Here is a 60,948-nt window from a genome sequence, read left to right as displayed (position 1 = left end):
GACTGAACGTACGTGTCCTTAAGTGTCCACAATAATCCAGTTAGCTCGCCGTGACCACACGCTCGCAGAGTCCACAGTTGGCTAATCCCCAGATAGCTTTGTAGGGTCCACAGGTAATCCACAGTTAGCTCGTAGAGTCCACACTTCACAGGTAATCCACAGTTAGCTCGTAGAGTCCACAGGTAGGCTAATTCACAGTTTGCTCTTAGAGTCTCCACAAGTAGCTCAAAGTCCACTGTCGCCGAACAATCCGGCTGGTTGAGTCGTGTGTGCCTGTGTGTGTGTGTGTGTGAGAGTGTGTGCCTACGTGTGTGTGTGTGTGTGTGTGTGTGTGTGTGTGTGTGTGTGTGCCTGCATGTGTGTGTGTGTGTGTGTGATCTGATATTGGACGGCAGTGAACATGGTGAACATATACACATAGAGACAAATACACATACACAACACACACACAAGCAGACAAGCAGACACACACACACACACACACACACACACACACACACACACATAAACAGAGAAGCACTCATACACAAAAGCAAGCGCACACATGCACATACTTTGCGGTACATCTAGTTCATGATATATTTCAACATTATTTGCATTTTATTAAAATTGACTTGATATTTCCAAAGTTTTAAAAGCACATTTAGCCACAGTCATAAAAAATATCCCCCAAGATTCTGATTTTGCCTAGTTACTGAATTGGCTTTAGTTACAGTATACTTAGAGGCCAGTGTTGTTCCTATTAATCTTGCTTTTCAGATTACTGTAGACCTACATGAATTCCCTTCAGACATCATCATTAGGCCACCCTATTAATGTGGATAATTTCTACAAAAGTTATCTTTGCCAAACCACCTGTGTACGATGCAACTTCAGCTCATGAACAACCCTGTAACAGGCTTGTAGAAGGCTGTGAAGGTCTTGTCTATCTGTTAAGAACAGACGTGCATCTGTCTTTTAATTATTCCACCTTAAGTCCTTTATGTTTTCTTGTTAATTAGTCTTTATTGTTAAATGACTTTACCTTGATTAATGCTTTCTTTTTATGTTAAATTATTATTTTTTTCATTACTTTTTGCCCACCTATGCTTGAATCGGTCATTATTGTTTGTTTTTTGTTAATGTAAAGCACATTGAATGACCTCTGTGTATGAAATGTGCTATATACTGTAAATAAACTTGACTTGACTTGTCTTGTTGCAAAGCCTGCAGAGACATTAGAGAAAGACTGACCTAAATCATAGACCCAGCAGGCTAGTGTTTTAAGTTTCATTGTGATCTACACATTTATTTGATGCCCTACAGTAGGAGCTTTTTTGGGAGGAAGAGAAGGATGTTGAGACCAGTGAGGACGACTGGCTCCGGCTCCAGTCCCAGTCCCAGACCACCTGCCCAGAGCCCCAGCCGCCTCCTAAGCTGCTTAGACAAGAACCAGCACCAGGACATCTTAAAGGGGCAATTGCTCTGTCGCTAGTTTGGAGTTTAACACAGTTTTAAACTTTAGTTTGAGTTGGGAGTTGGAGTTGGAGCAAATACTCCATAGTGATTGTAAATGTAAATATGGAGGTCAAAATATGACGCAAATTCTGATCACAATTAATTCTGATTCTGATTAAAAAAGATTGTACTCATATATTCTGAAGAACATTTTATTATGTAGGACATACAGAATGGGCACAGTAATCAGAATATTAATCCAAATGATTGACTGGTCAGAAGACTTCACAGGATTTACTCTGCAGCCTCCTTGCCCTAAGAAAAAGAAATAGAGGAAAGAAATGAAATTGAGTATGAACATACGGTATGATGGCTTATGATAAATTGAGATATGGTAAATTAGATTTACCTTCCCAGAGTCACGGCTCTTTGCTCTCAACTTGTTGACCTGGGATTCAGCAATGTCAGCACGCTCCTCAGCCTCCTCCAGCTCATGCTGAACCTTCCTGAACTTGGACAGGTGGGAGTTGGCTTGCTCCTCCTAATAATGCGCAAATATGTTTGATGAGTACAGAGGCTTTAGTTCTAAAGCAAACCTATCATTATTTATTAATATCAAAAGCTAAATATTTGGCCATGTAGGCCAATATAAGAGACTGCTTACAGCTTCCTCAGCCTGCCTCTTGTAGGCTTTGACCTTCAGCTGCAGCTTGTCAACCAGGTCCTGCAGTCTGGTGACATTTTTCTTGTCCTCCTCAGTCTAGAAAGAAAAACAATCCGTCAATCATTGTACTCAAGTTGAATGTATTTCAATAGTAGTTAAAGAAAGTTTGTACCTGGTAGGTGAGTTCCTTCACCCTCCTCTCGTATTTACGGACTCCCTTGACAGCATCAACACCACGCCGTTGTTCATTCTCAACCTCACCCTCCAGCTCACGAACCTTCACATCAGCAACATTTTCATTTCAAACAAAGTCTTCATTTTATTCACTAAATTCTAAGCAACAACAATTTTCATCCACCAGCCACTCACCCTTGACTCCAGTTTCTGGAGTTGTTTCTTGCCACCCTTCATGGCCAGATTCTCAGCCTCATCCAGGCGGTGCTGCAGATCCTTCACAGTGACCTCCAGGTTCTTCTTCATCCTCTCCAGATGAGAACTAGTGTCCTGCTCCTTCTTCAGCTCCTCTGCCATCATGGCAGCCTGGATGGAAGAATGATTGTTTAAGGATATGTTCTCATATATAGGTTCACATATTTGATACATTAGAGATTAATTAAGAGACAAATGTCACTGCTTACATCAGTGATGGCTTTCTTGGCCTTGTCCTCAGCATTTCTAGCCTCCTGGACGATGTCATCAACCTCACTTTGGACTTGAACCAAGTCAGACTCAAGCTTCTTCTTGGTGTTAATCAGACTTGTGTTCTATAATTAAGAAATCATTTGTTGAATGTTAAATTCTGAACAATCTTCTGAAAGTATGATGGATTATTTTATGTGAGGTAAAAATATATCTCCACCTGAGAGTGCAGGAGGCCAACACGCTCACTGGCATCAACCAGCTCCTGTTCAGCCACTTTGCGGCCTCTCTCTGTCTGCTCCAGGGCAGCTCTGAGCTCCTCAATCTCAGCCACCATCAGCGTGTTTCTGCGCTCCACCATGGCAACCTGCTCCTTCCCATCTTCCTGTCCTCTTACAGCATCATCAAGGTGCAGTTGGGCATCCTAATAAAAAAACATGGAATGACAAGAGATGTCATGCTACCAATAGACAGTTGGATTTTTTATGGAGATACTTGAATAGTGATGGCGGTTAGAATAGATCCCATAGTACCTTTACACTACATTTTTCTCTAACTGACCTTGAGTTGACCCTGCACATTTCTCAGTTGTTTCTGGGACTCAGCAGCTTGGCGGTTAGCATGGCTCAGCTGAATTTCCATCTCATTGAGGTCTCCCTCCATCTTCTTTTTGATTCTCAGGGCATCATTCCTGCTCCTGACCTCAGAGTCCAGAGTGCTCTGCATGGTTTCAGTCACCCTCTGGGCGTTCCTCTTGATCTGTTCCATCTCCTCATCCTTCTCTGCAAGCTTCCTGTCAACCTCACCCTTGATCTGGTTGAGTTCAAGTTGGACACGAAGAATCTTGGACTCCTCATGCTCAAGAGTTCCCTAAACAAAGAAAATAATGAATGTAAAACAGAAAACAACATCACCAATTCAGTTTTTCATTGTGTAGCAGAGCTCGTCTCAATTTCTACCTCCGCCTCCTCCAGGGCTGTCTGGATTTCAGACTTTTCAGTTTCTACAGTCTTCTTGGCCTTCTCCAGCTCATGGATGCTCTTTCCAGTCTCACCAAGCTGCTCAGTCAGGTCGGAGATCTCCTCTGCAAATATGGATATTGCAGGACATTACAGTATAAACAATATTATATATATTATATATATATTTTTAAAATATATTTTTGATTGGGATATGGATTTTGGGTTTATTTGACTCACGTTGCAAATTCTTGTTCTCCCTCTTCAAGGTCTCCAGGTGGTCAAGAGACTCCTCATAGGAGTTCTTCATCTTGAACAGCTCAGTGCTGAGAGTACGAGCCTCTTTTTGAGCACCCTCCAACTCTGCCTGACCCTCCTCGAACTTCTGCTTCCATTCTGCCAGGACCTTTTAGACACAGTTTTTGTTGTGAGGCTTATACTTACTAAGCTTTTACCTACATTCCACATGTGAATAATGTTGCGGAGATAATACCTTGTCAAAGTTTCTTTGCTTCTTGTCAAGGTTAGCAGCAAGACCATTGGCTCTCTCCACATCAATCATGAGGTCCTCAACCTCACCCTGGAGTCTCTGCTTGGTCTTATCCAGAGAAGCACATTTGGAGTTGATAGCCTCAATTTGCTCCTCAGCCTCCTGCAGACGCTGGGCAAGCTTTTTTCTGAAAATAGCAACAGACTTATGTCAGAAGAACATGATGGGTTTTCTTCAAGATAAAGTAACAACATGGACAACATCAACATCAAAATGGACTTTTTAGCATCTGTAGCACATACTTGGACTCCTCAAGCTCCTCAGTGCGCTGGATGGCATCAGTTTCATACTTGGTCCTCCACTGAGCAACCTCGCTGTTGGCCTTGGACATGCCACGCTGCAGCTCAGCCTTTGCTTCCTGCTCTTCCTCAAACTGCTCCCTCAGGAGGTCGCAGTCATGGCGTGCAGACTGAACAGCATGGGCCAGGGCATTCTTGGCCTATTTGTTGGTGAGGGTGAGGGTGTTAAAGCCTTTTACATAATGTTATCTACAGTATATAATCCATTTTCTTTTGTTCATGCATAGGTGACCTGCATAGGTGCGTACCTTTACTTCCTCTTCAGTCAGTCTCTTCAGCTCCTCAATTTGCTGAGTGAAGGCCTGCTTGCTCCTGGTCAGCTGAGACACAAGAGCATCTTTCTCCTCAACCTGGCGGCCAAGCTCACCATTTTCAGTCTGAAGTCTTGCTCTCTGAGCGCTGAGGTCATTGACCTGACGGGCACCCTCATCACTCTTGGACTTGGTTTCACTGAGCTGGTCCTCTAGGGTGCGGCACATCTTCTCCAGATTTCCCTGTTTATGAAAATGTCCATTCGTAGTAAAAATGTAATCAAATCATTGTATAATTTGGTTTGTTTAAAAGATAACATGAGGGTTAACATTTTACCAACCTTAGCTTTAGCAACAGCCTCCATGTTACTGGCGAGATCATCAATTTCCATCTTGTATTCACTCTTCTCTTTCTCAAGCTTCTGCTTGACACGCTGGAGGTTGTCGATCTGCTCTCCCAGCTCAGCGACGCTGTCAGCCTGCTTCTTGCGTAGAGCTGCAGCAGTGGCTTCATGCTGCAGGGTGGACTCCTCAAGGTCACGTCGCAGCTTCTGGAACTCAGCCTCACGCTTTTTGTTCATCTCAATCTGAGCAGCAGTGGCACCACCAGCTTCCTCAAGCCTTTCACTAATCTCTTCAAGTTCCCTGGAGAGATCAGCTCTCTGCTTCTCAACCTTGGCACGAGCTGCACGCTCGGCCTCAATCTCTTCCTCCAGTTCCTCAATGCGGGCCTATTGGGGAAAAGTGTATTGGTAAGACAGACTGCAAAAAACTGCAAAAAAGCTCAAATTTTTATTTAGCTGAGAATAATTAAACCTGAAGCTCCTTGATCTTCTTCTGTAGCTGAGCACCCAATGATTGTTCATCCTCAATCTTGCTAAGAAGTTGGCTTGTTTCAAACTCCTTTCTGTGTCACAGTAAAATACAAGAATTGTCAGTGAATGCTTACAGAAGTGTTTAGTAGTATCGCGATTAAAAGGTTGCTCAGTGTTGCTCAGAGTCCTGCATTACTTCTTTATCTTCTCCTCAGACTGCTGCTTGTCATTCTCCAGATCCATGATGTTCTCCTGGGCCAGCTTCAGATCACCCTCAAGCTTTCTCTTGGCTCTCTCAAGGTCCATACGGAGCTTCTTTTCTTGCTCCAGGGAACCCTCAAGCTGCCAATTTGAAATTTGAGGTGAGTGTGTGGGATATGGCATGAAATGTGGATTTTTGTTTGTGGACTCTTGTTTATTAAGAACTTACATCATCGACTTGCTGTTCAAGCTTAGTCTTGGATTTCGTCAGAGTATTGACTTTGTCTTCCTCTGCTTGAAGATCATCAAGAGTCTGCTGGTGGGCCTCTTGTAGGGCCTTCTTCTCCTTAGTTAGCTTAGCAATGGACTCATCCTGAGAGGCCATCTCTTCAGTTAGGTTCTTGACCTGCATATAGATAGTTTTGCATCAGTAAACACTAGTGTAACTTCGATATTTTATTTTATATTTTTCGACACACTAGAATCTGTCCTTTAGAAATCCAAACCTTGTTCTCGGTGGCATGTTTCTCCTTCTCCACTTTGGCCAAAGTCAGCTCCAGATCATCAATATCCTTTTTGAGCTCAGAGCACTCATCCTCCAGTTTCCTCTTCTTGGCAGTCAGCTCAGCATTGATTTCCTCTTCATCCTCCAGTCTCTCAGTTGTCTCTTTGAGCTTGGCCTCAAGTTGGATCTTGCTTTTGATAAGACCCTCACACCTTTCCTCAGCATCGTTGAGACCCTCGTTTCCCTATTGTAAATATAAGATAAAAGCACTGAATTTGTATTGAAAACATAATGCTGAGACTGGGGAGTGGTATGGTATGATTGTGAATATTGAAATGGTACAATATACACTTACAGATGACACTTGCAGCGCCAGGTCATTCCTCTCTTGCACCAGAGAAACCATCTTCTCCTCCAGCTCCTTCTTCCTTGCCGCTACCTTTCCATAGTCCACCTGGAGTTTCTCATAGTTCTCCTTCAGGCTGGCCAGCTCCTTTTCAGTTTCAGCACTCTTCAGCAAAGGCTTGATCTTGTAGTAAACCTTCATCCATGGCCAAGTCTTGACATTCATGAATGAGCGGATATTGTACTGGACGGTGTAGATAGCCTCCCTACACAAGAGAAGTGGTGAAATGTATCTTTAAACCTTTTATATACTATGGGTAGTAAGTGTAATAAGACTATACAAGTTATATTAATCATAACATATCAATCTTTCAGACTTCTGAGTCTTTGTAACAATAAAAAAGAGAAAGTACCTCCTTTCCATCATCTTCACAAACTCCCTCCTCATCAGGTATGCACGACAGAGAGCCTGAGTCATTGTGACCAGGGAAGCCAGTTTCTCATCTCGCAGCTCCTCAAGGGTACCCAGCAGACCAGCTTTGAAGAACACCTGAGAGATAAAGGATAAACTATAAGCATTACATTTCTCACAGAAAAACCTTAGCTCTTGTTTGTAGTCATGGTAAGCAGATAAAATAAAACCCCTCTACCTTTGTGTGCCCAAACTTGTACTGGGTGTGATCAACATCAATGGATCCTAAGAGCTTCTCAGAAGCCTTCTTGTTATCAATGAATTGACCGTCAGGGATCACACTAGCATTCAGCACTTTGTATCTAGACAGAATAAATACAGGTACATATACATTATTACTTTTCTCCTCTCTAAATGTAGTATTGAACATGTGTAATACATTATTTGCTTTCGCGGTTCACCTCTGCTTGAAGTCAGCATATATGATTCTGCTTGGGAAACCCTTTCTGCAGATTCTGATACCCTCAAGTACACCATTGCACCTGAGCTGGTGGATGACCAGGAAGTTCTGCATAAGACCTGTTAAAATAGAGAGGTGTGTATTTTCAAGGAAAATATCAGGTTTAGAACAATATATTGTATAATTTCAGCCAAGCTCTCTACCTGGTTTCTTAATTTCATTTGGAATCAGACAACGCACAAAGTGGGGATGGGTGCTCCTCAAGTTGGTCATCAGTTTGCCCAAGTTCTCCTGTAGAGATAAGAATGAGGTGCAATCATACACTCAACTCTCCTTCAACTCTCAGCTCTCCTCATGTGTGTTATTGATGTAATGCATACCCTGAACTGTGATGACACAGTCTGCATGGAGCCACCCTTCTTCTTACCACCCTTCTTAGCGCCACCAGCCTCTGTTGACATACAGACAAGTGAAAAATTCCACAGTTGAGTTAAATGCACAGAAAGTTTATAGACTGGATATTCCTATATTAGCTTTTATACTTTATATAGCTTTTGTTACCCTCAACGACAGGTGGGTACAAGACAGGCAGGAGTTTCACTCCCGACTTCTGGTACAGCTGAATAACAGAATCGTTCAGTGGATCCTTGTTCTTGTCCAGCCAGCCACCGACATTGTAGTCCACAGTGCCGGCATAGTGCACCAGAGAGAAGTGGGCCTCAGCACAGCCTTTTTTGGGCCTCGGCTTCTCAAAGGCCCTATTCTTGCCAAGATGCTGGTCATACAGCTTGTTCTTGAAAGTGGTGTCAGAGGCCTTGGGGAACATGCACTCCTCTTCAAGGATGGCAAAGATTCCCATTGGCTGTTGGAAAATGAGCTTAGTTTTAAAAGTAGGAATTATAAAACGACACAAATCTAGTACTTGACTCATTTGATTCATTGAAACGGACCTTCTCAATGAGTTCAATGCAAGCAGCCAAGTCCATGCCAAAGTCAATGAACTCCCATTCAATGCCCTCTTTCTTGTACTCCTCTTGCTCCAGAACGAACATGTGGTGGTTGAAGAACTGTTGCAGTTTCTCATTGGTGAAGTTGATGCACAGCTGCTCCATGCTGTTGAACTATGTAGGAGAAATGTCATACATAATTGGAGAATATTACAACATGAGTCACTAGAAATAAATAGTTGGTGAACAACTATTGAATTGGTGAATAACACTCACATCGAAAATCTCAAAGCCAGCAATATCCAGCACACCGATAAAGAACTGGCTTGACTGTTTAGTGTCCAACATCTGGTTGATACGGATGACCATCCACAAGAACATCCTCTCATAGATGGACTTGGACAAGGCCGAAACTGAGTTATTGACCTGAAACAGAATATTCAAACAACGGTCATGCTATATTCAAACCTAAAACTAAAATGCTTATATGATAAAAACAGGTAATTTCACTATCAGCTATTCTGTCCAAACTCTGCCAAGTGGTTTGTGATCTTGTGAAGCTCTTAGTGACTAGAATAATACCTGTGGCACAGTCTGACCCTTGGTGACAAACTCATTTCCAACTTTCACTCTTGGGTAGCACAAAGCTTTCAGCATGTCAGCGGAGTTCAGGCCCAGAAGGTAAGCGACTTTGTCAGCATCTAAAAAAAGTGCCAAAGTGTAGCATTTTGACATTTGTAGCAACCAATTTCATACTCCACACTCCAAACAAATTCGGGACAACTTATGAAACACGTTTGTTCACCTAAATCTCCTCTCCCTAAATTAGAACATTTGTCTTAGATAGAAGTCTCACAAAAAGAAAGGTATCAGAGTGACCATTGTTTTGTAAATGTTTGTCTTTAAATGAAGATGGATAGTTTCTTAATCCAGAAGGAAATTTAGAATATGAATATACATGAATATCCATGTTGATATAATCACATGGTGGTATTTCATTTTTGGGCATGGTGTACAGTAGCAGTGACAATGGTTCTGCTTGAGAATCAGTCAAAAATGAATGAGTGAATGGATAAATAAATAAGAGTAGAGTACCCTTTAGTTATCACTAGAAGTGACTGGTCCATTAGTGTAACTTACCCTCAGTGCCATCAGGCTCAGCCTGCTCCTCACGCTGCTTTTGCCTGAATTTCATGTTGCCATGATGTAGCACAGCACCAGTCAGCTTGTAAATGGTCACTTTCTCCTCTCCGCTGAAACCCAGGATATCAATGGCATCCTGAAATGATAAATTGTTTGATTATTTTGGAGCTTTTTCAAGAAATCAAAGGGGGGAAATACTTATGTGGAAGACTTACATCTGTGGCATCCAGTTCCTCTTTGTCATCAATGCTGGCCACAGTAATCTGACCCTGACTGCACATTGGGAAGTCATAGGGGTTGGTTGTGATGAGGGACATTTCTGTAGGGGTCAAATTATATTATGAATTCAGAATGACATGTATTGATTTTTGAATGTTGGGTGAAAATATTAACCTTACAGTACCTATGAGCTCAGGCTTGTGGTTGGTCATCATCTGGTAGAAGATGTGGTAGCCTCTCTCATCAGGAAGCTGGAATGTCACTCTAGACTTCTCCAGTAGATCTTGTTAAGCAGGAAAGGATGCATTTTCATTTGATACATTTAAGGCAATATTTAAATATTTCTTTAAACAGATGAATTATTTCATTATACTTACAAGTCTCGATATCAGCCCTAGCCAGTTTCCCAGTTGTGCCAAAGTGAATTCTGATGAATTTACCCTGTTTGAGATTACATATTGAAATGACATGTATTTATTTAGCTGAAGCTGTTAACCAATGCAGGTTACAAGTTACTAAAAAATAGTAGTAGTATTAAAAACATATTTAAATATTCAGTAATAGACCTAAGAGTAAAAATGAATACTGACTTTACTGATACAAAAAGTAAAATATGATAGTGTAGAGTAGAAAGTAGAAAGCCAGAGAATGGTTAAAAAAAAATACTAATAGATATAAGATAACGTTTTAGTGTGTTTTGTTAAAAGAAAAGCTCTAAGATGTTCATTTTGTCTAAAAACAACAAAAAGAGACTAAACTTACGAAACGTGAAGAATTGTCATTCCTCACAGTCTTAGCGTTACCATAAGACTCCAGCAGTGGGTTGGCAGCAATAATCTGGTCTTCAAGAGAGCCCTGCAAGTCCATAGATATATTGTTATTGAAGTTCATGTCTGGTGCTATATGATAATTAGCCTATAAATATGCAACGGGCCCCTGCCTTAATTTTTCCCTGAGCTGCTGGAGCATCTGCTGCTCCCTTCTTCCCACTAGACACTGCAATTGTTGCAAAGTACTGGATGACACGCTTGGTGTTTACAGTCTTGCCAGCACCAGATTCTCCGCTGTATTGAACAGAAGATATGGCAATTTTCTCACAATTACAATTACAAAGTGTACCAGAAGAGTATACAGTATACGCTATGCAAAGTTTAGCCCTTTATTAAAACCTGTAAAAAGTTATAAGGGATACTTTGACACTTACGTGATCAGGACAGACTGATTCTCCCTGTCTGTGAGGCAAAATAGAGATGTACATGAATGGATCAAATAGGTAATGTATTTTTCAGTGTTGGCTTTAAAATTGAAAGCATACCTTGGAGCATGAACTGATATGCGTTGTCAGAGACAGAGAAGATGTGGGGTGGGGCCTCTACGCGCTTCTTGCCTCTGTAGGCATTCACCACTTCTTGATCGTATACTGGGAGCCACTTGTAGGGGTTCACAGTGACACAGAAAAGCCCAGAGTAGGTCTAGATTATGGAGAAATAAAGAAGATTGGTTTCTAAGCTTTTCATTTTCATTTTTTTTTTCATTGTTTTTTTTATGCATTCCTATTATTTTTGGGGGTCTAGCAGCGAAGCTGCAGAACCCTATTGTTTTTGCTAGTATTCTTCATATTATTATTATACTTCTGCTACAGAGTTTTATGGGCTGCCATAGCAGTCTATAATACAGTCTATGGAAGCCCATAAAACCATCTGGTAAAAAGTTGTGAAATTTGGCACACTGACTGGGAACATTCCCATGATTCATTGGACCAAGTTTCATATCTGAACCTCGAGTGCTCTAGTGCCACCAATGTGTCAAACTTGGTACTACTGTACATCGATGCGCATTAATATTTGAACCGTATATTAGATCTTGAGGAAAGTGGTGTCATTTGGCCTTTAGAGGCACTGTAATAAAGGAAGTAAGCTGATATCTCAGCCATTCTTTGTCCAGTTGCCATGAAAGTTGCAATGCCATTTATGTGATTGTACTGCAAGACCCCCCATTGCTGCTTGCAGCTATATTTTTTCTTTTCTTTTCTTTTCTTAATTTGTTCAAAAGTGTAATGCTTACGTAGATCATCCATGCTGCATAACGCTCTTTGAGGTTATACAGGACAGAGGCTTCATTGAGATGGGTCATCATGGCCATGTCCTCAATTTTGTCGAACTTGGGAGGATTCATGGGGAAGACTTCATCTTCCTTCACTTCCCTTTCCTGAAACCAATGTAGAAAACAGCTTTAACAAAGAGATGTATGAAAGAATCTTTCTATGAAAATAACATTTGATCACCAGAGTAATTTTCACATCCTTTCTACAGTACCTCCTTGGTTTCAAGTATTTCAACAGTGGCTTTGCCACCTTCCTTCTTTTTGATTGTACCCTTGACGTACAAGTCCTCTTTGTCACAGACATAGCAAGCACTCTTTGCATCAAAGGGCTTGGTTTGGGCCTCAAGTCTCTCCTTCTCAGGCTTACGAAGGTAGATGGCAGCAGAGCCAAACGCGGCCATTTCACCGTCCCCCATGGTTGCAGGTTACTGCATTAATCATAAACGTTGAAGAGCAGACAGTTTCAACATAAAACACTTTAAATAATAATAATGTACAGACACAGTACTGCAAATAAAGTCCTTGGTAGTCATTAAGGGACAAAACATTGAAAAACAGTTGTTTGCCAGACCTCCATATATGGAGCTTATCAATGTACATCCAGTAGGGTACTCAAACTGTATAATTCATTCAAAAGTAAAATACAACTGTCATATGATACTGTATCTAAATAGTAATAGTAAATAGTAAATTATTGTCCTGAAATCTAATCCCATCCCCAATCATACTAGAACATATTGAATATTCACAAATATCCAAACTACTGAAGTGATTTATGAGCACATTAATTGACAATGATGGAACTTTTCCAAATTTTCCCATTTCCCTGTTGAAGGTTTTGTAGTAAGATATCACTGAATTATGGTGGCGAGTGGGGATGTCTAAACGTAAGCTTCCATTTTCAAGATATTTGGTGACATTAGAGGCCTAACAAGGCACATTATTTCTATACAAATAAGGTATTGGATGGAGCTACACCTTTGTCAACATTCATACCAATAATCAGTAATTGCCTTCCAAGATATTTAGTTTACTTGAAGGCAATTAAGCTTGTATTAATTGTTTAGCTGTTCAGATCAATCAGATGTAGTACCTTACCTTTTCCTCCCAATACCAGATGAATTTTCCACAGTTGAGTACCTAAAAATTATAAAACATACAAAGAGAAGTATTTTAGTATATAAATGAATGTAATAATGTAAATACACGATTGTATCAGTTCATGCTTAGTTCCATGCTTTAGAGATGAAGCAGTCTGTCATGAGACATTCTCTACAGGACCCACCTCCTGCCTGTCTATGAAAGCACGGAATGACTTACTGTGCACTGGAACCCCCTGGTCTCTCTTGCAGCCCTCTAATACTCCCAGCAGGTCCTTATATTGGCGGTATTCTGTCAACTAAGCAGAGCTCTAATAAGGAAAGATGTGTTTGATTTATGTGTTTGGATCTATTTAAACATCACCTCAACCTGTCACACGACCGTAAAAAGCTTACCTCAAAGTGAGGGCCATAATTAATATATGTTGTACCATTTTTGTCAATCAATTTGTGAAATGATTTTGTGTGCATTTCAACCAATTGATTAATGGAATATATTAGGAATTAGGATTTTAAAGTTGCAACAGCATTTGCTATCTGGAGATGCTTATTGTGGTAAAATCAGTGGCTATTTTTAATTGAGTAGAAAAAAGACTGGAATCAGACATTTCTGGAAGGGGAACATTGAGCTATGTTGCCCATACATATTTTTTCTAGTATAAAACAGTTGGCCTGTACATTCTACTTTCATAGTAGTGTACTACAAATGCAAGTGTTATGGTATATCCTAATTAAAGGATAATGCCTGCCCTATAAGTCTGTTCATCTAAGTATTTGTGTTTTTATGGCCAAGGGCTTTCTTGTGTGTTTTTAAAATGTGTGTACTAAATGTTGTTTCCCTTTGATTTGTAGGCTCCCTGAAAACATGTAATTAATATGTCCTTCAAGTACTAATGGGCTGTATTCTATTTATGCCAACCATGCATTCATGCATATACTATACATGGCATGTAACACAAGTTTTATGGCACTGGTAGAACTAGTAAATTTTAGGGCAGCATTCCAAAAGTGAAGTGCACAGCAGTTTATGACTGGTGTTCAGTAACATTTCTTCTAAGCTCTCTAGATGCATCACAAGTACAACATAGACATAGTAAAGAAATGGAAAGTTTAAAGAAGGTATCACTAGTCATAAGAAGCAATGATTTCTTATGTATTCTTCCTTTACCTTGTGACACTTAATAAATAGCTGTTAACTCTCCCCGGGGGTTTGAAAACCGTTCCAAACACACACCTGAATCTCTGTGAGTACTTGTCCTAGAAACATTTAAGTTCCATATGTATGTATCGATGACGCTTTGTAAAAACAACAAAAGAAAATCCTAGGATTTTCAGTCCTGTCGCCTGCAATAGGCCCATTCATAAAGCCCATCCAACTTAATTGCCATTTGAAAGAGCCACTTAATTTAGTCTGACTTTTTTCCAATGTTCCAATGTTCTTCTTAATTTTAGCAAACACCTTTGTTTTCAATGTTCGAACTTCATAAGTGTTGGGTATTTTATATAATATATATATATATATATATATATATTTATAGTCTAATAACTAATTATGCTAACTAATATGGGTATATCTATTTATAGTGTTTTTTACAAGGCTTGAAGACCTCTGAAAATCGTTTTTTATATAGTTGTGTTTACACTAAATTACAATTAAAAACTAACAACCCTTTTACACTCATATCATTATTGTCGAGGTCTTCTATGTGCCAGCAGACTGCCTCAAAGTTTCTGAAAGGCCCCTGGACCTCCGAGTGTAAACCTTATCTTGGCTAACCATGTTGGCCTATTAAGCTGTTTTGATTGGTGGCTCTCTAAATATGTGTAACCAGCCTTCAGCTCCATAATTGAAACACCGTGCTGTCATATTTATTATACGAGTAGCCTACGACTATGTAGGCTATTATGTTCAGTGTAGTTTGAAGGCACCACTGATGAGTCAGTGTTATAAGTAAAAAATAAGTTGTAAAATAAGTACTGACAAGAACCCTTGTTGATGTGTGTGTGCGTAGGCCTACTTTGTTACTTTTTAAACCAAGCCCCCTGCTGCCTCAACATAAAAATGGGAACCGGTTTGGCCAATACTCACTTTATTGGAATTTAACAGTTACACTATTTTAACAGTAACGTCAACAATAAAGAAGACATCACAACCTGCAAAAAGTAATTTCAAGGAGGTATCTAAAAATACTTTAACCTACTCAGATACTGAAATACAGATGAATAGCATATGTTTGTTCAATAATGTGAGTCTATACCAAATAAGGGAGGCCTATAGATAGAAACTCTGGTAATAAAATATGAAGATTTTGGTTGTTTGGGCTTTTCGTGTAATCTTCTACTGTATAGCCATTTAGCCATCTAGTATCGGCCTGAATAATATGCAAATGAAATTACACTTGTTAAACTCACCTCAATAAGTAGGCCTATTTTGCAATCATTCAATAATCCACCATGGACAATGCTAAATTCACTGTTACAAACAAAACAAGTATTTTTTTACTCTTAAGGGTATCTTTCGTGTAGTCTGGAATGAGATGGGTCTTAAATGTTACTTTTGGGGGGAGAAGAAAAAAGAAGAAGAAAACGTAGGGGCAGGCATTACATTTTGTTTCCTAACCATCCCTCCTTAACAGGCAGATAGAACAAATGTTGAGGCTATCTGTTATCGCATTGCAACGCAAGTTATGACATTTTAGGCCTATTCGCATCTGCTTGGATGAGTTTGCTTGGTAACGTTTCTAAACATAATGAGACCAGACATTTGCCAACTTCATTTATTATCAGTCTGATGGTAACACAGTTACATACAAGAACAACAAGTCACGTAAGAGATGAAAACGTTCAGCTTACTGCAATATGAGAGATCATAGCTCCGTCTTCTTCGTTTGTCTTCTTCTCTCTGATCTGATCTCTCATACACTGAGCAGCGCCAGCGCCGCACATCAGAGGCAGCCAGGCTGCAGTGTTTTTCGTAGAACGTAGTTGCATTAGTTCCACTTTTGACATTCACGTGTAAAATGGTAATAAATACATAATTGTTTTATTTGGTAAGCAAGGGGTGGCCACGGGGGTGGCCAGGGACATAGCTACAGGGGCACTTACGGGCCACCCTAGGCCTCCGTGTAGGACAGCCACGTTGGGGGACCATTCACTAAATGTACACATACATACATTTTTTATAGCCCCCCATGGATGAAATTCCACAAAACGTTGCATACTCCAAAAGGGTGTCAGGTTAATCATACACATGAAATTTGATGCAGTTCATAGCATCTCATGAATATAGGGGCGATTAAAGCAATATTATCTGGCATTTTAATTTTTTACCATGGGGGTGCAAATCACAAATGACTGGTTATAAGCTAAGTTGATGTGGGCTCTGGAGACCAACATACCATAAACATTTCGTCATCCTTGGTGCCACGGTTCAGGTAGTTAGGCTATTTAGGATAAACTGGGGTTGGGGTGGAGAGGCCCCCGGGGACGAAACAAAATTTCAATGTAAAAGTCTCCTGGGGCTACATGCCCACCAAGTTTCATGTGCCCCGGTGTTACGATGTCCCGGGAATCGAAAATAATTTAAAAAAAAAATAAAAAAAAACCTTTGACAACAACTGACCGCTACGCTAGCTACGCTAACGGCAGTCATAATGATATGAGAGAAGTAAATCAGAAGCACAAAACTCCTTGTCATGGACAGCAGTTATTGTATTTTGCTCCAGTCATTATATGGATTCATCACTTCAAATCACAACTAAAAACACAAAATATGGGCAATATATGAATTATATAAAGTATTAGTTACAATTCAATAATAATGCTAATTTTCTAAACATAATAGAACTATTGCTCAAACATATCATGCATAGGAATCATTTTACAGAGTGCATGTAAGGGTTTTGTCCTGTCCTGCCTAGTTTCCCAATCTGTACTTTTATTTTGCAAAAAATGCTTTTCACTGTCCATCCTCATTCCCTTTCTCACTTCCTTCTTTCCTTTCTTAATCTTAGCCCCTCCTCTAATTATGACCGCCGCTAGTGTAGCTAGCGAAGCGGTCCTATAGTTGTTGTCAGATTTCTTTTTTTTTTATTTTTTTTTTATTCTTTTTTCCCGTCATTTTTCGTCAACGATTCCCGGGACACCGTAACACCGGAGCGCATGAAACTTGGTGGGCATGTAGCCCCAGTAGACTTCTATGGAAAATGTTTGTTTCGTCCCCGGGGGTCACTCCACCCCCGCGCTGCCCCCGCCCGAAGCCCAAAAATGACAGTTTTTCCTACATAACTACCTGAACCGTGGCACCGAGGATGACAACATGTTTATGGTATGTTGTTCTCGAGAGCTTGCATCAACTTAGCTTATAACCAGTCATTTGTGATTTGCACCCCCATGGTAAAAATTTAAAATGCAATGTAATATTGCTTTAATTGCCCCTATCTTCAGATGAGATGTTATGAACTGCACCAAATATCATGTGTATGATTAACCTGACACCCTCTGGGAGTATGCCAAGTTTTGTGGAATTTCATCCATGGGGGGCTATAAAATAAATGGATTTATGTGTACATTCAGGACTGTATACCCATCGCCCAGTCTAAATTCCCCCCCTGGGGATTTCAAAAACTTTTCCAAACATCTCAATCTCTGCTAGTTTTTGTCCTAGAAACATATAAGTGACACCATTAGAAACCTTTAATCAACTAGTTTCCAAATATGTTTTAAAAGAGAATGGTTGCTCTGGGTGCAACAAACATGCAGGAACACACACACACACACACACACACACACACACACATAAATACACACACACACACGCATACCTACACACACACGCACCATACATACACACATGTACATAAAACATTACACAAACACATTGCCATTTTCAACGAGGGCTGGACCAATCACATCGTGTAAAGAGTCAGTAGGCGGGGCTTAACATAATGACAACTGACCTGCAACCAGAAGTTGCGACCAGAAGTTAGGACCATTAAGCATCCTGCTACTTGAAAACAAGAAGATGATTCGTTTAGCGCTATCCTATTGCGTGGAGAAGGAATTTGAAAGACAACTGTCTATCCCACCCCTCCGATTGAGCCCTGCCTTCGGTGATTTCCAAGACCCTACATCTTGATGTGGGTCTGGCTGGTCAGGCTAGAAGAGGAATGGAATGTGGGGCAGTCCACTATTCCAAATCACTCTAGGCATGAATGTAAAACGCTGTGCAGAGATGTCTCTCTGTTCATCATTGTTTGCCATAGCTATAATTGGGGTGAAGTGTGGCAATTAATATAATTCTTGTTCCTCCTTGTAATGTTCTATTCAAGACAATTGATTGACTGACTGACTGATTTAATTTCATTAATAGGTCTACACTGGATAAGGCGAAGGCAGATTCAGATTCCAGACTCCAGATCTCCACAAAAAGTAGCCTATACTATTTCATGATACAGTATATTTCAACATTATTTGCATTTTATTCAAATTGACTTGACATTTCCAATGTTTTTGAAGCACATTTCCCCACAGTCATGCCTAGTTATTGAATTGGCTTTAGTTAAAGTATACTTAGAGGCCAGTGTTGTTCCTATTAATCTTGGTTTTAAGATTCCTGTAGACCTACCTGAATTCCCTTCTGACATCATCATTAGGCCACCCTATTAATGTGGATAATTTCTATAAAAGTTATCTTTGCTAGATCACCTGGGTACGATGCAACTTTAGCTCATGAACAACCCTGTAACAGGCTTGTAGAAGGCTGTGAAGGTCTTGTCTATCTGTTAAGAACGGACGTGCATCTGTCTTTTAATTATTCCACCTTAAGTCCTTTATGTTTTCTTGTTAATTAGTCTTTATTGTTAAATGACTTTACCTTTATTGATGCTTTCTTTTTATGTTTTATTATTTTTTTCCATTATTTCTTGCCCACCTATGCTTTAATCGGCCATTACTGTTCGTTTTTTGTTTATGTAAAGCACATTGAATGACCTCTGTGTATGAAATGCGCAATATAAATAAACTTGACTTGACTTGTCTTGTTGCAAAGCCTGCAGAGACGTTAGAGAAAGACTGGCCTAAATTATGGACCCAGCAGGCAAGTGTTTTAAGTTTTATTCTGATCTACACATTTATTTGATGCCCTAGGAGCTTTTTTGGGAGGAAGAGGAGGATGTTGAGACCAGTGAGGACAACTGGCTCTGGCTCCAGTCCCAGTCCCAGACCACCTGCCCAGAGCCCCAGCCGCCTCCTAAGCTGCTTAGACCAGAACCAGGACCAGGACATCTTAAAGGGGCAATTGCTCTGTAGCTAGTTTGGAGTTTAACAAAGTTTTAAATTTGAGATTGAGTTGGGAGTTGGAGTTGGAGCAATTACTCCATAGTGATTGTAAATGTAAATATGGAGATCAAAACATGATGCAAATTCTGATCACAATTAATTCTGATTCTGATTAAAAAAAACTTTTATTAAGTAGGACATACAGAATGGGCACAGTAATCAGGATATTAATCCAAATGAGTGACTGGTCAGAAGACTTCACAGGATTTACTCTGCAGCCTCCTTGCCCTAAGAAAAAGAAATAGAGGAAGGAAATGAAATTGAGCATGAACATACGGTATGATGGCTTATGATAAATTGAGATATGGTAAATTAGATTTACCTTCCCAGAGTCACGGCTCTTTGCTCTCAACTTGTTGACCTGGGATTCAGCAATGTCAGCACGCTCCTCAGCCTCCTCCAGCTCATGCTGAACCTTCCTGAACTTGGACAGGTGGGAGTTGGCTTGCTCCTCCTAATAATGCGCAAATATGTTTGATGAGTACAAAGGCTTTAGTTTTAAAGCAAACCTATCATTATTTATTAATATCAAAAGCTAAATATTTGGCCATGTAGACCAATATAAGAGACTGCTTACAGCTTCCTCAGCCTGCCTCTTGTAGGCTTTGACCTTCAGCTGCAGCTTGTCAACCAGGTCCTGCAGTCTGGTGACATTTTTCTTGTCCTCCTCAGTCTAGAAAGAAAAACAATCCGTCAATCATTGTACTCAAGTTGAATGTATTTCAATAGTAGTTAAAGAAAGTTTGTACCTGGTAGGTGAGTTCCTTCACCCTCCTCTCGTATTTACGGACTCCCTTGACAGCATCAACACCACGCCGTTGTTCATTCTCAACCTCACCCTCCAGCTCACGAACCTTCACATCAGCAACATTTTCATTTCAAACAAAGTCTTCATTTTATTCACTAAATTCTATGCAACAACAATTTTCATCCACCAGCCACTCACCCTTGACTCCAGTTTCTGGAGTTGTTTCTTGCCACCCTTCATGGCCAGATTCTCAGCCTCATCCAGGCGGTGCTGCAGATCCTTCACAGTGACCTCCAGGTTCTTCTTCATCCTCTCCAGATGAGAACTAGTGTCCTGCTCCTTCTTCAGCTCCTCTGCCATCATGGCAGCCTGAATGGAAGAATGATTGTTTAAGGATATGTTCTCATATATAGGTTCACATATTTGATACATTAGAGATTAATTAAGAGACAAATGTCACTGCTTACATCAGTGATGGCTTTCTTGGCCTTGTCCTCAGCATTTCTAGCCTCCTGGACGATGTCATCAACCTCACTTTGGACTTGAACCAAGTCAGACTCAAGCTTCTTCTTGGTGTTAATCAGACTTGTGTTCTATAATTAAGAAATCATTTGTTGAATGTTAAATTCTGAACAATCTTCTGAAAGTATGATGGATTATTTTATGTGAGGTAAAAATATATCTCCACCTGAGAGTGCAGGAGGCCAACACGCTCACTGGCATCAACCAGCTCCTGTTCAGCCACTTTGCGGCCTCTCTCTGTCTGCTCCAGGGCAGCTCTGAGCTCCTCAATCTCAGCCACCATCAGCGTGTTTCTGCGCTCCACCATGGCAACCTGCTCCTTCCCATCTTCCTGTCCTCTTACAGCATCATCAAGGTGCAGTTGGGCATCCTAATAGAAAAACATGGAATGACAAGAGATGTCATGCTACCAATAGACAGTTGGATTTTTTATGGAGATACTTGAATAGTGATGGCGGTTAGAATAGATCCCATAGTACCTTTACACTACATTTTTCTCTAACTGACCTTGAGTTGACCCTGCACATTTCTCAGTTGTTTCTGGGACTCAGCAGCTTGGCGGTTAGCATGGCTCAGCTGAATTTCCATCTCATTGAGGTCTCCCTCCATCTTCTTTTTGATTCTCAGGGCATCATTCCTGCTCCTGACCTCAGAGTCCAGAGTGCTCTGCATGGTTTCAGTCACCCTCTGGGCGTTCCTCTTGATCTGTTCCATCTCCTCATCCTTCTCTGCAAGCTTCCTGTCAACCTCACCCTTGATCTGGTTGAGTTCAAGTTGGACACGAAGAATCTTGGACTCCTCATGCTCAAGAGTTCCCTAAACAAAGAAAATAATGAATTTAAAACAGAAAACAACATCACCAATTCAGTTTTTCATTGTGTAGCAGAGCTCGTCTCAATTTTACCTCCGCCTCCTCCAGGGCTGTCTGGATTTCAGACTTTTCAGTTTCTACAGTCTTCTTGGCCTTCTCCAGCTCATGGATGCTCTTTCCAGTCTCACCAAGCTGCTCAGTCAGGTCGGAGATCTCCTCTGCAAATATGGATATTGCAGGACATTACAGTATAAACAATATTATCTGGATTTTTAAAATATATTTTTAATTGGGATATGGATTTTGGGTTTATTTGACTCACGTTGCAAATTCTTGTTCTCCCTCTTCAAGGTCTCCAGGTGGTCAAGAGACTCCTCATAGGAGTTCTTCATCTTGAACAGCTCAGTGCTGAGAGTACGAGCCTCTTTTTGAGCACCCTCCAACTCTGCCTGACCCTCCTCGAACTTCTGCTTCCATTCTGCCAGGACCTTTTAGACACAGTTTTTGTTGTGAGGCTTATACTTTCTAAGCTTTTACCTACATTCCACATGTGAATAATGTTGCGGAGATAATACCTTGTCAAAGTTTCTTTGCTTCTTGTCAAGGTTAGCAGCAAGACCATTGGCTCTCTCCACATCAATCATGAGGTCCTCAACCTCACCCTGGAGTCTCTGCTTGGTCTTATCCAGAGAAGCACATTTGGAGTTGATAGCCTCAATTTGCTCCTCAGCCTCCTGCAGACGCTGGGCAAGCTTTTTTCTGAAAATAGCAACAGACTTATGTCAGAAGAACATGATGGGCTTTCTTCAAGATAAAGTAACAACATGGACAACATCAACATCAAAATGGACTTTTTAGCATCTGTAGCACATACTTGGACTCCTCAAGCTCCTCAGTGCGCTGGATGGCATCAGTTTCATACTTGGTCCTCCACTGAGCAACCTCGCTGTTGGCCTTGGACATGCCACGCTGCAGCTCAGCCTTTGCTTCCTGCTCTTCCTCAAACTGCTCCCTCAAGAGGTCGCAGTCATGGCGTGCAGACTGAACAGCATGGGCCAGGGCATTCTTGGCCTATTTGTTGGTGAGGGTGAAGGTGTTAAAGCCTTTTACATATTGTTATCTACAGTATGTAATCCAATTTCTTTTGTTCATGCATAGGTGACCTGCATAGGTGCGTACCTTTACTTCCTCTTCAGTCAGTCTCTTCAGCTCCTCAACTTGCTGAGTGAAGGCCTGCTTGCTCCTGGTCAGCTGAGACACAAGAGCATCTTTCTCCTCAACCTGGCGGCCAAGCTCACCATTTTCAGTCTGAAGTCTTGCTCTCTGAGCGCTGAGGTCATTGACCTGACGGGCACCCTCATCACTCTTGGACTTGGTTTCACTGAGCTGGTCCTCTAGGGTGCGGCACATCTTCTCCAGATTTCCCTGTTTATGAAAATGTCCATTCGTAGTAAAAATATAATCAAATCATTGTATAATTTGGTTTGTTTAAAAGATAACATGAGGGTTAACATTTTACCAACCTTAGCTTTAGCAACAGCCTCCATGTTACTGGCGAGATCATCAATTTCCATCTTGTATTCACTCTTCTCTTTCTCAAGCTTCTGCTTGACACGCTGGAGGTTGTCGATCTGCTCTCCCAGCTCAGCGACGCTGTCAGCCTGCTTCTTGCGGAGAGCTGCAGCAGTGGCTTCATGCTGCAGGGTGGACTCCTCAAGGTCACGTCGCAGCTTCTGGAACTCAGCCTCACGCTTTTTGTTCATCTCAATCTGAGCAGCAGTGGCACCACCAGCTTCCTCAAGCCTTTCACTAATCTCTTCAAGTTCCCTGGAGAGATCAGCTCTCTGCTTCTCAACCTTGGCACGAGCTGCACGCTCGGCCTCAATCTCTTCCTCCAGTTCCTCAATGCGGGCCTATTGGGGAAAAGTGTATTGGTAAGACAGACTGCAAAAAACTGCAAAAAAGCTCAAATTTTTATTTAGCTGAGAATAATTAAACCTGAAGCTCCTTGATCTTCTTCTGTAGCTGAGCACCCAATGATTGTTCATCCTCAATCTTGCTAAGAAGTTGGCTTGTTTCAAACTCCTTTCTGTGTCACAGTAAAATACAAGAATTGTCAGTGAATGCTTACAGAAGTGTTTAGTAGTATCGCGATTAAAAGGTTGCTCAGTGTTGCTCAGAGTCCTGCATTACTTCTTTATCTTCTCCTCAGACTGCTGCTTGTCATTCTCCAGATCCATGATGTTCTCCTGGGCCAGCTTCAGATCACCCTCAAGCTTTCTCTTGGCTCTCTCAAGGTCCATACGGAGCTTCTTTTCTTGCTCCAGGGAACCCTCAAGCTGCCAATTTGAAATTTGAGGTGAGTGTGTGGGATATGGCATGAAATGTGGATTTTTGTTTGTGGACTCTTGTTTATTAAGAACTTACATCATCGACTTGCTGTTCAAGCTTAGTCTTGGATTTCGTCAGAGTATTGACTTTGTCTTCCTCTGCTTGAAGATCATCAAGAGTCTGCTGGTGGGCCTCTTGTAGGGCCTTCTTCTCCTTAGTTAGCTTAGCAATGGACTCATCCTGAGAGGCCATCTCTTCAGTTAGGTTCTTGACCTGCATATAGATAGTTTTGCATCAGTAAACACTAGTGTAACTTCGATATTTTATTTTATATTTTTCGACACACTAGAATCTGTCCTTTAGAAATCCAAACCTTGTTCTCGGTGGCATGTTTCTCCTTCTCCACTTTGGCCAAAGTCAGCTCCAGATCATCAATATCCTTTTTGAGCTCAGAGCACTCATCCTCCAGTTTCCTCTTCTTGGCAGTCAGCTCAGCATTGATTTCCTCTTCATCCTCCAGTCTCTCAGTTGTCTCTTTGAGCTTGGCCTCAAGTTGGATCTTGCTTTTGATAAGACCCTCACACCTTTCCTCAGCATCGTTGAGACCCTCGTTTCCCTATTGTAAATATAAGATAAAAGCACTGAATTTGTATTGAAAACATAATGCTGAGACTGGGGAGTGGTATGGTATGATTGTGAATATTGAAATGGTACAATATACACTTACAGATGACACTTGCAGCGCCAGGTCATTCCTCTCTTGCACCAGAGAAACCATCTTCTCCTCCAGCTCCTTCTTCCTTGCCGCTACCTTTCCATAGTCCACCTGGAGTTTCTCATAGTTCTCCTTCAGGCTGGCCAGCTCCTTTTCAGTTTCAGCACTCTTCAGCAAAGGCTTGATCTTGTAGTAAACCTTCATCCATGGCCAAGTCTTGACATTCATGAATGAGCGGATATTGTACTGGACGGTGTAGATAGCCTCCCTACACAAGAGAAGTGGTGAAATGTATCTTTAAACCTTTTATATACTATGGGTAGTAAGTGTAATAAGACTATACAAGTTATATTATTCATAACATATCAATCTTTCAGACTTCTGAGTCTTTGTAACAATAAAAAAGAGAAAGTACCTCCTTTCCATCATCTTCACAAACTCCCTCCTCATCAGGTATGCACGACAGAGAGCCTGAGTCATTGTGACCAGGGAAGCCAGTTTCTCATCTCGCAGCTCCTCAAGGGTACCCAGCAGACCAGCTTTGAAGAACACCTGAGAGATAAAGGATAAACTATAAGCATATATTTCTCACAGAAAAACCTTAGCTCTTGTTTGTAGTCATGGTAAGCAGATAAAATAAAAACCCCTCTACCTTTGTGTGCCCAAACTTGTACTGGGTGTGATCAACATCAATGGATCCCAAGAGCTTCTCAGAAGCCTTCTTGTTATCAATGAATTGACCGTCAGGGATCACACTAGCATTCAGCACTTTGTATCTAGACAGAATAAATACAGGTACATATACATTATTACTTTTCTCCTCTCTAAATGTAGTATTGAACATGTGTAATACATTATTTGCTTTCGCGGTTCACCTCTGCTTGAAGTCAGCATAAATGATCCTGCTTGGGAAACCCTTTCTGCAGATTCTGATACCCTCAAGTACACCATTGCACCTGAGCTGGTGGATGACCAGGAAGTTCTGCATAAGACCTGTTAAAATAGAGAGGTGTGTATTTTCAAGGAAAATATCAGGTTTAGAACAATATATTGTATCATTTCAGCCAAGCTCTCTACCTGGTTTCTTAATTTCATTTGGAATCAGACAACGCACAAAGTGGGGATGGGTGCTCCTCAAGTTGGTCATCAGTTTGCCCAAGTTCTCCTGTAGAGATAAGAATGAGGTGCAATCATACACTCAACTCTCCTTCAACTCTCAACTCTCCTCATGTGTGTTATTGATGTAATGCATACCCTGAACTGTGATGACACAGTCTGCATGGAGCCACCCTTCTTCTTACCACCCTTCTTAGCGCCACCAGCCTCTGTTGACATACAGACAAGTGAAAAATTCCACAGTTGAGTTAAATGCACAGAAAGTTTATAGACTGGATATTCCTATACTAGCTTTTATACTTTATATAGCTTTTGTTACCCTCAACGACAGGTGGGTACAAGACAGGCAGGAGTTTCACTCCCGACTTCTGGTACAGCTGAATAACAGAATCGTTCAGTGGATCCTTGTTCTTGTCCAGCCAGCCACCGACATTGTAGTCCACAGTGCCGGCATAGTGCACCAGAGAGAAGTGGGCCTCAGCACAGCCTTTTTTGGGCCTCGGCTTCTCAAAGGCCCTATTCTTGCCAAGATGCTGGTCATACAGCTTGTTCTTGAAAGTGGTGTCAGAGGCCTTAGGGAACATGCACTCCTCTTCAAGGATGGCAAAGATTCCCATTGGCTGTTGGAAAATGAGCTTAGTTTTAAAAGTAGGAATTATAAAACGACACAAATCTAGTACTTGACTCATTTGATTCATTGAAACGGACCTTCTCAATGAGTTCAATGCAAGCAGCCAAGTCCATGCCAAAGTCAATGAACTCCCATTCAATGCCCTCTTTCTTGTACTCCTCTTGCTCCAGAACGAACATGTGGTGGTTGAAGAACTGTTGCAGTTTCTCATTGGTGAAGTTGATGCACAGCTGCTCCATGCTGTTGAACTATGTAGGAGAAATGTCATACATAATTGGAGAATATTACAACATGAGTCACTAGAAATAAATAGTTGGTGAACAACTATTGAATTGGTGAATAACACTCACATCGAAAATCTCAAAGCCAGCAATATCCAGCACACCGATAAAGAACTGGCTTGACTGTTTAGTGTCCAACATCTGGTTGATACGGATGACCATCCACAAGAACATCCTCTCATAGATGGACTTGGACAAGGCCGAAACTGAGTTATTGACCTGAAACAGAATATTCAAACAACGGTCATGCTATATTCAAACCTAAAACTAAAATGCTTATATAATTTCACTATCAGCAATTCTGTCCAAACTCTGCCAAGTGGTTTGTGATCTTGTGAAGCTCTTAGTGACTAGAATAATACCTGTGGCACAGTCTGACCCTTGGTGACAAACTCATTTCCAACTTTCACTCTTGGGTAGCACAAAGCTTTCAGCATGTCAGCGGAGTTCAGGCCCAGAAGGTAAGCGACTTTGTCAGCATCTAAAAAAAAGTGCCAAAGTGTAGCATTTTGACATTTGTAGCAACCAATTTCATACTCCACACTCCAAACAAATTCGGGACAACTTATGAAACAAGTTTGTTCACCTAAATCTCCTCTCCCTAAATCAGAACATTTGTCTTAGATAGACAAGTCTCACAAAAAGAAAGGTATCAGAGTGACCATTGTTTTGTAAATGTTTGTCTTTAAATGAAGATGGATAGTTTCTTAATCCAGAAGGAAATTTAGAATATGAATATACATGAATATCCATGTTGATATAATCACATGGCGGTATTTCATTTTTGGGCATGGTGTACAGTAGCAGTGACAATGGTTCTGCTTGAGAATCAGTCAAAAATGAATGAGTGAATGGATAAATAAATAAGAGTAGAGTACCCTTTAGTTATTACTAGAAGTGACTGGTCCATTAGTGTAACTTACCCTCAGTGCCATCAGGCTCAGCCTGCTCCTCACGCTGCTTTTGCCTGAATTTCATGTTGCCATGATGTAGCACAGCACCAGTCAGCTTGTAAATGGTCACTTTCTCCTCTCCGCTGAAACCCAGGATATCAATGGCATCCTGAAATGATAAATTGTTTGATTATTTTGGAGCTTTTTCAAGAAATCAAAGGGGGGGAAATACTTATGTGGAAGACTTACATCTGTGGCATCCAGTTCCTCTTTGTCATCAATGCTGGCCACAGTAATCTGACCCTGACTGCACATTGGGAAGTCATAGGGGTTGGTTGTGATGAGGGACATTTCTGTAGGGGTCAAATTATATTATGAATTCAGAATGACATGTATTGATTTTTGAATGTTGGTTGAAAATATTAACCTTACAGTACCTATGAGCTCAGGCTTGTGGTTGGTCATCATCTGGTAGAAGATGTGGTAGCCTCTCTCATCAGGAAGCTGGAATGTCACTCTAGACTTCTCCAGTAGATCTTGTTAAGCAGGAAAGGATGCATTTTCATTTGATACATTTAAGGCAATATTTAAATATTTCTTTAAACAGATGAATTATTTCATTATACTTACAAGTCTCGATATCAGCCCTAGCCAGTTTCCCAGTTGTGCCAAAGTGAATTCTGATGAATTTACCCTGTTTGAGATTACATATTGAAATGACATGTATTTATTTAGCTGAAGCTGTTAACCAATGCAGGTTACAAGTTACAAATGAGGAAAATATTCAAGTATTAAAAAAATATTTAAATATTCAGCAATAGACCTAAGAGTAAAAATGAATACTGACTTTACTGATACAAAAAGTAAAATATGATAGTGTAGAGTAGAAAGTAGAAAGCCAGAGAATGGTTAAAAAATATATACTAATAGATATGAGATAACGTTTTAGTGTGTTTTGTTAAAAGAAAAGCTCAGATGTTCATTCTGTCTAAAAACAACAAAAAGAGACTAAACTTACGAAACGTGAAGAGTTGTCATTCCTCACAGTCTTAGCATTACCATAAGACTCCAGCAGTGGGTTGGCAGCAATAATCTGGTCTTCAAGAGAGCCCTGCAAGTCCATAGATATATTGTTATTGAAGTTCATGTCTGGTGCTATATGGTAATTAGCCTATAAATATGCAAGGGGCCCCTGCCTTAATTTTTCCCTGAGCTGCTGGAGCATCTGCTGCTCCCTTCTTCCCACTAGACACTGCAATTGTTGCAAAGTACTGGATGACACGCTTGGTGTTCACAGTCTTGCCAGCACCAGATTCTCCGCTGTATTGAACAGAAGATATGGCAATTTTCTCACAATTACAATTACAAAGTGTACCAGAAGAGTATACTGTATACGCTATGCAACGTTTAGTCCTTTATTAAAACCTGTAAAAAGTTATAAGGGATACTTTGACACTTACGTGATCAGGACAGACTGATTCTCCCTGTCTGTGGGGCAAAATAGAGATGTACATGAATGGATCAAATAGGTAATGTATTTTTCAGTGTTGGCTTTAAAATTGAAAGCATACCTTGGAGCATGAACTGATATGCGTTGTCAGAGACAGAGAAGATGTGGGGTGGGGCCTCTACGCGCTTCTTGCCTCTGTAGGCATTCACCACTTCTTGATCGTATACTGGGAGCCACTTGTAGGGGTTCACAGTGACACAGAAAAGCCCAGAGTAGGTCTAGATTATGGAGAAATAAAGAAGATTGGTTTCTAAGCTTTTCATTTTCATTTTATTTTTTCATTGTTTTTTTATGCATTCCTATTATTTTTGGGGGTCTAGCAGCGAAGCTGCAGAACCCTATTGTTTTTGCTAGTATTCTTCCTATTATTATTATACTTCTGCTACAGAGTTTTATGGGCTGCCATAGCAGTCTATAATACAGTCTATGGCAGCCCATAAAACCATCTGGTAAAAAGTTGTGAAATTTGGCACACTGACTGGGAACATTCCCATGATTCATTGGACCAAGTTTCATGTCTGAACCTCGAGTGCTCTAGTGCCACCAATGTGTCAAACTTGGTACTACTGTACATCGATGCGCATTAATATTTGAACCGTATATTAGATCTTGAGGAAAGTGGTGTCATTTGGCCTTTAGAGGCACTGTAATAAAGGAAGTAAGCTGATATCTCAGCCATTCTTTGTCCAGTTGCCATGAAAGTTGCAATGCCATTTATGTGATTGTACTGCAAGACCCCCCATTGCTGCTTGCAGCTATATTTTTTCTTTTCTTTTCTTTTCTTTTCTTAATTTGGTCAAAAGTGTAATGCTTACGTAGATCATCCATGCTGCATAACGCTCTTTGAGGTTATACAGGACAGAGGCTTCATTGAGATGGGTCATCATGGCCATGTCCTCAATTTTGTCGAACTTGGGAGGATTCATGGGGAAGACTTCATCTTCCTTCACTTCCTTTTCCTGAAACCAATGTAGAAAACAGCTTTGTATGAAAGAATCTTTCTATGAAAATAACATTTGATCACCAGAGTAATTTTCACATCCTTTCTACAGTACCTCCTTGGTTTCAAGTATTTCAACAGTGGCTTTGCCACCTTCCTTCTTTTTGATTGTACCCTTGACGTACAAGTCCTCTTTGTCACAGACATAGCAAGCACTCTTTGCATCAAAGGGCTTGGTTTGGGCCTCAAGTCTCTCCTTCTCAGGCTTACGAAGGTAGATGGCAGCAGAGCCAAACGCGGCCATTTCACCGTCCCCCATGGTTGCAGGTTACTGCATTAATCATAAACGTTGAAGAGCAGACAGTTTCAACATAAAACACTTTAAATAATAATAATGTACAGACACAGTACTGCAAATAAAGTCCTTGGTAGTCATTGAGGGACAAAACATTGAAAAACAGTTGTTTGCCAGACCTCCATATATGGAGCTTATCAATGTATAATTCTGTATAACTGTATAATTCATTCAAAAGTAAAATACAACTGTCATATGATATCTAAATAGTAATAGTAAATAGTGAATTATTGTCCTGAAATCTAATCCCATCCCCAATCATACTAGAACACATTGAAATCACAAATATCCAAACTACTGAAGTGATTTATGAGCACATTAATTGACAATGATGGAACTTTTCCAAATTTTCCCATTTCCCTGTTGAAGGTTTTGTAGTAAGATATCACTGAATTATGGTGGCGAGTGGGGATGTTTAAACGTAAGCTTCCATTTTCAAGATATTTGGTGACATTAGAGGCCTAACAAGGCACATTATTTCTATACAAATAAGGTATTGGATGGAGCTACACCTTTGTCAACATCCATACCAATAATCAGTAATTGCCTTCCAAGATATTTAGTTTACTTGAAGGCAATTAAGCTTGTATTAATAGTTTAGCTGTTCAGATCAATCAGATGTAGTACCTTACCTTTTCCTCCCAATACCAGATGAATGTTCCTCAGTTGAGTGTCTAAAAATGATAAAACAGAGAAGTATTTTACCATATAAATGAATGTAATAATGTAAATACACGATTGTATCAGTTCATGCTTAGTTCCATGCTTTAGAGATGAAGAGATGCAGTCTGCCATGAGACATTCTCTACAGGACCCACCCCCTGCCTGTCTATGAAAGCACGGAATGACTTACTGTGCACTGGAACCCCCTGGTCTCTCTTGCAGTCCTCTAGGTCCTTATATTGGCTGTATTCTGTCAACTAAGCAGAGCTCTAATAAGGGAAGATGTCTTTGATTTATGTGTTTGGATCTATTTAAACATCTCCTCAACCTGTCACATGACAATAAAATAGGAGGCTAACCTCAAAGTGAGGGCCATAGTTAATATATGTTGTGCCATATTTGTCAATCAATTTGTGAAATGATTTTGTGTGCATTTCAACCAATTAATTAATAGAATATATTAGGATTTTAATGTTGCAACAGCATTTGATATCTGGAGATGCTTATTGTGGTAAAATCAGAGGCTATTTTTAATTGAGTAGAAAAAAGACTGGAATCAGACATTTCTGGAAGGGGAACATTGAGCTATGTTGCCCATACATATTTTTTCTAGTATAGAACGGTTGGCCTGTACTTTCATAGTAGTGTAATACAATTGCAATTGTTATGATATATCCTAATTAAAGGATAATATCTGCCCCATAAGGTTGTTCATCTACTGTATGTATTTGTGTTTTTATGGCCAAGGGCTTTCTTGTGTGTTTTTAAAATGTGTGTGGTTGTACTAAATGTTGTTTCCCTTTGATTTGTAGGCTCCCTGAAAACATGTAATTAATATGTCCTTCAAGTGCCAATGGGCTGTATTCTATTTATGCCAACCATGCATTCATGCATATACATGGCATGTGACACAAGTGTTATGGCACTGGTAGAACTAGTAAATTTTAGGGCAGCATTCCAAAAGTGAAGTGCACAGCAGTTTATGACTGGTGTTCAGTGACATTTCTTCTAAGCTCTCTAGATGCTTGGACACAGAGCATCACAAGTACAACATAGACATAGTAAAGAAATTGAAGGTTTAAAGTAGGTATCACAAGTCATAAGAAGCAATGATTTCTTACGCATTTTTACCTTGTGACACTGTGATAAATAGTTGTTAACTCTCCCCGGGAGTTTGAAAACTGTTCCAAACACACATCTGAATCTCTGCGAGTACTTGTCCTAGAAACATATAATTTCCATGTTTTAAAAGAAAATGTATCGATGACGCTTTGTAACAATTTCATTGCTTTTACACCCAGAATATTTCTTTGCATTGAAGCCAGTGTAGCACTGTTGAGCCTGGCACCTTTCTTAAAAGCAGTGTGAGGTAGGCTTGCGAGTTTAAAACCATTTTGTAGTCTAAATTTATTTCAGTTTGCAAAAGAAAACCTTATGGCCTGCAATTTGGTAGCAGTGGGGTCGGAGCCATAGCCCCCCACCCTTCTGCCATAATTAAAGCTTGGAGCCTGCGTGGATAGGTCTCAATTAGGCCTGGATATGCCATTTTACTCAATGTTTCTTGGCAAAACTGCTCAAGCTCTGTCAGGTTGGAAGGCATCGGGTGTGAACGGCCCTTTTCAAGTCTAGCCACAGATTTTTTAAGTCTGGGCTTTGAGTTTTTGCTGTATGTTAGTAAATCTTCTCCCAAGTTGTAGTTCTCTTGCAGACTGAATCAGATTGTCCTCCAGGATTTTCTTTTGAAGAAGTAAGGTAAAAGCGCAACACTGCTGCTTTACACTTGACCACTTTATTGGCTGGTGTGCTGATGTTTCGCCACGCCTAGGCCCCCACTTTGAAAACTACTGGGTTAGGCTACATCTGTTACTTTTAAATAGCTAGCATAGTTATTAGTTAATTGACTAATTGAATGTGACTAATCACAACTAATATCCAAGTGACAATACATGGCACTTGGTGGCCAACTATTGAACTTGAATTTCCCCTTGGGGATCAAAAAAGTATCTATCTATCTATCTATTGGGAGACAAGATTTTGCCCAAAAGCCATTCATCGTGGTGTGGATGATGTCATAGCTGTCATGATTAGAGATTAGAGCATTCACTTAGCAATAAACAAAAGGGAGAAGACTTATCTCTTGGTAATTATACTAGCACCACAGATGTGCATGTGAGTGAGTACATGAGTGACAATGTAACAATGCCCTTGTACTTTAAGTAGTTTATGTTGTTTTGGTAACAACATCTGCTAAATTAATAAATGTAAATGTAACGTGGCTTAATCTCCATTCATCAGCAGGACAGAACAACTGAGTTGGGCAAGAACAGAGGAGATGGTGCGTTCTGGTTAACAAATGCTGATGTGTGGATGTAAACAACATCGACAGGGTGCTCTCTTGACCTGGAACATCTCATGTTCAAATGCAGGGCTTTCCATCTACCCAGGGAATTCTCAGCAGTCCTTTTCATCACTGTTTTACATTCCTACATAATTATGACCGCCGCGCAGCGAAGCGCAATTTTTTTTTTTCTTCTAATGAGCAGATGTCCGTCAAGGATTCCCAGGAGACTGAAAGACGGGGGTGCGCGAAACTTGATTGGCATGTAGCCCCACAAGGATAGCACGTCGCCATCATTTTTAGTGTGAGTGAGGGCGGAAACAGTTTTCGGTGAATATCTCGAGAACCGTAAGGCCTAGAGGGACCACCTTTTTTCGCATGTTGGTCTTATGAGGCTATGTCATCGCATCCCATAACCACTCATTTCATGTATAGCACCAACTAGTTAAACACGAAAAAGCAAAAATATGGTGTAGGTATACCCCCCCCCCCCCACACACACACACACACATACACATACACAACATTCCACCCCTCCACACCCAATACCCTCCCTTCACACACACATTCATAAACTGCACACAAATACACACATGAACATGCACACACACTCAGGAACGAACACACCCACCCACCCACACAAAATCACACACTTACTGTACACTGTAGTACTGTACACACACACACACAGATACAGGTACCCTGCCCCATACACACTCACCATTACACTATCTTCCAAATTGACTGCATTTACAGTGTAGCGTTTTTCCAGTTCTCCAAGCACTTAAAGCATTTTTTACAGTTTCATGCCTCACATTCACCCATTCACTCACAGTCATACATCGATGCCAGAGGCTGCCATCCTACACATTGGTGATGATTCATTGGTCATGATTAAGACATGTCATTCATAATTAAATATCATCACTCGTTCACTCATTAGTACAATGGTCACTAAATGTGTTGTAGTGTTTTTTTTTTTTTTTTTATCAAATTAATCACTATTATGTCCAGAGTATATTGTGTGTTTTGCTGACTTAGCATTCCATGTGATATTTGTTATTTTGTCTTGCAGTTCCAGCACTTCACTTCACTTGGAATGTAGGAAACTTTTTTTCTGCTATAGCAGGGGATACACCTTGCTGTAGTCATAATATTTACCACTAGCACGACATAATACCTTCAGATTTCTACACATAATTGAAGCTTTATTTTAGTACTTATTTTAACACTTAATTACATTTTGAAACTTCTCCATTCTTTAGATGTCTTCCAAGTACTTGATGTTATTCTGGAATCATTAATAAACTACTGGTACAGCCATGGGTTAGCAGTAGTCACCAATAAGGATAACAACAACAATAACTAGATATACCGCATAGCTGTACAAAATACGGCCGCTGCTCAGTTCTGCATATTATCTCCAAAAGAATAAATGTCGCTTGTCAACTTGTCTGTAACTCCTATGTGTACAGTTTATATGCATATATCTCCTACTCTTGAATCTCTTGTGTATAAATGAGTGTGAGTTTGATTTTGTGTATAAGAGTATGTGTGTGTGTGTGTGTGTGTGTGTGTGTGTGTGTGTGTGTGTGTGTGTGTGTGTGTGTGTGTGTGTGTGTGTGTGTGTGTGTTTGTGGGTGTGTGTCTGTGTGTAAGTGTGTGTGCGTATACGTGTGAGTATTTATGTGTGTGTGTGTGTGTGTGTGTGTTTGTGGGTGTGTGTCTGTGTGTAAGTGTGTGTGCGTACGTGTGAGTATTTATGTGTGTGTGCGTGTCCGTGTCTGTGCATGTGGATTTGTGTTTGTGTGGGTCTGTGTGCGCTTCTAAATCGCATCTGCATGTAACAGCTGATGACTTAAAAGAGCAAAGTCAAGTCTGTGATGTGGAGCAGCTTGGCCGGTGCTGTGAGCTCCACAGCTGCTCTCCTTTTCATGTCGTCAATACTTAGTTGTCAGCAGCTCGTTACGACTTCCCCAAGCTATTTATTTATTTATTTCCCTCCTAACTATTTACTACTGGCAGTATCCTGTTCCTACACAAGTTGTTATTAATAGATTCTACGTTTCTAAAATGACGTTCCCTTAGATCAGCAATGAATACTTCACACATATAAATTAAGCTATATTTTTGTGGTAATCCTGTTTCTGTTGCATGCCTGACCTAACCCAGTCATTGTTTAACTCAGTCATTACGCTTCGTAAAAACAAGAAAAGAAAATCCTTGGATTTTCAGTCCTCTCGCCTGCCGCAGGCCTATTCATAAAGCTCATTCAAATTTGCATTTGAAAGAGCCACTGGCTTCATTTAATCTGACTTTTTTCCAATTTGTAGTAAAACTACATAACATTTTTGAATGTTCCCTTACTTTTATGTGGCCAACACCACATATAGCTGTGTGTGTGGAGGCTTGAAATCCCCCCTGGGGATTTGAAAAACTGTTCCAAACACACGTCTCAATCTTTGCTAGCTTTTGTCCTAGAAACATATAAGTGACATCATTAGTAAAACTACATAACATTTTTGAATGTTCTTTTTACTTATATGGAGCCAACACCGTTGTTTTCAAGGTCCAAACTTCAAAAGTCTTACCTTTGACCTTTAACCTTTGAAAATCATTTTTTATAGTATAGTTGTGTTTACACTGAATTATAATAAAAAGTAATTTCATTACATCCACTTTACTCTCATATAATTATTGTGGAGGACCTCTAGAATATAACCATATGTGCCACTTTTGCATAGATGTTTTTAGTTTGATGAAAAACTTAAAAATCTCAAGGTATAGCTGACTGCCTCAAAGTGCCTGAAAAGGCCCCAGACTATACTTTGTTAAAACAAAGAATAGACACTAAGAAATATTTTAATAATCTGCAAACATTTAGCCATCAAGATTGACAAGTTTGAAAGTTAACCATTTCATACAAGACCTATATAATAATAAGACTATACAATAATTACTACAGTAGGTTAGATAATTAAATATATTTTAAGCTATCTTTATCTGAAGTAGTTATCAAAATGTCTCACAGACTTTGCCCTAATTATTTCACTAGTGTGCTTGCAAGTGTATAAATAATAAAGCTGCCCCTTTTGCACATGTTCAGCTGCTAGCCAGATTGTAACTATATCACTAAGACCCTTCCCCATACATGGTCATGTGAGGTGTATCTGAGCCACTTCCTTTTGCACACATTCATCTGATCATGACTGCTTTGACATGCAGCCACATTTTTGCTGTGGCTGCTACATTTATTTCTGACCTGTCTGCCACCCACCTAAAAAACAAGTTCATTAGAGACAGCTGCAACAGTGGGAAAATCAATAGCTTGGCCACATGGTCTTTTATTGTATACTGCTCTCTTTAAAATGTGTTGTTGTGATCATGTTAAACTATGATTCTAGCATAAGTATTGTAATAACATAATATCATATATCATGAAGCTATACACCCCCCTACTCTAAGATATTGGTTTCTTCCAAATGTTGCAGTATGATATAGGCTATCTGTTAGTATCAGCTTGCAGAGCAGTTTGTGTTCTTTGCTGTCTTGGCTGTGTGCAGGGGTAATTCTAAGGTCAAACCTTTACATTTCATTTAGTCATTTAAGAGACACTTTTATTCAAAGTGCCTTACAGCAAAAGAATAACATTTAAGCTACAGGTTTTAGGGGGACTCATCCCCTAATGAGCAGCTGACAGTGGCAATCGACCCACGAAATGGGCCTGCCATGTTTAGTCGAGTTTTGAAGATCTTTCAGAAGCTCAATGGTGTTTTTTGCCCCCAACGGCACCTTCCAGGCAGCACAGACTAAAAGGCACTACCTTTACCCTATTCCTAACCCTAACCCCCTCAACCCTCATCCTACCCCTAAACTGAGGGGAGTAGTGCCTTGAAGGCAGAGCTGCCTTTCAGAATGGGCCTAACAAAAGCTGATTGACGTCTATTATTACAAACTAATAAATCTTTGGTGGGGCACTATCCTTTCTACCCATTTGGACAAGCCATGCAGTGCCTCACAAACATTCTCAACCCCCCTGCTAAACCAATCTTTACACTGGCTAATCAATACATTAATATGTCTATAAAACACTTGGTCAAGAAAGTACCTGCACACCTCGATAGGGTTTTTTGCAGGTGCAGCTTTTTAGGGGTTGAACAAGATGTACGGAAAAAGCACAACACTGCTGCTTTAGAATCACCACAGAATCACCGCTTATTCCTTGATCTATGTCTCTATAAATAAAGCCCTCCATATTTTGGCAAAGCTATTCTGATGAAGGCCTATAGTGCCAAAATGAGAGCATATTAGTCAAATAAAAGTGGTGATTCTAAGGCAGCAATGTTGCGCTTTTTCCGTACCTCTTAAAGATTCCAATACAATGCAACTCATTTAGAGAAGCCCATCTCTAAAAGCTAGTTATTATAAGCTGAGGATAAGTGTGTGTGTGTGTGTGTGTGTGTGTGTGTGTGTGTGTGTGTGTGTGTGTGTGTGTGTGTGTGTGTGTGCGTGTGTGCATGTGAGTGACTCTGTGAGTGCATGTGTGAGTGAAAGTCATAATGACCAGAGGCCACCGCTGCTCCAGAGGGACTGTTCATGTTCACTGCTGGGACATGCACAGACATAGTGGGGACCAGGTAGCCTGGCAAGCCAAACTATACAGAAAAGTATAGAGTTGAAGTCTGTGGGTGGGATGAACAGTTGTCTTTCAAACGGCCTCTGCACAGATAAGAGCCGAAGGCGGGCTCAAGGACTCCGTACACAGATAGAGCGTTCTGATTGGCTAGGCTGGCCTGGAGCTTAGCGCAGGCTTGGCCTCAACGGTGCGACCCTAGACAATATTTTTGGCCGCTAGGGTGCGTCTAAATTTCTAGGCTAGGGACCAGGTGCTCAAGGTAAAAATGGGCACCTCGTTCAAATTGCAAGAATTATTCAAATTAGATAGGCTTGTGTCACTAGACCAATTCAATGGTATGATTGATAATATGGCTGTTGTTCTATGTTCCTGCTTTGACAAACATTAAGACTTTTTATATCATTATTATTATTTACACATACATATTTCCCTTCTTCTTTTCTTTCTTTTTATTATTATCATTATTTCCCTATTGTATCGTTTTATTACCTCCGCCAAGGAGGTTATGCTTTCATCAGGGTTTGTTGGTTGGTTTGTTTGTTGGTTTGTTCGTCAGTTTGGTGTCAGTTCAGGCCTATGGGGATTGGGTCAAAGCCATCGATATCTCAAAGTTGCGACAGCCGTTGACTTCCATGTTAAAGCCAGATTAGAGCGATCACGTGGTTAGTGGGTAGACTCAGTAGTTCCCTCGGCCCCTGGTTTACTACGGGATTGACAGCAATATATTAATATTTACGGTAAATACTTGATGAAAATTACTATAACTGCATTTCCACATACATATATTACTCAATGAAAATGCATTATTATGCACACGACTATAAGTCATGTAGAAAAGTCTTATTAGATATTCATTCATTCTCAATGGAATAGTTCCCGGATGTGCCGCCATTGTTTGTACACGGGAGTCAATGGTAGTGTCGCAACTTTGAGATATCGATGGCTTTGGATTGGGTTAGCCAGTTTCCCAATGGTGAATTTCCAGACAATACACTGCAAAAAATGAAATCTAACCAAGTGTAATTATCTTATATTAAGGTAAATAATCTATTTTGTATTGTTTTAAGTATGAAAATACTTACCTAGTGCTCTCTCAAAAGATAATTTCACTTAATTTAAGGAGACTTTGACTTATTTTAAGGAGTCTTATCAAGATAAATTGACTTACTGCACTGGCAGATAAATTTGCTTGTTTTACGACAAATTTACTTACTGCACTGGCAGATAATTATGACCGCCGCTAGCGTAGCTAGCGAAGCGGTCATATAGTTGTTGTGAAAGTTTTTTTTTTTTTTTTTTTTTTTTTCTTTTTTCCCGTCATTTTTCGTCAACGATTCCCGGGACACCGTAACACCGGAGCGCATGAAACTTGGTGGGCATGTAGCCCCAGTAGAGTTCTATGGAAAATTTTCGTTTCGTCCCCGGGGGTCACTCCACCCCCGCGCTGCCCCCGCCCGAAGCCCAAAAATGACCGTTTTTCCTACATAACTACCTGAACCGTGGCACCGAGGATGACAAAATGTTTATGGTATGTTGTTCTCTAGAGCTTGCATCAACTTAGCTTATAACCAGTCATTTGTGATTTGCCCCCCCATCGTAAAAATTGAAAATGCAATGTAATATTGCTTTAATTGCCCCTATCTTCAGATGAGATGTTATGAACTGCACCAAATTTCATGTGTATGATTAACCTGACACCCTCTGGGAGTATGCCAAGTTTTGTGGAATTTCATCCATGGGGGGCTATAAAATAAATGGATTTATGTGTACATTCAGGACTGTATACCCATCGGCCAGTAGATGGTGGTATTATCTGGAGTCTAAATCCCCCCCTGGGGATTTCAAAAACTGTTCCAAACATCTCAATCTCTGCTAGTTTTTGTCCTAGAAACATATAAGTGACACCATTAGAAACCTTTAATCAACTAGTTTCCAAATATGTTTTAAAAGAGAATGGTTGCTCTGGGTGCAACAAACATGCAGGAACACACACACACACACGCACACACACACACATAAATACACACGCACACACGCATACCTACACACACACGCACCACTACATAAATGGTGTACATAAAACATTATACAAACACATGCACAAACACGCCCACACACATGCACACATACACCCTTACACACACACACACACACCTACACACACACACACACACACACACACACACACACACACACACACACACATGCACACACACACATCTTTGAGTACATTTTGTGAGACCACTGGAGCTGAGAAGTGAGTGTGTGTGTGATGTACTATAGCCTGTGTGTGTGGGTGCGTTTCTGTGTGCCCATCTGTGTGTTTGCATGTGTGTATATGTGTGTATGTGCATGTTCTGTGTGTGTTCTCTTTCTTTCTCTCTCTCTCTCTCTCTCTCTCTCTCTATGTCTGTGTTATCTGTGTGTATTCTGTGTGTGTTCTCTCTTTCTCTCTCTCTCTCTCTGGGTGTGCCTGTGTGTGTGTGTGTGTGTGTGTGTGTGTGTGTGTGTGTGTGTGTGTGTGTGTGTGTGCGAGTGTGTGTGCGTGTGTGAGTGTGTGCCTGTGTATGTGTGTTTGTGTGTGTGTGTGTGTGCACACGCGCGCATGTGAGTGTGTGTGTGTGTGTGTGTGTGTGTGTGTGTGTTATCTGATATTGGAGTGACAGTGACGGCAGAGAACACAGTGAACATATACTCAGAGACACATTAAACACACACACAAGCAGACACACACTCACACTAGACAGAGAAGCACTCATACACAAAAGCAAGCGCACACATGCACACACTCATTTACATACATAAAAGTTGCAGTAGGGATGGAGTAGGCGATGGAAACACAAGCGTGATTGATATTTGCGGAGAGAATGTGCAGGACTGAGCGGCGGTCATATTGTGTATCGCTTTGCGGTACATCTAGTTTTTTCTTATTTTCAGGAAGAATTTACTTAAAATAAGACATTTTTTCTTAAATTAAGTGAAATTATATCAAAAGAAAGCACTAGGTAAGTGTTTTCTACTGAAAACAATACAAATGAGTTTTTTTGCCTTGATATAAGATTAAAACACTTGGTTAGATTTTATTAGACAAGCCATTTTTTGCAGTGTAGTGGAGGCAACAGTATTTTGTGGATCTGTCTCTTTCTTTCTTTTTCTCTCTCTCTCTCTCTCTCTTCTATCCATATGCAAACCAAAAACTCTGGATTGCATGTTGTTAATGTCAATATTTTAGAAGGAGGGCACAATGCCATTGATGGTTGAGATAATGTTCATGGGGACTTATTGATGCCCAAAGCTGACCACAAGATGGAGCCATTTGACAAGGTTGGCAAGGTGCAAAAACACACCCAGTTTTCCCTCGAGATAAGTAAAGTATCTATCTACCACCTGTCAAGGTCAAGCCTTGCTCCTCCTCCTGTCTGTGTGCTGAGTCTGTCCCGGGCAGAGGATCAGAAGTCCTGTGAAGAGGCCCTTGCAGTAGGCCTAGGCCTAGTCTAGCCGGCTTGAAAGCATGGGCAAGCTTTTCCATGTCAGACTGGCGCATAAAGTCTCTCAGCTTGGCAATACTTTTCAGGTAATAAAGAGATGCCCTAGTAACAACTCTCATATGATCATCAAAGTTGAGGTCACTATCAATTATGACTCTAAGGTTTTCTTTAGTCTTAAATATTATATATATATATTAAACTGGACGAGTGGATACATACCTCTCACGTTTCAATGTGTGCACTCACTCGCTCTGGTGCGCGGCGCTAGTTTGATAGCACTTAGCTAGCCCTGTTCATTCATTAGGATGCAAACAGAGATGAAGTTAAAAGTGACCAAACAGTAACGCCGCATGTTTTCCCCATTAAAATAGGTACACGAGTCACACGACCAAGTATGATGAGACAAAATAAAACGTGGTGCATTTCCAAGCAGGTAAGATGGATAACTATATTGTGTGGCGGAATAACAATTGGGAGCACGACTCGGTGCGGTAATATCCTCACCCCAAAGTGAAACTGAGTGCAAAAGGGAGGATAGTAGGCCTACTGCGCCGAGTCTAGTGCTCCCAATTGTTATTCTGCCAGAAGAGAATTCATTCGTTTTAAAGAAGGTTGTATTTGCCATTTTGCCGACCGGCTACGATTGGTCACAAATGCTGGACTATTGCAGAGGCAGTTTGAAAGACAACTGTTCATCCCACCCACAGGCTTCAGCTCTGTGAATGGTTCGACCCCAGACTATACATTTCTGTATAGTTTGGCTTGCCAGGCTATACACTTAGTGCTACATCACTATTATGTATTCCTAGCAATCAGTGGTGTATAGTTTTCATCCCTGGTGAAAGGTGGAACAAATAAGACAGGTATAGAAGTTTATGTAAACCTGCTATGTCTAAGTATAGGCTACTGCAATCTTGATACTTTTAAAGTGGGCATTTTGAGTGTAGGCTACCTGCCAATCAAATACACTGCTCCACTAACCACATTAAAAAGAAAATATTATTAATCCCTTTACTAACAAGGGAAACAAGTCATGACATGAGTAGCCTACTTGAGTCCATAATAAATAGTTGGCAGGTAACGGGAATGGTGATGACATCTGAGTTTCCATGATTTTCTAGATTTTTTGTTGTTGATTACTTTTTGGTTTACTTAATGACAGATTAATGAATTGCTGAATAAAAACAATTGAAAATCATGTAGAGCTATCTTATGCGGCTTGTTCAGCCACCCTAGAGTATTTTTCATTATTTCATTGTTATTTTAAATGTAATTTGCATTTAAAATGCAATTCTAAACGCAAATTGGTAAATCAGAACATGTTACAAAAAGATGCATCATTCTGTTATTATAGAAACAATGAACTCATATTTTGAAGAAACCTTTATTAGTAGTAGTAGTTACAGAATAGCCACAGTAATCAGGATATTAATCCAGATAAGTGACATGTCAGAAGGTTTCACCGAATTTACTCTGCAGCCTCCTTGCCCTAAGAAAGAGAAATTGAAAAATGTAATGGAATTGAGTGAACATACGGTGGCTAATAATACATTGAAATATGATAAATTAGATTTACCTTTCCAGCATCACGGCTCTTTGCTCTCATCTTGTTGACCTGGGATTCAGCAATGTCAGCACGCTCCTCAGCCTCCTCCAGCTCATGCTGAACCTTCCTCAACTTAGACAGGTGGGAGTTGGATTGTTCCTCCTAATAATGAGCAAATATGTTTGATGAGTACAAAGGCTGCTATTTTGAAACAAACCCATTATTCATTGTATAATATTAATATGAAAGGCAAGACATTGGATCATATTGGCAACATAAGAAACTACTCACAGCTTCCTCAGCCTGCCTCTTGTAGGCTTTGACCTTCAACTGCAGCTTGTCAACCAGGTCCTGCAGTCTGTTGAGGTTCTTCTTGTCTTCCTCAGTCTGAAAAGAAAAAAGAAAAACAATAGAAACAATCTGTCAATGTTGTACTCCTCAAATTAAATGCTGTTCAATAGTGCTGAAAGAAAATGTGTACCTGGTATGTGAGTTCCTTCACCCTCCTCTCGTATTTCCGGACTCCCTTGACAGCATCAACACCACGTCTCTGTTCAGCATCAACCTCACCTTCCAGCTCACAAACCTTAACATGAGCAAAATTTTTATTTCAGACAAGGTCTTCATTTAATTCATTACGTTCTGAACATTTTTTTTCACCTAAGACGTTACTTACCCTGGACTCCAGTTTCTGGAGTTGTTTCTTGCCACCCTTCATGGCCAGATTCTCAGCCTCATCCAGGCGGTGCTGCAGATCCTTCACAGTGACCTCCAGATTCTTCTTCATCCTCTCCAGATGAGAACTAGTGTCCTGCTCCTTCTTCAGCTCTTCCGCCATCATGGCAGCCTATATGAAAGCATATTGTTTGTGGAAGGTAACATGAAACATATCTTTAATATTTACATATTTAAAGGAAAACTATGCAGGATTGGCAAATTCATTTCGTTTTCGCTCGTTTTATGCTTGAATATTTCTCTGCAGAGCTTCCCCTACAGCTTTAGCGTGTATATTTTACAAAACTCCTCAATCGGTCAGTCTGTCGTGTCTTTTCATGAGACTTTACATGACACTTCCTGGAGTAGAGCATGGGTGCGTGCCCGAGGGCTCCTGAAATTGCAAGCGTGGTTCTACCGCTACAGACCACTAGGGCGGCCGAAAAAAACACTGTTCGACTGGTAATGACTCATTTAATCATATATAACAGTATGGAATGAATTGATTAACTGAAAAACGTTGCATAGTTTACCTTTAATACATTAGGGCTGAATTTAGAAACAATGTAACTACTGCTTACATCAGTGATGGCTTTCTTGGCCTTGTCCTCAGCATTTCTAGCCTCCTGGACAATGTCGTCAACCTCACCTTGGACCTGAACCAGGTCGGCCTCAAGCTTCTTCTTGGTGTTAATCAGACTTGTGTTCTAACATTCAGAAGTAATTTCAAATATATGAAATGGTGGTATATTAAAATGGTATATTAAAATCTTTTCAAAGAAAGGGGATACGATTGATATGATTTTTTTGTGAGACAATTGTATCTCTACCTGAGAATGCAGGAGGCCAACACGCTCACTGGCATCCACCAGCTCTTGCTCAGCCACTTTGCGGCCTCTCTCTGTCTGCTCCAGGGCGACTCTGAGCTCCTCAATCTCAGCCACCATCAGGGTGTTCCTGCGCTCCACCATGGCAACTTGCTCCTTCATGTCTTCCTGTCCTCTGACAGCATCATCAAGATGCAATTGGGCATCCTATTAGAAACATGGAATGACAAGAGATGTGTCATACTACCAAGAGACAGTTTGGACAAAATCATATAGTAGTGATTTATAGACACACTTATACTATTAACCGAAGAGTAATGATGGTAAGATAAAAAATTCAACAGGATCTTTTTAATGTTTTATTACATAACAGACCTTGAGTTGACCCTGCACATTTCTCAGTTGTTTCTGGGACTCAGAAGCCTGGCGGTTGGCATGGCTCAGCTGAACCTCCATCTCATTGAGGTCTCCCTCCATCTTCTTCTTGATTCTCAGAGCATCATTCCTGCTCCTGACCTCTGAGTCCAGAGTGCTCTGCATGGAATCGGCTATCCTTTGGGCATTCCTCTTGATCTGCTCCATCTCCTCATCCTTTTCTGCAAGCTTCCTGTCAACCTCACCTTTAATCTGATTGAGTTCAAGTTGGACACGAAGAATCTTGGACTCCTCATGCTCAAGAGTACCCTAAACAAGAAAATGAAAAATGTTAAAATACATAGAACATCATCATTTCCGTTTCTCACTGTGTTGGAAAGCCGGTTGGAATTTCTACCTCAGCTTCTTCCAGGGCTGTTTGGATCTCAGATTTCTCAGTCTCAACAGTCTTTTTGGCCTTCTCCAGCTCATGGATGCTCTTTCCAGTCTCACCAAGCTGCTCAGTCAGGTCAGATATCTCTTCTGCAAATATGCAGTTAAATCACAAAAAATATATTATTTTGATGTTTGACAAAATTTGTTTGAGTGGGATCTGTATTGGGTTATTTTAACTCACGTTGCAAATTCTTGTTCTCTCTCTTCAGGGTCTCAAGGTGGTCAAGAGACTCCTCATAGGAGTTCTTCATCTTGAATAGCTCAGTGCTGAGAGAACGAGCCTCTTTCTGGGCACCCTCCAACTCTGCCTGACCCTCCTCGTACTTCTGCTTCCATTCAGCCAGGACCTTTTGGACACAGTTGTTGTTGTGAGGCTTATACTTACTAAGCTTTTACCTACATTCCATATTTGAATTATGTTTTGGAGGTTACCTTGTCAAAGTTTCTTTGCTTCTTGTCAAGGTTGGCAGCTAGGGCATTGGCTCTCTCCACATCAATCATGAGGTCCTCAACCTCTCCCTGGAGTCTCTGCTTGGTCTTATCCAGAGAGGCACATTTGGAGTTAACAGCCTCAATTTGCTCCTCTGCCTCTTGCAAGCGCTGGGCAAGCTTTTTTCTGGAAAAAAAGAGAGACAAGTCAGAGGGCATGATGGAGGTTCCCAAGAGAATACAAGGTTTAAAGGTCTACAATCAAATTCACTTTTTTGCATTTTTAGCACATACTTGGACTCTTCAAGCTCCTCAGTGCGCTGGATGGCATCAGTTTCATACTTGGTCCTCCATTGAGCAACCTCGCTGTTGGCCTTGGACATGCCACGCTGCAGCTCAGCCTTTGCTTCCTGCTCTTCCTCAAACTGCTCCCGCAAGAGGTCACAGTCATGGCGTGCAGACTGAACAGCATGGGCCAGGGCATTCTTGGCCTGATTGTTAACAAGTAAGGGTGTTTATAAAGTTTGTCAAATAATGTCATTTACACAATTTCTTAATTTTAAGTACAGGTATCAGTACCTTGATTTCCTCTTCATTCAGTCTCTTCAGCTCCTCAATTTGCTGAGTAAAGGCCTGCTTGCTTCTGGTCAGCTGAGACACAAGAGCATCTTTTTCCTCAACCTGACGGCCAAGCTCACCATTTTCAGTCTGAAGTCTTGCTCTTTGAGCACTGAGGTCATTGACCTGACGGGCACCCTCATCACTCTTGGACTTGGTTTCACTGAGTTGGTCTTCAAGGGTGCGGCACATCTTCTCCAGATTTACCTGAAAAAGTCCATTAGCATCAAAGAGTTAATCAAATTATTGTATATAAGTTGGTTTGTGTGAAAGATAACATGAGGATGAACATCTCACCAACCTTAGTCTTAGCAACAGCCTCCATGTTGCTGGAGAGATCATCAATTTCCATCTTGAATTCACTCTTCTCCTTCTCAAGCTTCTGCTTGACACGCTGGAGGTTGTCAATCTGCTCTCCCAGCTCAGCCACGCTGTCAGCCTGCTTCTTGCGGAGAGCTGCAGCAGTGGCTTCATGCTGTAAGGTGGATTCTTCAAGATCACGACGCAGCTTCTGAAACTCAGCCTCACGTTTTTTGTTCATTTCAATTTGAGCAGCAGTGGCACCACCAGCTTCCTCAAGCCTTTCACTAATCTCTTCAAGTTCCCTGGAGAGATCAGCTCTCTGCTTCTCAACCTTGGCACGAGCAGCACGCTCAGCCTCAATCTCTTCTTCCAGTTCCTCAATGCGGGCCTGTTGGAAAAAATATATATTAGAATAACACAAAACTGCAAAAAAGAGTTTGTGCTGCTGGAGAATAATGAAACCTGAAGCTCCTTGATCTTCTTCTGCAGTTGAGCACCAAGTGATTGTTCATCTTCAATCTTACTAAGAAGTTGACCTATTTCAAAGTCCTTCCTGATAAAAAAAAAGATTGAAGAAAAGGGAAAATCATCTCTGAGGTTAACTGCATACATTAAAATTGAAGTCATATTTTCCAAAAGACATATAAAAGCATAATGCTTTTACTTTTTAATCTTCTCGTCAGACTGCTGCTTGTCATTCTCCAAATCCATGATGGACTCCTGGGCCAGCTTCAGGTCACCCTCAAGCTTTCTCTTGGCTCTCTCAAGATCCATACGGAGCTTCTTTTCTTGCTCCAGAGAACCCTCAAGCTGTCAATTTCACAAGTATGAGGTGAGTATATTGAAATGGTGTCAAATGTTAGTTATTTTGCTGATATAGATCAATAACTTACATCATCCACTTGCTGTTCGAGCTTAGTCTTGGATTTGGTCAGAGTGTTGACTTTGTCCTCCTCTGCTTGAAGATCATCAAGAGTCTGCTGGTGGGCCTCTTGGAGGGCTTTCTTCTCCTTTGTCAGCTTAGCAATGGACTCATCTTGAGAGGCCATCTCTTCAGTTAGGTTCTTGACCTGCACAGAGAAAGTAGTACGTTAGTGAACAATGAACCTTAGATATTTTATTTTTATACACTACATTGATTTTATAAATCCCAACCTTATTTTCAGTGGCATGTTTCTCTTTCTCTACTTTGGCCAAGGTCAGCTCCAGATCATCAATATCCTTCTTGAGCTCAGAGCACTCATCCTCCAGTTTCCTTTTCTTGGCAGTCAGCTCAGCATTGATTTCTTCTTCATCCTCCAGTCTCTCCGTTGTCTCTTTGAGCTTGGCCTCAAGCTGGATCTTACTTTTGATAAGACCCTCACACCTCTCCTCAGCATCATTGAGACCCTCACTTCCCTGTTGTTAATATAACATATAAGCACAGCATTTGATTTGTATGGAAATCACAATACTGATACTGTTTAGTGGTATGATTGTGACTATTGTATATACACTTACAGATGCCACTTGCAGCTGCAGGTCATTCCTCTCTTGCACCAGAGCCACCATCTTCTCCTCTAGCTCCTTTTTCCTGGCCTCTGCCTTTGCACAGTTCTCTTTGACTTTCTCATAGTTCTCTTTTATGTTGGCCAGCTCCTTTTCAGTTTCAGCACTCTTCAGCAGAGGTTTGATCTTGTAGTAAACCTTCATCCAAGGCCAAGTCTTGACATTCATGAATGAGCGTATATTGTACTGAATGGTGTAGATACACTCCCTATACAAAAAGATGAAAAAAATATATAGGACTATACAATTGATACTACTCATACTATAGCATACAGTATATCTTTTAGATTCCTGAATCCATGTAAAAGTAAAAAAATACCTCCTTTCCATCATCTTCACAAACTCCCTAATACATGTTATACCATTCATAACATATCAATCTTTCATACTTCTGAGTCTTTGTAACAATAAAAAAGAGAAAGGACCTCCTTTCCATCATCTTCACAAACTCCCTCCTCATCAGGTATGCACGACAAAGAGCCTGAGTCATTGTGACCAGGGAAGCCAGTTTCTCATCTCGCAACTCCTCAAGGGTACCCAGCAGACCAGCTTTGAAGAACACCTGAGAGATAAAGGATAAACTATAAGCATACATTTCTCACAGAAAAACCTTAGCTCTTGCTTGTAGTCATGGTAAGCAGATAAGAAATAGAATGAAAATCTCTCTACCTTTGTGTGTCCAAACTTGTACTGGGTGTGATCAACATCAATGGATCCCAAGAGCTTCTCAGAAGCCTTCTTGTTATCAATGAATTGACCCTCAGGGATGACACTAGCATTCAGCACTTTGTATCTGGACAGAATAAATAAATGTCCATATAGAGCATAACTTTTCCTCTCTAAATGCAGTTTTGAATATGTGTAATACATCATTAGCTTTCTCAGTTCACCTCTGCTTGAAGTCGGCATATAGGATTCTGCTTGGGAAACCCTTTCTGCAGATTCTGATACCCTCCAGCACACCATTGCACCTGAGCTGATGGATGACCAGGAAATTCTGCATATAACCTGCATGTCAAAAACAGGTAATGAGATCTCATATTCTCAATGTAACACATTGAAAGAGTAATGCATATACCTTCTTCACTGCTTGTCAAACGCCCTTTACCTGGTTTCTTAATTTCATTTGGAATCAGACAACGCACAAAGTGAGGATGGGTGCTCCTCAAGTTTGTCATCAGTTTGCCCAAGTTCTCCTGTTGAGGTGAGAAGGTGTGCATTTTTGATGAGACATTTAATTATGTTGGGACAATTTCATTCATGATTTTCTCGATATTATAATACATACCCTGAATTGTGACGACACTGTCTGCATGGAGCCACCCTTCTTTTTACCACCCTTCTTACCACCACCACTAGGGTCTGTTGATATGTTAAATGAAGCAAAGCATATTTATATTTAGCATACATATATATATATATAATCTATAGTAATAGATATTATTTTCTACACCTGTCTCTATGTACATACATTATACATTAATTTAGCAATTTAAGTATATGCTTTAAAGCTACAATGGATAATTCTGTATTAGGTTGTAGACTTTTTGACCAAAACTGTATTACCTTCAACAACAGCTGGGTACAGGACAGGCAGGAGTTTTACTCCCGACTTCTGGTACAGCTGAATAACAGAATCGTTCAGTGGATCCTTGTTCTTGTCCAACCATCCAGTAACATTGTAGTCCACAGTGCCGGCATAGTGCACCAGGGAGAAGTGGGCCTCAGCACAGCCTTTTTTGGGCTTGGGCTTCTCAAAGGCCCTATTCTTGCCAAGATGCTGGTCATACAGCTTGTTCTTGAAAGTGGTGTCGGAGGCCTTGGGGAACATGCACTCCTCTTCAAGGATGGCAAAGATACCCATGGGCTGTTGCAAAAATATTTGTGGTTTTAAATTAAGTCGTTAAGAAATAATATGAATCTATTACATCACAATTTTGAGTATAACAGACCTTTTCAATTAGCTCAATGCAAGCGGCCAAGTCCATGCCGAAGTCAATGAACTCCCATTCAATGCCCTCTTTCTTGTACTCCTCTTGCTCCAGAACGAACATGTGGTGGTTGAAGAACTGTTGCAGTTTCTCATTGGTGAAGTTGATGCACAGCTGTTCCATGCTGTTGTACTGTGATTGAAAAAGAAAATTGAAAAAGGATATGAATGTCCTCAACTGAAATTATATGACATTGTTCTGTGAGTGAAAAATTATGTTAACTCATCCTCACATCAAAAATCTCAAAGCCAGCAATATCCAGCACACCGATAAAGAACTGCCTTGGCTGTTTAGTGTCCAACATCTGGTTGATACGGATGACCATCCACAAGAACATCCTTTCATAGATGGACTTGGACAAGGCCGACACAGAGTTCATGACCTTCATGTAAAATGGTTATATGATTAGAAAAACAACAACATGTAATTACACTAATAGTACTGTAAGTCAGTCCAAAAACTGCCATGTGTTTTGTAATCTTTTATTAAGTTTTTAAGTGACAAAAATAATACCTGTGGAACAGTCTGACCCTTGGTGACAAACTCATTTCCAACTTTCACTCTTGGGTAGCACAGAGCCTTCAGCATGTCAGCGGAGTTCAGGCCCAGGAGGTAAGCGACTTTGTCAGCATCTACGGAATGTGCAACACTGAAGCATTTTGATGATTTGAAATTTATAGTGAGCAATTTCATACTACACACTCCAAACAAATTTGTAGCGTTTGTCCAACTCTATCTCTTCTCCATGAATCAAAATGTTTGGCCAAGATAGTTTTGGTTAAAGGCTATATGTCTCACAAACTCAAAGGTATCTGAGTGATGTCTTGTACATTATTGTCTTGATGTGAGAATAGATATTTTATTAATCGCAATGGAAGTGTAGGATATGAATATACGTAACCGTTACCGCTTGGCAATCGGTTCTCCTGGGTTAAATTTTCAAATTTGCCATTACCCGTCTGTGTTGTTTTTGTAAATTTTCCGCTAAAAGTGACTGCTAAACAGCAGTCATCTTTAACTTTCATTTAATATACTTAAATTACCTCAATAAATAAGACTACATTGTAGTATTACAAAAACTGACTGAAAGTTGAGTGTTAACCTACCCTCAGTGCCATCAGGCTCAGCCTGCTCCTCACGCTGCTTCTGCTTGAATTTCATGTTGCCATGATGGAGCACAGCACCAGTCAGCTTGTAAATGGTCATTTTCTCCTCTCCACTAAAACCCAGGATGTCAATAGCATCCTAAAATAATGAATGATTTGATTATTTTAAAACTTCTACAATAAATCACATACATTATACATAAAAAAATATATATGTTGTAGTACTGACATCTGTGGCATCCAACTCCTCTTTGTCATCAATGCTGGCCACAGTAATCTGACCCTGACTGCACATTGGGAAGTCATAGGGGTTGGTTGTGATGAGGGACATTTCTGTAGGGGTTAAAATATATTTTTACTTATTCAGAATTATATGTGTTGATTTTTCAACGTTGACTGGAAATATTAACCTTACCTATCAGCTCAGGCTTGTGGTTGGTCATCATCTGGTAGAAGATGTGGTAGCCTCTCTCATCAGGAAGCTGGAATGTCACTCTAGACTTCTCCAGCAGGTCTTTTCACACAAGGAAGGATGTATTTTCATCTGATACATTTATGGCAATAATGAAACATTTCTATGTGGAAAAATAATACTTACAAGTCTCAATATCAGCACTAGCCAGCTTTCCAGAAGTGCCAAAGTGAATTCTGATGAATTTCCCCTGTTTGAGATTGCATTTTGACATTACGTGTTTTAATTTAGCTGATGCTTTTAGCCACAGCAGGTTACACATGAGGAAAATATTAAAGTATTCAATAAATATGTTATATATATGTAACATATTCTGTCATAGATCTAAGAGTAACAAGAAATACTGCCTTTACTTATACAAAAAGGAAAAGATGATAGGGTAGAGGTTTAAGTAGAAATCAGGGGATGTTTCAAAAGAGACACTAAAAAAGAAGTACATGATAAGTTAGAAGAAAAACCCTAAGAATTAAAACCAGGTAAGAGAGAGTAGATGAGAAACAAACTTACAAAACGTGAAGAGTTGTCATTCCTCACAGTCTTGGCATTACCATAAGCCTCCAGCAGTGGGTTGGCAGCAATAATCTGGTCTTCAAGAGAGCCCTGCAAGTCGAGACATATATTGTTACGGTAGTTTACCTCCGCCAAGGAGGTATATGTTTTCATCGGGGACCGGGGTTTGTTTGTCTGTCTGTCAATCTGTCTGTTTGTTAGCAAGATAACTCAAAAAGTAATGGATGGTACTTTTTCCAGTAGGCCTATTAGCCTGTTTGATTTGCATTGAGCTCAATGAGCATCAAACAGGCTAATAGGCCTACTGGAAAAAGCACCATGCCCATCTCTAGCGATGGTGAAGGGTATGTGATGATGTGGGGCTATTTTAATTCCAAAGGCCAAGGGAACTTTATCAGGATGCATAATATCCTGGATCCATGAAATAGAGCTGGCCTTTAAAAATAAAAATCTGCCTGCCCCTATGTTAACCCTGTTAAATTCCCATAGGGTTACATAGGGGGTCAAATACTTCCTTCCCTTAGCATTTAAGGAAAACATGTATGTATTTACGATACATTCTTCAATCACAAAGAAAATTGGTGTCCTTGGCGGTTTTATTTATTTTTATTTTTTTAATTAAGGCATTGAGATCAATTGTCAAAATAAATGATGATTTTATATTCCTGTTTTAGCCTGGTATCAAATACATATGCTCCTCACTGTATTTAGCTTAGTTTTGTAATGGCATGGTATGGCCACGTGGTGGCGATCTGAATAATTTCGGTTCAAATGTATGACAACCTAGGAAGAACAATGCAGGCGGAGGTAGCTGCGCTCTCGGAGTGCTTTTCTAGTTCATGTCTGTGTTGCTATGTGATAATTAGTCTATACATTTGATAAAGGGTCCTATACCTTTATTTTTCCACTGCTGGCTGGTGGCTCTGACTTCTTCCCACCAGCCACTGCAATTGTTGCAAAGTACTGGATGACACGCTTGGTGTTTACGGTCTTGCCAGCACCAGATTCTCCGCTGTATTGAACAGAAGATATTGCAATTTTCTATATCACAATTATATAGTGTCCCGGAAGAGTATATATGGGATAATGAAGGCTTAGCCCTCTATCAAAACTGTTAAACATTTTAGCAGTGAATGCACCAGATTCTCCACTATATTAAATAGAAGATATCGCAATTTGCTATATCACAATCACAAAGTGTACCAGAACAGTATTTAGAAGATAATGCAATTGGTTTTGTCCATTGACACTTACGTGATCAGGACAGACTGATTCTCCCTGTCTGTGAGCAAAATAGAGATTTACATGAATGGTTAATAAATTGGTTAAATTAAAATGGTTAATAACATACATTAATAAAATATATAGTGTACTGTGTTTGCTTCAAACTGAAAGCATACCTTGAAGCATGAACTGATATGCATTGTCAGAGACAGAGAAGATGTGGGGTGGGGCCTCCACACGCTTCTTGCCTCTGTAGGCATTCACCACTTCTTGATCGTATACTGGGAGCCACTTGTAGGGGTTCACAGTGACACAGAAAAGTCCAGAGTAGGTCTAGAAGTGAGAAATAAAGAGGATTGGTTTCACAGCTTTTATTTTTTTTAAATTTGTTAAAAGTGTAATGCTTACGTAGATCATCCATGCTGCATAACGCTCTTTGAGGTTATACAGGACAGAGGCTTCATTGAGGTGGGTCATCATGGCCATGTCCTCAATTTTGTCGAACTTGGGAGGATTCATGGGGAAGGCTTCGTCTTCCTTCACTGTTCTTTCCTGAAACCAATGTAGAAGACAGCTTAAACAAACAGATGGACTCCAAAAACATTTTGTGAAAATAACATTTTATCATCAGATCAATTTGAACAGTACCTCCTTGGTTTCAAGCAATTCAACGACACATTTGCCGCCGTCCTTCTTTTTAATTGTGCCTTTCAAGTACAACTCCTCTTTGTCAACCACATAGCAAGCACTCTTTGCATCAAAGGGCTTGGTTTGGGCCTCAATTCTCTCCTTCTCCGGCTTCCGAAGGTAGATGGAAGCTTTGCCAAACACGGCCATTTCAGCGTCCCCCATGATTGCTGGTTACTGCATTAATCATAAACATGAAGAGCAGACAGTTTCAACATAAAATGCTCTACATCTTCAGATATGAACAGACACAGTGCTGCAAATAAATTGGTTGACAATCATTAGGGGAGAAAAGATGGGAAACCATGTATGGAGCATGTCAATATAGGGCATACAAACTGTAAAATGAATTGAAGACAAATGCAAAACAGTCTTGATATAATATGAGACCCAAGTTATTTGCTACATACTTATATACACATTGAATCACATAACGACAACACACCATACACTGTAAAAAATTTACTGTAAAATTTACAGTAACTTACTGGCAACAATTGGCCAGTAAGTTACTGTGAATATCTTTTACAGTAAAGGTACTGTATTTCCATTTACAGTATTTATATATTCACTGTAAAATGAAAAACAATTAAATACTGTGATTTCAGTCGTATTTACAGTAACTTACTGGCCAATTGTTGCCAGTAAGTTACTGTGAAAACCTTTTACAGTAAAGGTGCTGTATTTCCATTTACAGTAACTTACTGGCCAAATGTTGCCAGTAAGTTACTGTGAATACCTTTTACAGTTAAGGCACTGTATTTCCATTTACAGTAACTTACTGGCCAATTGTTGCCAGTAAGTTACTGTTAAAACCTTTTACAGTAAAGGTGCTGTATTTCCATTTACGGTAACTTACTGGCCAATTGTTGCCAGTAAGTTACTGTGAATACTTTTTACAGTAAAGGTACCGCATTTTCATTTACAGTATTTTATGTATTCGCTGTAAAGTGAAAAACAATTGATTTTAAATTAAGATTTGTTTTTTTTTTTAGTTGTATTTACAGTATTGGTTGTTTCCCTGTAAAAGCTAGGTCAGTTAAATACTGTGAATTCAATTGAACTTACATGAGCAATCATTAATAGAATAACTCATATTCCAAAATATTTCAGTTAACTGCAGACAATAAAACAATTTTAACTTTTGTTATTTATTTAAGACATTTCAAATGTATGACTGAAGTGGATGTTGACAGACAACAGTAGACATGGTTTGAACACAACCACAACCTTATCTGATTTGACACAGATAAGGGGGTTAAAAGCGCAGTGTGTGTAAGTGCAGTATGGCAACTGGCAAGTCTATGTAATGTAGTATAAGGAGTTGTGTGTGTACAGGATGCGGAGTAAAGAAACTCATCCCCAGTCTGTTTTGTGGGTGTTCCCTCAGTCTGCCACGTGGGAACAGAGACGTCTGCTTGACCTCAGTGGTTTAAACAGTCCGTGGTCAGAGCGTGAAATGTCTTTTGAAATACTTTTGGGCCGTTGTTGTACTCTTCTGGTATAGGTATCCTGCAGGGTAGGGAGAGGTGCTCTGATGGTACCTTTCGCAGTAAATGTCAAGTGTCTGAAAAAGAGAAAGAAAGCATACATTACAATTGACCCCGTTCATGAATATACAGTAATTAATGCAAACTACTCCGGTTGTGTGACAAATAAAAGCAAACCCACACTAGTCAGGTGCAATAGATAGAAGTAATGCAGATGTGTACAATACACCACCATAGCAAAGTTTGGGAGTTCACTTTGATATGTCCAGTGTTTTTTTTTTTGGAAAGGGGACATTTCGAAGTGACCCTACACTTCTGAACAGAAGTATGTCTATGTGATATCATACCTAATCTCATAATTGCCTGCGGCAACTCTGCCTTCATGCGAACACCACTTTTTTGATGCCTAACATACTGTAGGCCATCTCCCATCTGACTTGCAATAGCAGCCTCTGGCTCCAGGCTGGGACTTCTGGATGGCTCCTAAAAAGAATAAACAGCAATTGCCATATAATTTGTTAATAAACAGCAATTGCCATACAAAACAAATCATAGCTTTAAAAAATAAGCAAGGCAATCAGATGTAGAAATAGAAATGATAATTACCTTGCCATGAGGCACCCTTGCCACCCTTGTCACCATCTATGTTACTTCTTGATATCAGTTTATTTATGATCATAAATAAAACACAAACACTTACACCATGTTGAGGGCAGCAGCCATGGCTAACAGACATCATCAGGGTAGTGCCATCAGGTAGTGCCATCAGGGTAGACCGACTTCGCCCTGGACAGTTGTTGGCAGTTGAGCCCACAAAGTCATAACAGACACATGAAAGGAGGGGATAAACTAAACAGTTACAGACACAAATACAGTACATGCACACATATTAAATGCTATATGCGTGTGTCTCTATTTGGTGAGTGAACTCACTTGCAGGCTTGGAACTTCTTCCTTATGGAAGTGACACACATTTGGAACATTCCAAAATGCACACAGCCTAAGTGTCTCTGACACAGCGTTCTCAGGGCAGCAGTCCTCACACCACCTACTAACAGAGGGAACAGAAAGAGGCTTACATTAATTAATACATTGCAAAACACACAGAACATGAAAAGACCATCACTGAAGCACTACTACAGTCACATGCATCTTAAATAAACACATGCCTCAATTTAAGTCACCAAACATTGGGCAAATAAAGGCTATAAAATGAATACCATTTAGCCAAACACTACCCTTCACAAACTAAAGATCCCTTTACTTATCGGCATGATATTTCTGGTAATTGAAATTCCCCAAATGCTCCCCTTTCACATCCACTATATGACGGATCTATGAGCATGACTATGCAAAACTACAGTTCCTAAATTAGGGGTGAGATAACTTACACATCAGCCTACTTCATTAATTTGTTTTACTGGTCCTCTTTTCAGTTATAGCAACACTACATATTATGCATCAACACTACATGTATTAAGTTTAATGTTAACTACCCATGCCCCATGGAGTTCGCAAAGTAATGTTACTAACTAGCTGCTAACGTTAACAACTTTCACCTGTGTCTGTCTGCTAGCTAACTTCAGCCTTCAGCCTGCATGGTAACAGCCACTTTAAGCTAAGCTACTTGCGTCTGATATTTCATTCAAACTAAAACTCTACATTCATAACGACATATCAGACTGAATTATTGCTAGATATGATATTGACTATCATTCGAAAAATCCCACATGACGGTGAAGTTAGTTACTGGAAAAGTTAACATTAACAGCTAACATCGCTAACGCTAGCGACGTTAGCTCGCTAGTTCTAGCTATCGATATGTGCTATTCTGATTCTAACATGACAATAATGGCTTTGGTTGACATTTCATTGTGAAAACAATACATTTCTAATAAATTCCCGTTTTCAATTGGCATACAAAAGTACTGTAATTCTTACCTTGAATATGATGTTTGTACAGAGTTGAAAATTGCAGTCAGATTCATGATTGAAAAGTGACGGTTGAAGTGAAGTCACTCTGGCTGGAGTTGAAAAGTCAGGGGTGGGGGATGGGAATTACTGCGTGTGCGCAATGCGCTTATCAAGAGGCGATAAGCAGCCGTTAAAAACAATCGTGGAAAATTATTAGGCTGAAATGTGTTATGCTTGCTCAATAGTGTGATCAAAGCCTTAATTCTTGACATCAAATTGACTTTCTCAGCCGTCTCTGGTATGTCATTATGAGTTAAAAGAAATATAAGATTAAAAAAGGGAAAACACAGTAGGCTAGTTTACTTAACTATTTACAGTAGCCTAGGCTACTAGTGGCTATATTGTGGCTATATTTGTTTACAGTAGTGTTTTGACTACTGTAATTTCTAAGGTAACACTTACTACTGTAATTGTAGTTTACAGTAGAGGTACCGCATTTCCATTTACAGTATTTTATGCATTCACTGTGAAATGAAAACCAATTAAATACTGTGATTTCAGTAGTTTTACAGTAACTTACTGCCCAATTGTTGCCAGCAAGTTACTGTGAATACTTTTTACAGTAAAGGTACCGCATTTCCATTTACAGTATTTTATGCATTCACTGTAAAATGAAAACCAATTACATACTGTGATTTCAGTTGTATTTACAGTAACTTACTGGCCAATTGTTGAAAAGAAAAAATACAGTAGTTTACTTTACTATTTACAGTACTAGAGTGTCTATACTGTGTTTGTTTTACAGTAGTGCTTTGACTACTGTAATGTTTACAGTAACACTTGGACTACTGTAATTGTAGGGGCGTTACTGTAAATTTTACAACATTCTACTGTAAAAAGCATATACAGTAGTGCTACTGTGAAATTTCCTGTAAATAACTGTGAATTTCACAGCCATTTTTTACAGTGTACAAACTACTGAAGTGATTTAAGAGTTTATTAATCGACTCTGACAATGATGTAATTTTTCCATTCCCCTGTTGAGCATTTTTAGACAGTAAGATATCAACGAACTATGGTGGAGGGTGGGAATGTTTGAAACATAAACTTCCATTCAAGATCTGTGAAGGCACTAGAGTAATAACTAGTGACATTAGTTAATCAATGGTGTAGGGATATTGAACAATGTCTGGGGAGGTTGAATAATTCTTTACAAATAAGGCCTTGAATGGAGCTACACCAGAGTCATAGCAATAATCAGTAAATGCCCCCTGAAAAGTTTGTTTTAATTGTTTAGCTGTTCAGATAAATCAGATATACCTTACCTTTTCCTCACAAAACCAGATGAATTTTCTACAGTTGTTATGAGTATCTAAAAATAAGAAAAACATATAAAGTCAAGCATTTTAGTACAGGAATACATGCATGTAATGTAAATACAGAAATGATTGTCTTAAGTGTATTACTTCCATGCTTTAAAGATGAAGAGATGCAGTTTGCCATGACACGCATTGGAGGAGTCACAGTCTGTGAAAGCAAGGAATGACTTACTGTGCACTGGATCCCCCTGGTCTTCTGCATCCCTCCCATACTCTCAGTAAGCCCTTATATTGCTCATATTCTGTCAACTAAGCAGAGCTCTAATAAGGCAAGGTGTTGTTGGATCTATTAAAACATTATTTGAGTATCACTGTTTCTCACTGTCACACACATCAGCAAAAGGTGGGGGGGTTTTAAATGATGATATACTGTAGGCATCTTACACAATACATTGATGGGATGTATTAGGATAATACATATATATTGCGATGCTCAATATGGTTTGGTACCATGTGGCTATATTTAACTGAATAAATAATAGAATAGTACAGTTGGCATATACTTTGTTGTCAGTGTAATATAAATGCAATTGTTACTACTTTATCATAAATCTGCTTGTCTATGCATCTTTGCTGTTATGGTCAATGGCTCATTGATTTGGAAATATCAGTTTACTAAATATTGTTTCCAAATGATTTGTAGGCTCCCTTAATTTAATGGCATGTAATTAATATGTCCTTCAAACATGATTGTGCTGCAATCTATTTATGCCCATGTACTGTAGCATGTCACAGGATTTGTCTTGGCACTGGTTGATCTAGCAAATATTAGGGCAACATTCCAAAAGTGACTGGTGTTCAGTGACAGATTTCTTGTATGCCTTCTAGATGCCTGGGCACACTGCATTACCAAAAGTAGAAGAGGGACATCATGGTAAAGAAAACTTCACTTATGTAAGTATCACAAGTAATAAGCAATAATTTCTTATTTATTCTTCCTTACACTATATACATGTAAATAGTTGTTATCCTTCCAAGCGGTTGGCCTATTACAGTGTTTTTATTGGCGGCTATTCAAATATGAGCAACCAACCTCCAGATCCACAGTTGAAATTACATGCTGTCATATTTATTATGAGACTGAGTATTATGTTCTGTTTAGCTTGGAAGCACCATTGAATGTATATCATTCAAATATGTTTTCAATGCTTCAGTAGTAATACTGACACTTTAATCATGGCTGTTCTGATGTTTACACCATCATAAAAATGAGCTTGATGATTTGATGATTTGATTGCTTTGAGTAAGCAAGTTGTTCTTCAGCCCCATCTTGACAATTGTTTATCTGTCATTGCTATTTGGCTTATTCTCCAACTTTACTGTTTTTGTATGACATATCACTGAGTTAATCATTTGAATTATATTTATACATACATTTATGTTTTTCATACAAATATATAATAGCATTGAACTGATACACCTTAGGATGCTTAGGATCTTGTTTGTGGTAAAACAAAATAGGTGCCTAAGGGGCAAACTCCTTTTCAAACCCCCATTTTCTCGGAAGTCAGACATTGGGTGTTGTAAAAGGTTGCTGTGCAAAAATGATATCTAGGATGTCCACAGCTTCACAACTTGGTCAACGCGCTACCAGAAACCCACAGGGTATGTTCAAATGTGTGTCCCTACAGCAAAAATAGTGCTTTTAACCTGATTATGTAGTCACAATCAAATGCTATCATTCTAATCTGATTGCATATTTCTGCGATAGTTCATGCTTGAAATAAAAAACACATCTACAGATACAGAAGAAATCCTAGTTTTAAAACGATGCCTTGGTCATGACATGCAAGTACTCTGAAACAAGACTCAGTGCTCATTCTGCTTGACTTATCAGCTGCCTTTGACATGGTAAATCACAGCATCCTTCTCTATACTCTCAGACATGGGCATCTCTGGCTCAACTCTTTCCTGGTTTGAATCTTGCCTCACAGGACGCTCATTTAAAGTTTCGTGGCTTGGACAGCTTTCCTCACCTCACTTCCTCTCCACAGGCATCCCCCAGGGCTCAGTG

At 40.0% G+C, this 60,948-nt stretch overlaps 3 protein-coding genes and 1 long non-coding RNA gene across 6 annotated transcripts; all 4 read right to left on the bottom strand.

The window, feature by feature from the left end:
• Nucleotides 1-1,708: 1,708 nt before the first annotated feature.
• On the bottom strand, nt 1,709-12,365 carry LOC134100356 (myosin heavy chain, fast skeletal muscle-like). The gene is made up of 38 exons (XM_062553528.1): nt 12,162-12,365; nt 11,911-12,054; nt 11,162-11,318; nt 11,051-11,078; nt 10,787-10,910; nt 10,609-10,701; nt 10,224-10,287; nt 10,031-10,129; nt 9,843-9,946; nt 9,625-9,763; nt 9,067-9,185; nt 8,761-8,910; nt 8,488-8,658; nt 8,099-8,399; nt 7,918-7,988; nt 7,741-7,828; nt 7,539-7,656; nt 7,316-7,439; nt 7,079-7,215; nt 6,676-6,931; nt 6,322-6,564; nt 6,045-6,221; nt 5,811-5,956; nt 5,616-5,706; nt 5,141-5,530; nt 4,797-5,042; nt 4,492-4,688; nt 4,193-4,376; nt 3,940-4,105; nt 3,700-3,824; nt 3,302-3,610; nt 2,961-3,164; nt 2,740-2,865; nt 2,471-2,641; nt 2,274-2,378; nt 2,102-2,197; nt 1,847-1,978; nt 1,709-1,752 (listed from the first exon to the last, which is right to left on the bottom strand). Exons 1-38 carry the CDS (start codon nt 12,363-12,365, stop codon nt 1,732-1,734), a joined length of 5,820 nt encoding a protein of 1,939 aa, XP_062409512.1. The 3' UTR covers nt 1,709-1,731.
• Nucleotides 12,366-19,572: 7,207 nt separating this feature from the next.
• Nucleotides 19,573-30,205, bottom strand: LOC134100446 (myosin heavy chain, fast skeletal muscle-like). Its single transcript, XM_062553639.1, has 38 exons — nt 30,002-30,205; nt 29,762-29,905; nt 29,008-29,164; nt 28,897-28,924; nt 28,639-28,756; nt 28,455-28,553; nt 28,067-28,130; nt 27,874-27,972; nt 27,686-27,789; nt 27,467-27,605; nt 26,906-27,024; nt 26,613-26,762; nt 26,340-26,510; nt 25,951-26,251; nt 25,770-25,840; nt 25,593-25,680; nt 25,391-25,508; nt 25,168-25,291; nt 24,931-25,067; nt 24,528-24,783; nt 24,174-24,416; nt 23,897-24,073; nt 23,663-23,808; nt 23,468-23,558; nt 22,993-23,382; nt 22,649-22,894; nt 22,344-22,540; nt 22,045-22,228; nt 21,792-21,957; nt 21,563-21,687; nt 21,166-21,474; nt 20,825-21,028; nt 20,604-20,729; nt 20,335-20,505; nt 20,138-20,242; nt 19,966-20,061; nt 19,711-19,842; nt 19,573-19,616 (listed from the first exon to the last, which is right to left on the bottom strand). Exons 1-38 carry the CDS (start codon nt 30,203-30,205, stop codon nt 19,596-19,598), a joined length of 5,820 nt encoding a protein of 1,939 aa, XP_062409623.1. The 3' UTR covers nt 19,573-19,595.
• A 12,629-nt stretch (nt 30,206-42,834) lies between these two features.
• LOC134100450 (myosin heavy chain, fast skeletal muscle-like) lies at nt 42,835-54,313 on the bottom strand. Its single transcript, XM_062553647.1, has 38 exons — nt 54,113-54,313; nt 53,873-54,016; nt 53,641-53,797; nt 53,495-53,522; nt 53,135-53,252; nt 52,238-52,330; nt 51,857-51,920; nt 51,674-51,772; nt 51,488-51,591; nt 51,259-51,397; nt 50,666-50,784; nt 50,385-50,534; nt 50,114-50,284; nt 49,728-50,028; nt 49,450-49,523; nt 49,270-49,357; nt 49,052-49,169; nt 48,831-48,954; nt 48,587-48,723; nt 48,114-48,369; nt 47,769-48,011; nt 47,507-47,683; nt 47,278-47,423; nt 47,076-47,166; nt 46,612-47,001; nt 46,272-46,517; nt 45,987-46,183; nt 45,696-45,879; nt 45,445-45,610; nt 45,226-45,350; nt 44,829-45,137; nt 44,457-44,660; nt 44,208-44,333; nt 43,589-43,759; nt 43,394-43,498; nt 43,204-43,299; nt 42,943-43,074; nt 42,835-42,855 (listed from the first exon to the last, which is right to left on the bottom strand). The coding sequence occupies exons 1-38, from the start codon at nt 54,299-54,301 to the stop codon at nt 42,835-42,837; spliced, it is 5,802 nt and encodes a 1,933-aa protein (XP_062409631.1). The 5' UTR covers nt 54,302-54,313.
• Nucleotides 54,314-55,283: 970 nt separating this feature from the next.
• LOC134101501 (uncharacterized) lies at nt 55,284-57,679 on the bottom strand. Of its 3 annotated transcripts, none has more exons than XR_009941388.1 (4): nt 57,583-57,679; nt 56,342-56,692; nt 55,989-56,124; nt 55,284-55,718 (listed from the first exon to the last, which is right to left on the bottom strand). It is a non-coding gene; the product is annotated as an uncharacterized LOC134101501 (long non-coding RNA). The 3 variants fall into 3 exon arrangements; XR_009941387.1 differs by lacking the exon at nt 57,583-57,679 and having other exon boundaries at nt 56,342-56,490; nt 56,575-57,559; XR_009941386.1 differs by lacking the exon at nt 57,583-57,679 and having other exon boundaries at nt 56,342-56,427; nt 56,575-57,557.
• Nucleotides 57,680-60,948: the final 3,269 nt, after the last annotated feature.

This window comes from Sardina pilchardus, chromosome 14, assembly GCF_963854185.1.
Source record: "Sardina pilchardus chromosome 14, fSarPil1.1, whole genome shotgun sequence".
Classification (NCBI taxonomy): Eukaryota; Metazoa; Chordata; class Actinopteri; order Clupeiformes; family Clupeidae; genus Sardina; species Sardina pilchardus.
This window is presented reverse-complemented; position numbering and strand designations above follow the sequence as displayed.

What these genes read in the sequence shown, in the direction of transcription:
- LOC134100356 (XM_062553528.1), bottom strand. Translation starts at nt 12,365, where the DNA reads ATGGGGGACGGTGAAATGGCCGCGTTTGGCTCTGCTGCCATCTACCTT. An exon ending in TCTGAGGAGAAGATAAAGAA is followed by an intron (nt 5,707 to 5,810) that starts GTAATGCAGGAC and finishes ACTGTGACACAG; the next exon opens with AAAGGAGTTTGAAACAAGCC. An exon ending in AGAAGATCAAGGAGCTTCAG is followed by an intron (nt 5,531 to 5,615) that starts GTTTAATTATTC and finishes TTTCCCCAATAG; the next exon opens with GCCCGCATTGAGGAACTGGA.
- LOC134100450 (XM_062553647.1), bottom strand. Translation starts at nt 54,301, where the DNA reads ATGGCCGTGTTTGGCAAAGCTTCCATCTACCTTCGGAAGCCGGAGAAG. An exon ending in ATGACAACTCTTCACGTTTT is followed by an intron (nt 51,921 to 52,237) that starts GTAAGTTTGTTT and finishes AATCTCAAACAG; the next exon opens with GGGAAATTCATCAGAATTCA. An exon ending in TGAATGAAGAGGAAATCAAG is followed by an intron (nt 46,184 to 46,271) that starts GTACTGATACCT and finishes GTTAACAATCAG; the next exon opens with GCCAAGAATGCCCTGGCCCA.
- LOC134100446 (XM_062553639.1), bottom strand. Translation starts at nt 30,205, where the DNA reads ATGGGGGACGGTGAAATGGCCGCGTTTGGCTCTGCTGCCATCTACCTT. An exon ending in GTACCCACCTGTCGTTGAGG is followed by an intron (nt 25,841 to 25,950) that starts GTAACAAAAGCT and finishes GTATGTCAACAG; the next exon opens with AGGCTGGTGGCGCTAAGAAG. An exon ending in CAGCCCTGGAGGAGGCGGAG is followed by an intron (nt 21,475 to 21,562) that starts GTAAAATTGAGA and finishes TTCTTTGTTTAG; the next exon opens with GGAACTCTTGAGCATGAGGA.